The sequence below is a fragment of the Lygodium microphyllum genome, chromosome 5 (genome assembly GCF_053477565.2).
Source record: "Lygodium microphyllum isolate KBCC chromosome 5, Lygodium_microphyllum_v1.1.10, whole genome shotgun sequence".
Classification (NCBI taxonomy): domain Eukaryota; kingdom Viridiplantae; phylum Streptophyta; class Polypodiopsida; order Schizaeales; family Lygodiaceae; genus Lygodium; species Lygodium microphyllum.
In genome coordinates, this window is record NC_141139.1 from 55411167 (window position 1) to 55483255 (window position 72089).

Genomic DNA, 72089 nt, shown 5'->3' on the forward strand with positions numbered 1-72089 from the left:
TCTCAAGGTCTTTGGGACCTCGTCATTGGTCTAGAGCCTATGCCGGTAACTCACCCTCATTACATTCGTCAATGGAGAGCTCGCAATGCCACAACCAATGTTGAGCTAATGCAGGGATTACTTCCCGAGTTTCACTCTCAGTTGCAACACTTCCCGCTTGCGTCAGAGCATTGGAGTCACCTTCTCGACCGCTATGCGGTTTGTGATCGTACTCGGTGCATCAATCTCGACTTTGAGCTTCAAGAGTTCTCTATTAAGGAAGGGGGTGATTTGAAAGTCAGGTTGGTTGAATATAGGCGGAGTTCACCACTACTGGCTCTCCAAAGTCAAATGACAATCAAGTTACATTCTTCTTGAATAAGTTGCCCGACAATACTTCAATTTCATTCAACACATCATCTCCCAACTTAGATTGCCAACCTTCTATGAGTTTGAGTGCCATTTCTTGCATTATGCGAGGCTGTATGATCAAGTCCACAAAAAATCCTCATCACAACCTTATTCAGAGCAGAGGGGGTTGGTTGCCTCTTCTTCGGGAGGGACAACCACTAGTGGCAAGAACTCGCTAGATGCGAAGGCAAGCCAAATCAAAGGGTGACTCCTCTTCTTCAGATGAAACCAAAGAATCTAGACCTATCTGGGCAGCAACTCCCTAAGAAAAACCGGTTTTGCACACATTGCTAGAGAGCAAGCCATGTGGACAAGGAGTGTCGCTCCAAGGCCCAAGGTCTTCCATCTAAAAAGTCTCAGCAAACCGCTACAACTGCATAGTCCAGTTGGGCTATGCTCTCCACTCCTGCTTCATCTGCTCCTTCAGCACCTGTTGTTGTTCGATATGTGACTTAAATACAGCCTCAACGGCCCATCTCTTTCACTACCCCTGAGGGATTAGCTGATTGATCTGCAGGTTCCAATCCCGTTGCACTTCATGCATCCATCTCACCTTCCTCTCCACCTCATCAGGCATTCCCTTGGCAGAGCCCTACTACTGGACATACACGATGGTAGCCACCTTCTTCAACTCGCATGTCTCTAGGTCCTTTCGGATACCCTAGGTCAGTCTAGCATTCATTTTTCGCACTCTTAGAGTCAGGCCCATAGGATTCATTATCCTTAGTTTTTCCATTTTTTTGTCTTCTGCTGCATTTACTCACACACGTACACATTCATTGCATTTATTTTAAGTTAGAGTTTCTTTCTATTCTGTTTTGCTTTGGAGCATCTCACCACTAACCTCTGTGTTTATACATTCTCATCTCTTTTGCAGGGTTTTGTATTTCAGTGTAGGGCTAGCTTGCAGATTGCTTTGGTCCTCCCTGGGCTAGAGACATGGGGATGCGCACCATTCCTTTCATGGTTTCATCATCCTAGGAGTGCTTGCTCTTCTTCTAGTATGGCGGTTTCCCCTCCCAAGGCGGATCGTGCAACATCTCTCTCGATGTTATCATGGCGATGACTTCTACCTTACTCTTCTAGCAGGGTGCTCCATCCACTTCATCTTATTTCATTCCTTATTGTTCTCGGCACCATATGAAGACCAACACCACGCTCTTCTTCCTTCTTCAGCATCTACATCGAGCTTAAGAGGGGGTTCCTTCTCTTCTTGGTATTCTACAGGCTTCAGCACTTTGTCTTCGACATCGGCTTCTTCCCCCCTGTTGTACCTTTCCCTTTGCGTTGCATGATTGCATCATCCTTGTACTAGGGCGCTTGGGCAAGTGAACAATTTTTCCACGAGGGACATTGTCCAAGTGGCACCTGCTGCATGAGCATTCTTTAGCATGTAGCATACTTTGCATCTCATTGTGCAGAGCACCACTTGTGCGGATCCTAAGTTGTTTCCACCGGTGTTACCACACCACCATCCTTTTTCATCGCATGGATATCTCATCACCTATTTTTCCTCGTCATCGACACCTTGAGTGGATGGGTTAGCTTGTATTGTTTTGTGATGTGTTGGGTGTACCCTCCCTACTCCCGTCTTCTGGGTTACTTTTACTCAATCAGCCACATCCCACCGGCCACATCCCATCAAATTTACTTCACTTATTCAACCAAAAAAAAACATGTAGTTCCATCCACCTTTGTCGGGCTTGGTAGGCCACTGGGCAACCGACGTGCACCCTTTTTCCGATGCCCTATCCTCTCTGGGGTGACTACTTGGATTCCCTTGGTAAGATAACCATCTCATCTTTAGTCTTGATAGGCCATTGGGCAGCCGACGTGCACCCTTTTCCGATGCCTTGGCTACTTTGGGGTGGGACATCTTGGGATACATAAACATTACAATAGCTAGCCTAACCTTTCAACTCAGTTTTGGGCCTGAGAGGGGTTGTTGAGCTAAAATATTCATTACTTGCTAATGAGCCTCTTAAACAGCCCCAAAACACACTAAAAATGCTCTTTTAGAGTAAAATTCTAAAACGGGGAGCGGTTCGAGAGAGTTCATTGGAAACCCTAAAATGGAAAGCGATTCGAGAGAGTTGAGTGCAAAACCTAGTAATTTCCTTCACAAAAGGTCCATAAGTTTTTAAAGCATTAGGTAGCAACCAGGATATACAATGCAACTAGTAGTGTGAAGTCAGAGCATAAACCACCAAGTAGCAAAGACTATCAAAACATCCAAGGTGTTAGGCACATAGATGCTATCAATATGTATGCCAAGTATGTATCCACCATTGACAAACCGCTAGTAATAAGAGGTACAAGGTGTCCAAATCAAATGCAAATCAAACCACAATAATAAATCCTACATTGATAGTATATGCATAAACCAAGAAATCATAAAAGGGTCTCCCACTTACTCAAAAGAATGAAACTCTGCAAAGAAAATACCAAGTACTCCCACTAGAAGCAAATTGAGAGCGTCCAAGAGAAAAACAAAGCTCACATAAAGCTCATAATGTCTCAATGACCAAAATGCATCATGTATACATCCCACAACATTATACATGCAATATGTCTTCAACCCCGCAAGTGGAAACCACTGAAGCAAATAGCCACTACTCAAATGCAACCAACTGAGCTCAACTCCAAGGCTCAAGGCTTACCATAAGCATATCTAAACACAATGATCAATACCAAGCATCAACATAACCATATAGCATACCCAAATAGCATATGAGCATTCAATACATGGACATTCATTGTAAATCCTTGATGTCCAAACTTTGTTATAGTAATAAACCCTAGAATAGCTTAGCTAACCAAGCTCTAATTAGCGCTAAAGCTTTTTTTTAGCATCAATGTGTCATCTAAGAAAATGAGCCACATAAGCATCGGTAGAGCAGAAAGTAAGTAAATGCTTGTTTTCCAAACAATGAGCGGTAGACCTTATTGAACTGTAGGTCAATGGTTGATCTCAAATGCTCTGAATAATGCTCGAGATCAAAGGCACAAGTTCCAAAGAGGATGCCAAGTAGGTAAGCAATGATATGGGGCATAGCAAGAGCTGGAGAGGATGCAAGAGGTCAAACTAGCACAAATCATGCTAGCTGCTCCTAGGGTCCTATAGGCTTTTGCTAAGTGTGTTGGTCACTTGTTGGTGCTTAAAACAACCTAGAAGGTCCATAATGATGGAACAAGTCTTGATGAAGGAAAGCTCAATAGGACTAATACATACCTTGGTGTGTGGCTACCATAAAAGCTTCAAGTCAAGCTCTCTTCTTAGATTGAACGTAATGCTGATGAATTTCCTCAAATGCCCACTATAATATCAATTGAAAGGTGAAGCGAGATTGCAAACATGACCAAAAGTAAGAGAGAAGAAAGAGCTATGGAGGTTCAAGCAAGAAAGAGCAAGATGGTATGTGGAAACTTCATCAATCACAATGTGTGACCTACCTTCCCTTATTCTATTTATGTAAATAATAAAAACTAAAGTAACAGTGACTGGTAGCCCCCACATGTAGTGTACATGTATGCACGGTAGTAAGTACAAGTAAAGATAAGCGACTAGGCACATACGGCCTTTAGCCCCTAGAAAAAAGAAATACATTAGTTAATATATAGAAAGCTTCACAAAGCCAACCTAAAATGAAATAATTAAGCATTTAAAGAGACAAACGAGGGAATCATGGCGACACAAATTTGATGTAGTAATTAAACATGCTTAGTATATTCTAAGAATGCATATCTATACTTAAAACCTCTCTTCTATCTATTAATTTCATACCCAATAAATATATCATCATTTAGCATAAGCTTCAAAATTATAATACAATTAATTATATTAAACCTCTTCTAAATTTCTCATCAGCTTCACAGATACCAAAACATTTATAATCACTTAATTGTACCTTATATATATCAATTCCATGTCTAATAAATGTATCATCAATATACCATAAGTTGCAAAATCAATTATATTGAAACTCCTATTCTCATAAGCTTCATGCATACCAAAACATTTATAATTAATTATACCATGGATACCACAATCACAATACAATTAATTATACCAAAACATTTTGATTCTTCTTCAATACAAGTGAATCATCACTCCATGTTGGAATACCTCATCTCCTAACCATCATGGATGAAGAAGTTAATGGCTCTTGTGGTCTCCCCATATGAGAAATATTCAATTTACACTACATCACTTCAAACTCTACCTCAGGTTAAAGGTTGATCTCATATTAAGCTACATCATGATATATATGTTAATGCCCTTGTAGTAGAATGAAAATTGGTATTAAATTGTATTCTCACATATGTTCCCCCGAATTGTCTTAGGGCACATAAGGTTTTCTGATAGTCTTAGGGCCCTCCCTCGCATTATGTTGATCCAAGGCTAGCATAACTCAAGAATAGGACCCAAGATAGGGTTTGGAAATGCCTTATCATGTTATATCAATTGCCATGGGTACTTTCCCCCAACTCCTTTATAATTTGATCACCTAGTGTTCATTTTGAGTATTTTTTGACACGTTATGGGGCATTTGAGCCATTTTCAATATCATTAATTTTTAGAACTTAATAAAATAATATTGAATTGTCATTCATTCTTTATGCAATGCCATTTTTATCATTTTGCTTTGATAGAAATCAATTGATAGCACCAAAATCTTAAATTTGGGTAGATAATGGGGCAAAACAAATGGCACTATTGCATCATAGCAATGCAAAACCCTTGAATGGGATCAAAAACAAAACATACACTACGAGGCCAAGATACAAAGAAATTGGGACAATAACTAGGAGGATTGACACAATGCAAGAGGGCCATCCCCAAATTGGAAAGGTACCTAACAAGACCGACATAGCATGAGAGTTGGGAAAGGCTCTCTCGCATTGTGCTAGTCCTCCCAGGTTTCTTCCCAATTTCTTTGTATCTTGGCCTCTTGATATATGTTTTGAGCATTTTTCTTCGTAATTTGGGAAAGACCCTATTACATTTTGATAGTCCTAGTTACCTCGCAATTTCTTCAATTTCGAGCATTTTTAAACCCCAAATGAGGATATTAAGATGCTTCAAACACAATGGCACCATCAATTTTATCCCATTCTCCAACTAAATTTTAGATCTTAGAACCATTAAGATTCTGTCGTAATAGAGAATATTTTATTGCAGCTTAGTCTTCATCCAATGTTATCTTTATCCTCTTGTGTTTGCACTGTTTAATGAGTTGAGCATGGGACCGAGCATGGGACCAACACAAGACATTAAAGACTCCCCAATGGTATCAAATGTCTCTTATCACGTATTGTTATTGTTCATAAGAAACTTGAACCTCAGGCCAGCACGACATGATTGCAAGTCCCCAAAATTGACCAAGGGCCTTTATCGTGTTAGAGTGCTCCTAAATTAGCATAATACAATTGGGGGTTTCTAATAGTAGCAAGGCCCTTATATCATACTATGTTGGTCCTAAATCACTTCATGAGCCTAAACCATGCTTAGAGCAAATACAACATAATTAGGAATTCCTAATGGTGATGAGGCTTTCATACCGCATTGTATTGGTCTTTCGAGCTTAAAATCTTTGACACCACCCTTGTAAATATCAATGATTTTGTTTCTGCATCCTCTTCTTTTCTTTACCTACAACTTCTTTGGAAGCTTCTTGCTTTCTATGACTCCACAAATTTGTTCACCAAAAATACCTTGAATAATTTCTGTTGAAAAAAAAATTAATGAGATAAAACAATCCTAATCCCAACATTGACAACCTCAACTAGAAAGGGGATAAGTCCTTGCTACATAGTTGATTGATATGCAAAAGAAAAATTTACAACTGATAAGCAAGTCCAAACCCATAAAAAAGAGAAAACCACAAATCAAATCCTAGTCTCCCACAATGATGGATGCCCAATGCACTGCTCAAAGCACCAGGATACTTCCAATGCAATTACCTATTGTGGTTTCCCAAATGCATCTAAACTACCAAACCACCAACATGACAAGAGCCTAAGGTAAAATAGTTTCCTGAGGAATAACATTCAAAGTCAACAGCAATAACCAAAATTACAAAACTCACTACAATCCCTTAGAAGTCCATGCCCATAAAGCCTATGGTGGTATACAAGTGCAAAGAACTATTGACCATGCAACCAAAGCAACATCCACATATATTACTTAAAACATGATGTTGAAGTTGAATGACCCAACCAACAAAGCTACCAAATCCAAAATGTGGGATTCACAAAAGTAACACGAGTAGAAACAATTGAATCGTGATGCCTATCATGAGCCAACTCATAAAAATAGTTGAATCTCAATGCCCATCTCAAACCATCTCCGTGAAAAATGCAACACAATCATAGATTCTCCACCTTTGGCTAAACCTCCAAAGTGTCCCCTCATGTGAGAATAGCAATGCTCACAAAAAACATATTTAATAGCAAATACAAAAGGCTAACTCAACATTCTAAAGGGATTTTTGAGCTAGATTACATGTGTTTACTATTTTTACAAAAGTTTTTGAAGATCTGTCAAAACTTCGTTAGTGTTGGGAAAGCCCCACTCAAGATCCACCACATCTACATATGTATGAGGCTCAAATGCCACACCACCACCACTCTCTCATGCTCCCGCTTTGGCACTAACGAGTTTGGGAGGGATAACACCACCAGTAGGACCAAAAAGCTAAAGAAGTTGGTTCGATCCTTTGCTGCCTAACCAAAGTCAAAAATCTTACTGTAGCACTAACTTTCCTTCTTTTACTTTTCACCTCTCTGAAGCAACAAAAGCATCTTGCTTGCTACCAAATTGAGATGGTAACATCCCAAATGATGCAAAGAAGCATCATGTTCAAGCAACATAGAGATCATAGGATCAAAATCAATAATTGTTACCAATGTCTAAGCTCATAAGGTAGTAGCCACATCATCAAACTCTCGAGACAACTTTTAGAATATGATCCTATGTCTATGTCACCCTAAGAGAGAGAGAATTGAATCATATCGATTGCCTTGATCTGAATAATTTATAACCATCCATAGAAGGTCATGGCTCACATGGTCGACAAAGCCCGTACAATAGTTGTAGCCTCTTCCAAACCTCGAGAGATGTCTGTAGGAGGCATCCACCATAAGGACTTTGGAGATGCAACAAATTAGAGCTAAGTATGCTCGAGGATAATCATTCTCCCAAGTAAGAACTACTTGCACATGGTTGTCTTCATCCTAATCATTTGGGATAGGAGACATCTTTTGGGGACACAAAGCCAATCCTAAAATAACATACTAGAGTCGTTTTTGCATGAACAAGCTTTCATAATAGCTCTCCAAGTGAGATAGTCAAGTCTTTTAAGCTTATCATCAGTGTTGTAGCAAGGAAGAGCCCTTGGGTAAGATGGCAAGAAGATAAAGGAAGATGAGGTTTTTGATAGAGAGCCAATTTGGATGAACCCAACACCAAGAGTTCAATAGTTCATGCAAAACAGTTCAAAGAATACAAAAAAGGAAATAGTTGTAAAGATGTAGTGACAGAAGCATGACAACCGTCATGTATGATACTTCCTAGTGTGTGCTGATCAGATTGAAGAAGCAAACTGGTTGAAAACCTCAGACCTGCCAAAAAGAAAAAGTTGAAATCGACTGCAACACTAGCAAATAGACAGCAGAGCAGGAGCCAAAATGGCAATCGTCCATGCAAAATCGCAAGCAAATCAGTTAGAGCGCAAGGTCAACAACAAAAACACAAAGCTAGAACAGGCCGATCTCATGGCTAAAAACTGTCACACAGCTGTAGAAGCTATCACCTGGGCCTGCCCAAATCAGGACAATAGCAAATGCAAGTTTTTAGAGAGAAAATTATACAGATTCATATTACAAACAGTTCACATCTTTTGGTCGATTCTCAAACCATAAACTGTATGCAAGGCTTGCAACATGCTCAATAGTTGACATCCAGGAGTTGACACAAACAACCCCGTTCATGTTTCATAGCTGCCATTAAATGGGGCCATAACCTCCCTTTAAAGGAGACCAGACAATGCCAGATGTAACTGGATTTACAAAAACTTGCTCCACCTGAGCAATGGCTCTAGTAAAGGGATTTGTATAAAGAATGTACATTCTGAGCAACAATGCTTGAAAGCTCGTTGAGATAATGATGTAAGTTTAATCAACAGTCGCCCAATCATTCATCATGAGTATCACATACAACCCCACATTCACTGATGCAAGGGCAACAAGAGGGCCAAAAGTTTGTTTCAGCCTTCTCGTAATGATGTGGACAACAGTTCTTGAGGGGCGCCCCAGACCAACACTACCTTCAGATTTGGAAACCTCAGCTTGTACGGGGGGGGTACACGATGCATTGGAAACCTCTGCAGTTGCGGAACGCTTGACTATATTTTGAGCCAGGGCAGTGCTTCTGTAGAAAGCAGGGAAACAATCGTTTGGTTCTAAGCCTTGTATCATGTTTACTGATAAAAATTTGTAAATAAACAATAAGCAACACACCTAAAACCAATCATAACACAGCTAACCTGGCTGCAGTTTGGTCTCTAGCAGATCTATTTTCAGGTTGTACCGATGCTTTCTTTATCAAATGCATTGAGCCTTCCGCATCCCAAACCATGTCATAGTCATAAAGGGCATCATCCTCCTTTTCTTTGATACCATGTCGTTTGTTGTTTATCATGGTCATAATGCGGTTTGAGAGTTTGCTATAAACACTTTCCCAATCCATGCCCTGGGATGGCCATGTGAAGAGCAACATAAGAGAAAGAACGAATAGAACTCCATACCTGCCAACACAACAGTATGCACTGACATAAATAAACAGAGACAATTTGAATGATTTAATCCCTATACAAAATGCAGATTACCATATGTATATAAATGTTTGGTAAGGAAGGAAGCATAATCGAGATGACACAATCCCTTCTTGATTGCTAGAGGTCGAATCACGGACTGAGAGCAACATAAATGATGGAAAAAGATTGCCATTCTGCCAACTAAAGCTCCCTACAGTATGCTGCAAGGAAGATCCACAAAAACCCTTATAGAAAAACTGGAACGGCAACATCCGATACCTCCATGGACTTTAATTTGCATATGGATTGAAAAAGTCAAGATATGAAATTACTCGGTTGACACCTCTAAAACAGCTAGCATTGAAGTCCGATGCTTTATTGTACATTGATCATGGTCATGACCCGAAAGAACTAATATCTACAGATAAGGCAAACTTGGAACATTAGGGACTAACAAAACAAAGCCAATTATGTAAAACGTATCTGATTCTATGATAGAAAGGAACACTTACTGGCTTTAAGGAGTCCAAGAGCTTTACTGTACTCTCTTCTGACAGATAATTCTGATACCTGCATGTAACTAATGATCAGCTACAAGAGCACTGGCCAGGATATATCCCCAGCCATCATCCCTGCCCACCCCGACCAGAGCGCGCGCGCCCCCCCCCGAAAAAAAACATGCACACACACACCAGTAAAACAACAAATTCTGCAGCAAGTAACTTACACAATTTTGGGAAATCCTGATGTTGACCAATAGATCCTCTGTTATGATAAAGACATTCACATCAGGCCTCATTGCAGAATCCTTAGCTCGTGTAGCATTCTTAAAACAAAGTACATCTCAACTGTTTTGATAACTTAACTTCCACCTTTATATTCATGCAACTATTTCAATCTATAAGACATGCTAGCATTAAGTTGTTACTATTACAACATCCTGAACTAGTTTGCATTGACAAGGAACACAAGGATGGCCTAGTTTAAGTGAAGAATAATCATGTTAAACAAGTATCCCTTTAAAATCAACAGGGGTGTGAATTAGTGTTGTACCTGATTAATTAGTTCTGAAGAACGAAGAACTCCACATGGTGTGTTGTCAGGCCTATATAGTGGTATATGACTTAACAAGACTTTGGCATGTGTGTTATAGATCTCTGATATTGACAAGACAAGATTATGAGACACTGATAGAGTCAAGGTAAACCCACATGCAACCTTGATTTCCATACCTAAGGAAATATTTTCAACAAAACCCCAAGCATTGTTGGTCCTCACTTCCATAGGACTTCCTGTTTCAGCAAGAAAATTTACATGGATCACCGCATGCCTATCTTCATGGTTGTTCAATTACACAGTACAAGGAACAGCTTATAGCAAGTGTTAATGTAAACAAAGTTTCGTGCTTGAACTAAACCACCCCATACATGAGCAGACAGTTGCATCATAGGATAATACTCAATTAATAATAATAATAATAATAATAATAATAATAATAATAATAACACCCCTCAGACTAAGGCCACCACCAAACTGCGAGAAGTGGTGCAGCAGGGAACCATAGACAAGTGCTGAAATAAACTGCTGAACACACGACAAAAGAGAAAGAAAACAGAAGAACATTGCAAAGGAAGAGAACTCAAAGATGTGCTCAAGAAATGGAATCCATATACCAAACACGAGAATGACGCATATAGCAGTGAGTCTCTAGCTCCAAGGCACTGGCACCGGCCCCCTCTCCACAAAACCTGTAGGTGACGATGTGACTAAATGAGGGAGCCATGTATATAAAGAAAATAATGCCAAAATAGGGGCAGGTCAGCCAGCATTAAATGCCCCAATTAAGCATCATAATAACCATAATAAAATGCCTAAAAGAACATGCCCAACATAGGTCAAACTCACACATGAGCTGTCTTGACTGCTAACACAAACCATCTCTCAAATCATGGGTGATCTGATACAATACAATAATAAAATGATCAAGGCTAATCACAGTCCATACAACAAAGAACCACCAAAGAAGAACCATGGATACCCAAGCAATGGGTGATCAAGCCACCACCAAGGTGTCTTGAAGAGAATCTTATGGGCCATTGGTTCACAATACGAATACTGTTTGCCAGGATCTCTTGGTATTGTAGCCGTGGGAATGACGGTCCAATACTTGATGTCGATCGTACCAGCACCTGAAAATAGAGGAGAGTCATAATAGAGCTCTATGTCTATCAACAATGTCTCGCACTAGCATACAAGACTATCCTGTCAAAAATGCCTCTGAACATATATGACCATGGATTCCCCACCTTTGGCCAAGATTGCCAAAGTGTCCCCTCGTGAGCTCCAACTAGAAGCCAATCCCGCTCTCTGTCAAAAAACAGCCCATCATGAACTTGGATATCAATCCTAGCTCCAAGGTTTAAACCTATCAAAGTTTAGTCGATACATCAGGGGCATCCCTCTCTGGAACTTGTGCACCTGTATACTTGAATAGATGAGGCTCGACTACCCCGTCTCACCACCCTCTCTCTCTCTCTCTAGCATTGAAGAGTCATGAGGGATGACCGCATCACATAGACTAGAAAGTAGCACAGGAAGGGCCAATCAAGCCCTTCCCTCGTGAAGAAGTGGACACCTTCTACACCTTGGACTTCTCCTTGGCCGAAGAATTGGAGTCAAAGTTTGAGGAAGAGAATAACTTGTCAAAGGAGTCCACATCCCACTTCTTTTTCTTCTCCTTCTTCCGAGAGACAGCTAACTCCTTGCAATCCTTCCGCAAGTATCCGTTCTTACCATAGTGATAACACCGCGCCTTCAACTTCTTCCTATTATCCTCGTCTAAAGCTATAAAGGCCTCACAAGAACCTCCATAATGAGATGGAAGCCTTCCTTGTAAAGGCAAAGATACCTCATACTCAAGTAGCATCAAGGACAAATGTATAAAGCTCACAGGTGTAGAGAATATCTATCAAACTCCGAGGGAAGCTTGGAGAGTATTGTTCCCACTAGATATGAAACCAGCTTTCCTCCTCGGATAGGGTGGTAAATCCCTGATTACAACTTAATTACTGCAGCAAACAATAAATGCAAATCTGAAAATACAAATTTACCTACTGATCTTGGACAATGCACACCCAATTGGCCCCAAAATTGGCACCCCTTTCGGTATTTCTTTAGCTTTATTGAAGAAAAGTTGACTTACAATGGGATTCTCCCAATTCCTTTCGGTATTTCAACTCCCCTTGCTGTCCAAAGTGACCAGCAAGTCTTCAATCTATTTTGCCCCTTGATTCGAGCACTCAATTGGCCTTCACCCACTTCATAGACGATGGAAATGCCCCAAATTCAATGGTCCTCCACCTGAATTCAACTGAAATTCACTTTCAACCTTGTTGAATCCAAGTCTTGGAGTTTCCAATTTCTAGCACGTTTCCTAAGGCTGTTGTACACCCTAATTTCAGCAGAGAAATTTAAAAATTTATCAGCCTCCAAGGGTCCAAATGCTGAGATCTTCGGAGCAAGGTTATAAAATGGCTAGAAGATGAGAGGGAAAGCTGTAGAGAGAGAAAATTCAGAATTTTGTCGCGAAGAATGACTGAAAATCAGTCAAGTGCAACTACCGCCCTGCCACAACAACATGTAGATGCAAAGAACTGAAGAAAATCAATCATATACTGCTGCTGCCCTGCCTCAACAACCAGTAGATGCTGTCTCCTGTTGTTGATTGGTCTTCTTTTACCCCTGACTACCTCAAAAGGTCCTCCAATGGCTGCAAATCAGAACAACAGCCTTTCCTCCCTCTCTCTTGCAAGCTGAATTTATAGAAATGCCTCTCTCCAACCTCTAAAGACGTTTTTCAGTCTTGCATGGGCAATTTTCACAAGTGGTAGCCTTCCTAAATGGCTTTTTTAATATTTTTTATAATTAAATATTAGTTTTCAGTCTTAAAATACTGAAAATTAATCTAAAAATTATTTTGGTGCCCTGAAAAATAATCTGACTAGCCAATAATTAAATTGGCTAGGCAACTTCCATTCCCAAGTATCTCTACGCCATCTTTGACCATCAGATTGGCGTTAAGTACCATTAAACGCCACTTCTCTACTGTCACCAACAACTGACACTTATGGCCAAATGGATGACCTAGGCCAACAATTGACACCAGATACCACCTTTAACATCCCGTGATTTTTTCATGTCCCGAGCTCGTAAATTTACTTTAACCCTAATTGCACCTCACATGTGCATCATTTACTTAATCATGTGATTAAAATTTAATCCACATGTTAAGTGAGATTTCAAAAATACATATCCTCATGACAGCCCTCCCCCTTGAAATCCTTGCAATCGTCCTCGATTGCACTGCCAAATGCATCGAAAGCAAAGTACTACATTGGAATTTCCATAGGGCATCATAGTCAACACAACATTGCGCATTGCTATTCAACCATTCCATATGCCCAACATATGTTGAAAATTACCAACCAACATAACATAACATAGCATAAGACTCACAAAGAATCTTAAAAACATTGCCAGATTATCATGTGACATGTCTATTTCTCATGAGCTCAACTCATTTAGCAAAACCAAACCATAACATAGCATAACCAAGTATAAAACGTGGCTAAAACATCAATGGCATCATAACATATGCTGTTGTCCATGGAACTAGATGTAAACCAATGAAAACTGAGCATAATCTGATCATAAACTGATCACAAACTGTTGCAAATGTGACCCCAAACTGATCACAAACTCATTGCAAAAACTAACCAGCAATTAGTGCAAAAACAGATGCACAACTGATCCAAAAAAGTAACCATAAACGGTTCTCAAGCTGATCAAAAACTAAGCTTAAATTGATCAGAATTTTTTCTCAAAATTGAGGCAAAGTTCATGCTAAATTGATCATAAGCCGATACAATATGCCCCAAAAAGTGGATTTCATGCAAGAAGAATTCACTTTTCTTGTCATTGATAACCAGCCTATGGTCACGCAATTCATTGAACACCATATCCAAGTGTTTTCTATGATCTGCCTCATTCTTTCAATAGACAATCATATCATCAAAGAAAGTGCCCACAAATCCTCTATGTGGCCTGAAGATACGATCTATCATCCGATTAAAAGTAACAGGAGCATTCGTAAGTCCAAAAGGCATAACAAGAAACTCATACAATCCAAAAGATATTCTAAAAGCTATCTTAGGCACATCTTTTGGTCTAATGCATATCTGATGATACTCACTTTTCAAATCTATACGGCTAAATATGGTTGCCCCTTGCAATCTATCCATAACATCATTGATTCGAGGAATCGGAAAGCGATTCTTTATTGTGATCTTGTTCAAAGCATGATAATCAATGCACATACGCCATGAACCATCCTTTTTTTTTGCACCAAAAGCACTAGAGAACAAAAAGGAGATGAGCTGGGCTGAATCAACGCTTTTTCTAACTGCTTATTTACCTGAGTCATAATCTCCTCCTGTTGGGCTGCACTAACTCTGTAGGGTGGCTTATTAGATGGGCTACTTCCAAGGATAAGATCTATATCATGATCTTCTGGCTTTTCAAGCTCAGAAATGACATGCGATCCTTCTCTAACTTAGACATATTCTTAATATTCTCACTATCATACTTATCCTTAGTAAAAACCAAGTACGCTGAAAGATGATTTTTCATTACTTTAGAAATGGCAGCTGTAGATACAACAGGGACAGATTCACCTTTCAACTTTACATCAAGTGTGAGTATATTTCCCTTATGCTCAATAGTGATCTTTTCTACACGAGAATCAATCACTGCATACATACAGTGACACCATGGTATACCAAGTAATACATCACAACCCTCAAGTGGAGCAATTAAGAACTCTTCACTGCCCCCATATCCTTGTATGTGCAACTGAAGCTTTCCAATGATCGGTGTGACAAGCTCTACATAGCCTTTACATGCCATTCCAACTTCCCCCATGGTTTCCATCTCATCCTCTTTGATGCCTAGATGAGAGGCCATGTCAACAGAGATGAAGTTGGCTCGTGTACCATTATCAAAGAAAATCAATGCATGTTGATTCTTAATTTTGCCCCATGCTCTGCGCAACTCAATAGCATCATCATTGGGCTGATCATTAACAACATCGGGCACCAATCCCACTAATGTTTTAGGCTTTTTTCCTTTAGAATCTCCCTCATTTTTTTATTTTCCAGCTTGCTGTCTATTGGGACAGTCCCTTGCAATGCAACCCTCCTGTTCACAAATAAAACATTTAATTGCAACTATCAATTCCCTACGTTATACCAATGTTTTCAAGCCCCTTCTTTGTTGTTTTGACCTCTTTTCAAGCTGATATTCAAATCTGCCCCTTTTCTCAACCTTAAACAACTTTTTATTCAGTTTCTCCCCACTCTCTAGGAAGCTCGAATCCTTCCCACACAGCAAAGCATCGACTGTAGCAGCATTCTCTATAAGCTGAGACATGCTAGACACGGTGGATTTAATACAAAAATCCCTGATTCCCTTGGGCAGCCCACAAACATATTTTTCCACTTGCTCATGAAGGAGTACATGGCAATAAGAAGTAATAGGCAGCAATGCATCCCAAAACTTCTTATTATATTGCTCCAAATTCTTATATTTCTTAGCATCCAGCTTATTCCAAGCTGTCATGATGTCCACCTCAAAGGTACTTGTCAACCAATTCGATGCAAAGATTTGCTTGAATTGTACCCACATTGACGATGCTCTACCTTGCATCAAAAGAGTGGACCACCAATGTAATGCATTCCCTTTCAAGAAAGTGTTTGCCTTTCGAATCTTCGAGGACTACGTGAAGTTTCCCCCCTGGATAGGCTGCATCAAACTGCTGAATGAAAGTCAAAGCTTTCAGTCTATCTTGTACTCTGCTGAAGGACTCAAACTTCACTCCTTTTCCATCCTCATCATAGTCTTTTGCTGCCCCCTTTGGATGTCAAGTTGTTATACACTTGCTGCTGCAAAAAGTGTGCATTTGCTGAATTCACATCAAAATCAACGCGAAACGAAGCATTTACATGACCAACGTTCATTCCTTGAGCCTCATAAGCATTCGAGAGTGCAGATGCAATACCAAACATGGTACTTTGTGCCCCAGGCATCACGCCAATGCTGCCATATATAGGGTTTTGTATATTTCCAGCCATACCTGAATACATTGGACCTTGCACTCCATACATTGGTTGCTGCATACCATAGGGATTTGTACCATACATTCCCATATGTGCTCCTTGTCCAACTATAGCATGAAAAATCGTGCTTCTACCAAAATATCCTAGCTGCCCCATCATAGCATGCACACCTGACTGTCCAAGATCCATTGGATTGGCACTTCCGTGATGGCCTTGCATTTGCATTCCTTGCCCCGTAAGTACCAACTGTTTTATTTCATTAGCATCTTTGGGAGCTTCAAATGAAGGGTTTGGCATTCTCTTCGGTGCATCTCTTGTGTACTGGAGGGACCAAATGCTAATCTAAAGATTCATCACCCCATAGGTCCCTTTGTATCTTCCATGCCTCAGTTGATCATACCACACATGGAACTTTTGCATCCCCCCAATTTTTAACCTTCATAGCTTGCATCTTTCCAACTATAAAGGTCCTTCTTAAAATAATTGTAGATTGAAATTTCAAATTAAAACCACCTTCCCCTCTGGAGTCTAACCTTCAATGTTCAACATTAGAGCACAGTACCACTTGGCAAGGGTTTGATTACAAATAATTTGATCTTCTTAATCAAGCTTACTCTACTTTAAACAAAAATTAATTAAGATTAGCAAGCAAATGAAACCTTCGCGAGTAAAAGTTAATCTTAAGAGGTCAGGGGATAAAAGACTATAAAACATTCAGCCCCCTCTTTAACTCAATGTCGAAAAAAAACTTAAAGTCTTATGTAGGAGAATTTTGAAGAAAATGATTTGGACAATAAACATACAAGACAACGAATTGGATGAGAAGAACCATCCTTTTATATCCTTGGACATCTAGATAGGCACCAATAGCATTGATCATAGTGGTCATGAAGTGACTTAGTTCAAATACACTAAGAGCACTTCAAAGTTAAAGCAATCGCGTCCTATTTATAGGACCCAAGGCCATATTGCACACATCATTATGTGATTACCACTCTTGGACTCTTGACCCAAAGGTCAAGGCATCCGTACATCAAGATGGTGCAGGCTATGTTAGGCTAGGCTTCAATAGCATGCACACTCATAATGAACAAGTAAACAACAAGAGAAAGAAGAGTGCTCGAATGTTGCATCCACTATGTGAGAATGATTTGAAAGTACAATCCCTAAGGTACTAAGTACCACACCCACTAACTAGTGTCCACTAGTAATTGTTTAATGCTTGGTGATTCGTGTATTTCTTGGTTGAGCAAGAAGCGATCTACAATGGCCACATCTAGCTGTAAGACTGAATATAGGGCAGCATATACAACTATTTTGGAATGTGTATAGCTGAGACACCTTTGGTCGATCTTGGTGTGGGATAGTAGTCACCCACTCCTATCTATACCGACGATCAAAGTGCCATGGCAATTGCAAAGAATCTAGTTTTTCATGCTTACATTAAGAACATTGAGATGCATTATCATTATATCAGAGAAAGGCTCCATGCAGGGAAGATTGACTTGGTTTATTTCCCTACATAGGACAACTTGGCAAATGTATTTACGAAAGCTTTGTTGTTCACTTGTTCATTGTGAGCGTGTGTCAATGAGTGCATACTATTGAATCCTAACCTAACAAGCTGGTGGTATGGACACCAGCCCCTAAGATGAGGTTGTGACCGATGTGCTACTAGCTCCCGGGTTCGGGGGTGAGCCCATTTGGCTCGAAGTTGAGTCTACTGTCCAATCCCTATATGCTCATGGATATAGCTTGCGTCGTGTCTCATGTGCAGGGTTAATCCTACAAGAACATTTCATCAGTATCAAAGAGTCAACTTACTTTCTAGCACAAGTTTTGGTGATGCAAACAAAACCACTTTAACTCATGGAACCATGATGGTTCATGCGTGATAGATATTTGGGCCACAAACTTGAATTGGAAGTGTTGCTGATTAGAAATTTCTGCTAGTCACTGGGAACAGCAAAAGGTTTCAAATTTCGTAAGAGATTGTGCTTGGTCATTAGAGGAATTTGAAAACTCTTGGACGTATTCCATGAGTTTGCGGCAATTTCTGGAGGATCTGGCATTTCTCTTGGTTGCATAACAAGATCTTGTATCAATATGAAAAGAAATACTACAAGGGGCACCATGTTTTGGGGGCCAATCAAACATTGGCTCATCTCAATTTCTTGAGGGAAATTTAGCACAAAGTGGAGTGTGAAGTTTTCGATTTATCACTTGCTTTATGCTTAAATTGCTTGCAGCAGATCAGCGTTATTCAGGGTTGCACCACCCTTTCTTGAAGGGAAGGCTGGTTTCATGCTTCATCGGCTTTATTGGCATTTATTAAGCATTTGGAGTGCGCCGCAGCTGGGTGGCCAGTTTTTGGCCAACTTGGTTGTGTCGGGCCTCATTCCTTGGCCTGCCCTCTCCTAGTGGTCAGCCCTTACCTATGTGGTTTGTACTCATTGTCTCATGCTTTGGTGTATGGATTCCATGGCCCATCTCTGAGTTCAACTTTTCTTGCTTCTCTCGTTCATTTCATTCAATGTTCACCATTTGTTTTCTATTGCTTCTGTTGTGTATCTCATTCTCTCACAGACTTGGTTTAGAATGTACCTTGAACATGCCATTGAGGGGCTCCAAAGATGTGCCTTTTGATCATTTGGCTGCCAATTTAGGTCTGAAAATCAGTCGTGCCTGCAATTTTGTGAACTCTATACCTCTTCAAATTTTATCACGGTCACATGGTTATCTCATTAAGCTTTTCTGAAAGTAGTAATTGTTAATTTCATTCCGTGTTCACTATTTGTTTTCTATTGCTTCTGTTGTGTATCACTTTGAACGTGCCATTTAGGGGCTCCAATATGTGCCTTTTGATCACTTGGCTGCCAATTAAGGTCTGAAAATCAGTCGTGCCTGCAATTTTCTAACCTCTATACCTCTATACCTCTTCAAATTTTATCATGGTCACACAGTTGCCTCATTAAACTTTTCTGAATCTAGTCATTCACTCACAAACGCATCATGCCCACCACCCGGCTTATGGAAAAGGATGGAGCTATGAAAGGGCATCAAGAGACAGATTTTTCAGTCACACTAGGTCCATCCCACAAGTTGTGACTTGTGGCTCAGATAATACTATTAGATCCACACCTGGAGCAGCCTACAAAACCATAATATGTCAATAAACAAACACAAAGCCTAGAGCTCTATATCTGAACTCTCAACCCTAGAGTCATTTTGGGTGACTCCGAGCCTAAGGCTACACAATGATGACCAGCCTCAGCTTCCAAGAACAAGAGGAGTTGTACTATACCACCAGCCCACACCAATGACCCCTCGGGTAAAGGTGTATACCTACCCCAAGGCAATAAAATTCCAAGGGTGAGGAGTCCTCCCCATAACTGATTTCAAGGCTTTCTTAACCTCCTGAACTTTGATAGGACTAATTGCTCAATGGCTAGCCTCAACAAATGCCTAACTATAATTACACATGCCTAACCCTAGAATGTTAGACACCAAATTTCCCCTGGCACATGCACATATAAGAAGTATTTTTAAGGTCATTCTCAAGAAATTTGCACTCGTTCATGTTTAATCCTACAGTGACTCTACAAACTCTTGCATGACCTCTTCCATTAAGTTAAATAATTTAAATATTCATAAACCAACTTGACCAATGCATTAATTATTATGCTACATGTTTATGACATATGTGAAACTGATAATTGTGTAGAAAATTAGATAATGAGAAGAACCATCAGACAAGTTCAATTGCAGAATCTAAATGTTCCAACAACATAACAGAGTTGGAATTTAGGGAAACCACAGTGAAGTTTACGAGTGATGACTCTCTCAAAATTAGGATTTACATGCAGAAACTGTAAACAGACTTTGCTGGGGGTGCAACACGTTGAGTACCATCAAGTGACTGCGCATCCACAAATACAAAGTCAACAGCACCGATCCTCCTTGTATGTTCTACTGGTCCAAAAGCCCTTGCATGTCTTTCAAAGATCTGGTACAGATAAACCATCCTTTTTATAACAAGACTGGATAAATTTTAGGGATGCTTTAAGTATTAGTACAAGAAAACCAACCTCTGGCCTTTCAATTTGAAATCCAGCATAACCCAAGTCATGGTTCCCAGAAAGAAAATGCATTGGTATTCTTGAAATCCTGGTTTTTGCGCCCCTTCCAGATTGATCAAAGATATGCCAAAATCTTGCCAATGATTCGTTGAATCTGTTGAAGAGATCAAACTTCATGCTCAAAAAGAAAAACTCAGGAAGAACTGTACATTTGCAAGCCAATAAAGAATTGATATAAGGTTTATTTAGGGAAAACTTTTCATATAGATTATGGAGCTCAATAGTTCTTTTAGGCATAAGTGTCTGCTACCTGAAAATAATAGGTATCATTTGGAACCAAATATGCAACCAATACTTTCCACTTAGGATTGCACAGAGCCATGCTTTCATAAATAAACTGAAATTAGATTTTCCCCTATCCAATCTCCCAATCTAAATGAAAAGATCTAACATGGTAACTCAGAACGAGGCAAAACTGTGGCTTTTCATCTTGATAAGGAGCAAGTAAACTGATTTAGCCATCATACTGGAGGAATAGGCCCAAACTAGAAGAGAAAGACTCTGGATTCCTCACTACAGCCAAATTTGCACACAATAGTTTGCATAGTCTGAGGCTTTACAACAGTACTAATGTTTATGATAGTCCCCATCTATCCAAAAGAATGGGCAAGTCAAGCGGAGCATCCTTGAAGCTGAGAATATTAGCATTTAAAAAAGAAAACTTGCACCCACAAAATGATAGGAAAAGCTCAGGTTATGAAGCCATTGTAAACCAAATGTAACAAACTTATTCAATCAAAAACAGGCATAGAGTATTTGAACTGAAAGCAATGACCCACTCAGTATCTGACAAATATGGTCCGCCATCAAGATAGTCGCCCAAAAAGATAATCTCGTCAGGCTTCAAACCTAAAACTGTGGTGCGAAAAGCACGTCGCATATAAATATCAGAATAAAACTGTGTTCCCTTGAGGGCAAAAGAGCCACTTTTCATCCCATGAGTTGTTCTATCTGTAAGCTGCACCAACACCAGAAAAGCCATTTGCTCTGTCACAGGCATTGGTCTTTCTTGCAACTATTGGGCACATATAAGAATTTCAAAGTACTCTACAAAACAATGACATTGAAAGCTGGGTCAATTACTCACAGTTGCACTTCACAGATTCTACACCAGGTAATATATGAAGCTTGTATCTTATCATAATCAATTTGTTTTAGTGACCAACATGTGATTTTACAAGCAGTGTGTTTTGGTGCAAAACTTTAGCCTTTCCACAAAATTTCATATGGATCATAGCAGGATTTCAGTTGATTAAAAGGCACGAACAAACCTGTGGATCTGCTATAATTGCCACTTTTATAACCTTCTCTGCCGAATCAGCCACTGGCTCCTGATTCCCCACAAAATAAGTAAACAAGTTTGCATGAGATTTAAAAAACTAGCTCCTTCAAAATGGCATGTCATCAGCGAAAACACCCTCTCTCAATTGTGTTGCAACCATGAAAATTTTGTGACAAAGGGATGGTCAGCCATGTATGAAAACCAGATGACATACGGTGGAGAGAGCCTGAAATCAGGGCAATGCATAATGCTTTCAACCTTGCTGACTGAAGGCTTAAGAGGGCTGGAATGAATCCAGGTTCTGGAATTTTTAGCGCTACAATCCACCCTTGTGAACAAGTTTTTACACAAAGGATAGAATTGCAAGATGTGCAAATGCATAGAAGAAGTAGGCAGCACATGTCAAACTATAAGACACAAACGCATTATCGTGGACATAAAGGCTGGCTAAGAAACATAAATAAAAATTGTGCAACAAGGCCAAAAAATCAATCCTATCTGACAAAAGACTCGTCTCTGTTCCCTGTGCATGAGTGTGCAGCTCTACATGCACAGCATAGCATTGAATACGAAGGTAATATGAAACTCGAGTAGGTCAGGCCTGTCTGACAAATCATGCGTGCATATAAATGGCAAAAATGGAGAATCTTAATCAAATTTGTGCTGAAACTACGAGTTCCTCTTTATGGCATAAGCATCCGATAGGGACATAATATGGAACTCAGGCAGGTCAGGTGTGTCTGACAAGTGATCGAGAAGCTTAGTCAGAATTCTGCTGGAGCAGATCATTCACCAAAAGCTCTGGTGTATGCATGCGGCGGATCAAAGAATTCTTTTAAAGTTCAGTCTAGAATGCCTGGCGGCCAAGAAGTTTTCGACATTTTACCATGTGGGAAAAGGGGCTCTTAACATCGTGAGCTTCTACTGGGGAGGCAACGCATACCAACTAGGTGTGGTTGGGGGCAGGGGGCTGCTGGCCCAAAAGCCCTAAAAATTGCGTTGGAAAATATCCAGGGGCCAGCAAACCCCTCCTCGCAATCGCATCTTGCTAGGTGTGCGATCCCTACCTCGCAGGAGCTCATGATCTTGTCCAATTCACAAGGTGGGAATTATAGTGGGAATTTGTCTAAAATTTCTTGAGGAGCTTCTTGCTAGAATAACTGATTTTTTCTTTAGGAAAAGAAAATCCTGCAAAAAAAAATCGCAGATAGAAGAGCTTACTCTTGAAAGCGACGGCCAGTAACAGGTCCAGACAGGAAGCCAGAAGGCGATTATTTCTCCATAGAGCAGAGAAAGGACCCACAGGCAGGCCAAGAAGGCGGTGAGCTTCCACAGGACGGGCATCTCCCCTTTCCTGGGAGAGGATGCAGTCCTCTGATCGGCAGCAGCCATGGTTGTACAACAGTGCAGGAATTTATAGCACCCCAAGGGCCAAAAGCAAAGTATCTTGCCAGCTACAGATGGTCATTCGCTGATGATTGATTGATCCATTATGACTGTTCAGACGCTGTGCTTCCAATCCAAGGTACTGAGAGGGAGGGTCATGACACCCACAAGCGCCTCTTGCACTTTAAGTGACTGAATGTCAAGACACGTGCGGACCTACTAGACCTTGAGCAAGTCTAGCAAGGTGATTGTCACCTTGTGTGGCACATTGTTGAGACTTCCCACACAACTTACACCCATAAGCCCCTCTTGCACTTTAAGTGACTGAATGTCAAGACACGTGCGGACCTACTAGACCTTGAACAAGTCTAGCAAGGTGATTGTCACCTTGTGTGGCACATTGTTGAGACTTCCCACACTCAACTTTCCAAGTCGATCACTATGTGGACAAGTGCCGATTTCATCATTGATTAAGTGGGAATCAATAGCAATTCACCTTCGTAAACATCAATCAAAAACCATTGTGAACTAGACATCTAGTTGCACTCAAGCTTTTGATGTGGAGTGACCAGTCTTCCAAATAAAGTCAGGTAGGTGAAGGTGCATTTGTTTGGCACCTCCCATGGTTTCAAGTCCTGGTAAACTCATGTGGCATGACTCTAAGATAGGCTAACACAACCACCAAAGTCCAAGCTAGCTATTACTATTAGTCATGGTGAAAAGCCATGACATAGACACAACATGCCTCTAATTTGTAGATGAGTTGAAAGTCTTTAACAATAATTAGATACTATGCTCTTCACATCTTGGTTACACGTTGCATAATGCTATAAAAGCAAACTATGTTTTGCACCCTAAACCACACACATGTCACCATGGACTATTGGTCATGCTTACTTGGGATGTAGCAATGGATGAGATGGTTACAATAGAGGCCAATAGGACTTGGGAACTAGTACCATTACCCAAGGGCAAGAAAGCTATTGGCTATAACTGGGTCTATAAAATAAAGCATAATGCAGACGATTCTATTAGCAAGTATAAGACTAGGTTGGTTTCGAAAGGCTATGTGTAGACATATAGTGTAGACTATGAAGAGACATTTAGTTTAATTGCTAGGATGGCAATTGTCAAATTATGATTGCCTTGGCAAAAACAAAGGATTGGAGTTTACAACATATGGATGTGAAGAATGCCTTCTTGCATGGTGGTTTGCAAGAAGAGGTGTATATGGAGCAACCGTCAAGTTATGAGTATTTAGAGCATTCCACATATATGTGCAAGTTAAAGAATACACTCTATGGGTTGAAGCAAGCACCCCCCTTTAAAAATTGAAGAGTCTATATCAATGAATCATGTAGAAATATCAAAATATTAATTACCTATCAATAATTAAAAATCTTAAAAGTAAAAGTAAAATACTATTAAGGAAGAGAGATAAAAAGTTCCTACTACTGTGTGTGTGTGTGTGTGTGTGTGTGTGTGTGTGTGTGTGTGTGTGTGTGTGGAGAGAGAGACCCCCCACACATACATATGATGTATTGACATTAATACATACATTAATATGCATCATTATTTGCATATTAATATACTCAATATGTATATATATTCAATTTGTCATTATATATAATTGTGTATATATATATTTAATCTTATATAACAATAATTATATTAAGTTAATATATTTAACATATTAATATATGTTTGTATTTGTATTCAAATTCTATATGTCATGTATATCTGTGTTTTATTAAAATAATGCATTAATAGCATACATATTCGAAGCAAAGTATTGAGCTTATGCTGCTTCTCGCATTCGTGTATCACAAGCCATTGAAGTCGGCATATAGCTTGTCCATCCTTCTCTTGATAGGATCCAAGAAATTTAGCAATGGGATGAAGTCACTCACAACTCGCACTTGGAACAACTTGGTCGTCTTAGTCACCATTTTAGACTTGCCTATAAACATGCATTTTTGAATTCAACTCGTAAATATCCCTACAAAGTGATACCCTTTCGTGTGTAAAAATTGTCTATAAAATGTATTCTCTTGATTTGAGCTATTAATTTTTATTGAAATTGTAGCCAAAGTTGATGGGGCAGTTTGAATGCGCTCTCTCTCTCTCTCTCTCTCTCTCTCTCTCTCTCTCTCTCTCTCTCTCTCTCTCTCTCTCTCTCTCTCTCTCTCTCTCTCTCTCTCTCTCTCTCTCTCTCTCTCTCTCTCTCTCTCTCTCTACCCCCTGCCAAGGTCACCCACTGTAGCTGCTACCATGCTGGCTCCGGGTAAATTTCAAGCCCCATCACCTACTTGGCGATGGGGCTGATGTGGCACTTTGACATTTCTAACCGGAAAAGCTTGAGGTAGCCGATGAGACCCGGCCCCCTGCCACTTGCGTTGGGGCCCAACGAGACAATGCCGGGCCTGCTAACCTGCAATCTACGAGGCCCTGCCCCACCAACACACACACACACATAGAATTGCAAAAATTGGATAGCAGCATTATAGACAGATCTGAAATCGAATGCAATAGATAGTTATCTCTCTATTTAAACCAATTGTTCTTGTCACTCTATAGTTTGTTCAAATAATTCTCCTTAGAAATAATCCAGCTTAAAGTCGTTCTCAGATCAAGTTGTACTCATATCTATGATTTGCTACTAGTTTGTTATAATCCATCCCGAATTTGTAGCCTTTATTCTATTGCCAAAGCCAACATTTATCCAATACTCATGTGGAGGACTCCCAAGGTCTTGGTGAAATTCACAATGAGTAATATGGCACAACTTTCTCTTTGCCATGCACCATCCCTTATCTCACGCTTTTACACAACCTTTCGTGGGCATAAACCTTTACAACTCACCATACACCATCCCTTCAACTATTTGCAATTATGAGGAGCCTCACATTAATAATATTACAATATACATCTATAGTATTACACTTATACACCATTCCTTATCCCTCATTAAACTATTTCTTATAGGCTCACACATGAAGACCTTGCACGTTTACATCATAGTTTACATCCTTAAAGCCTTACATGCCTCTACATTAGACCTTGCACTTACACCACAATGTACATCTGACACATCTCTACACCATAGATTAGACCCTTATAGTCTTACATGACACTACAACATCCCTTACACACATGCACCACAATGTATATCTTACACATCTTTATAGCTTCTTTTGCACATATAGCCTTTTACACTTATACATGATTCCTTTCACCTCACATATATCCATATAGACATATAAACTGCAATTGTACACCATTCATTACATTCTATATATCCCTACATATCACATATACCATTACACTTTACACCCCATAGCATTTACTAACATCATTACCCTTAGACCATAGCTTGCACCCTCATAGATTTAAACCACACCTTCGAAAAGTATACCTTTACCACTCCCTTACATCCCCAAAGCTTTACACTACCATTTCCAAAAAATAATGTTACACAAATCTTTAGACCTTCCACTTATGCACCATAGCCACGTTAGGCCCTATCACTCTGCTGATGGCAAAAGGAGTATTATGGGTATATGTTTGGACTCTTGTATCATCCCTTTCAATTAAATACTATGTTAGCATTTAATTGAATAAAGAAATATATTCATAAGTGTGAGTTTTACATACCTATTTTAGCATGTATTTGCATTTATAATGTATCCAAATCTTGCATAGAGGGAGCATGTGCTTCATTTGTGGTAGTTGCTTGGTCAATATCAATCACACCATTATCCTCTACAATATGTAGATTCAGTGAGTCGACATGTGACCCAATCTCCTTTGAGGGTGGAACTTGTCCTGCATTCAAAAAAATTAAGAACTTAGAACATACATATTAGAAAATCACTAGATAATTTCTAAATAAGGCATGGCATTGACATATTGAATATGTACTTTGGTGCTCATGAAATTGTGCATCATATAGCTCAATGGACCTTCCTACAATGGTCTCCATTCTTATCACATTGAACATAAGAACCTCAGTTTGATGTTTACATATATTCCCTATTTGTGATCAATCACAAGTACTCAACTACAATCGGCATTTCAAACATGGTATCAATAGGCATCTATTATGCAACTTTGTACTGAAGCCTGCTGACTCCTATCATCGAAATAAGCTTCACATGAGAATTAGGAATTTGTTTTGCTCTTTGAATAGAGTGTTCCACAACCTTAAGAACATTAAAGTTCTTCTTGAAACTAGCATCTTTTAGCACATCTTGATACCAATAGTACACATGACAAGAGCACACCAACTTCTCAATTAACCAATCAATGCATCGACCATGTAAGTTACATCACTCACTAAGAAAGCAACTCTTCAAAACCTAGTGGTAAGACTCAATGGTACCATTTGTTTCTCAGTTCTGTGGTTTGCATGAGGGATACCCAATATCAAAGGGTTATCTCCATCACCATAAAGTTAATAGAAGATGGTACTACCAGGATTCGCTAAAGCCCAATTATGGACACTTATGGCATCATCTGAAAGCAGTTTTTATAGATAACACATTTAGCTTCTTGGCAATATTTAATATGTCACGAAGTGTCAAGAAGGTGTCTCTTGTAGCTTGGAATGTACATGCAATAACACTTTTTTAACCTGATGTCATAGAAAGTAATTTTTCTTATGCTTTTAGATCCCTAAAGCTATCATGCTTTGGTTTTTTCAACGATACTTCATTGTGTTTTTCTATGCATTGAACATGAAAGTTTGTGGGGGCATCGAATCTCTTATTTTTGCCCTTAATAAAATCCCTTATTTTTGCCCTTATGAAAGTTTGTGGGGGCATTGAATCTCTTAATAAAATCAGCAATGCAATCCATGGGAATATAAGCTATTCTCATGATCTCATATTTTGAAGAGGTATCCACTAACTTCTCCCATTGCAGGAATGAAGCACAGATGGGCACTTGTGGCATGACTAAACTTTCATGCATGCCTATGTTTAAAAGAAAACATATTTGCATTTTGAAATGTAATTTCATAGTAGGTTTTCAACCAAAGGATGAAAAAACCTAGCTCTTGTTGAATAATCTTTGTATTTTTAATAAGAAAAACTAATAAAATGAGTTGAAAAAACTCTAAAATATCTATTATTAAGACCTAAGAAACTCTTCTATTGAGTGGCCTTCTAAGCTAAGGCATTGGATTAGTGTGTCCTTGATACCAAAGACACAAGTCAATTCAATTCAAATATTACTTAGACCTTCTCCTTCATCCATTCTTCAATTTATACAATATACCTCTTCACTATACCTTACACCTTTATGCCTTACATAACTCTACATAATACCTTAGACCTTTATAGACTTACAAGTATCTACACCATCCCTTACACATGCATACACGTAGCCTTACACCTTGCATAAGTGAAAAGCCTGTAGACCATCCCTTACATGTGCATACACCACAATGTATACCTTACATCCATCTACATCATACCTTATCCTATTATAGTGTTACACACCTAAACCTTATCCCCATGCTTCAGCCATAATCACATCTTCACACTATAGGTCACATTTCCTTAAGTCACTTCCATTGGCACTTAGAATAGGAACTCACAAAACCACATGCTCTTAGGTTAGGCAACTCACAATATTGTCTTACCTTAGGTGCAAACCTCATCCCACTTGTAGTAGAAACCCCATTTGCACTCTTAAGTACTTTAGTCGTAGGCACATACACACCACTTAGGTTAGAAACATATCACCAATAGCCAAAGTTGCTCAGGTAGGGTATTTCAACATATGGCATCTTATTTTAGAACATTCACTCTTGATATGAACCAGGCCACATATCACTTCATGTACTAAGAACTTAACACTCCTCACTAGTCAAATCCCCACACACCTAGTTCACATCATCTTTTACAATCATCCACAAGTAGTGTAGCTTGTCACCACCATCCATGATATTGACCAAGTTGTTGGAGCTATATATAGCTCCAACAACTTGGTTAATATCAATCACACCAATATCCTCTATAGTGCGTTCCTGTTTCTTTTTCATTGCCTCTATGGACTCTTCCTCCTCTACCTGGGTGACGTCCAATAGGGTATCTAAGAAGGTGCATTGCTGGGTTTGGAAGCTCACTTGGGCAGCTTCTACTCGGCTTTCAACAAGTATTTTTTCTTTTTAGACTTGAGCAAGACAGCATGCCAAGGCTTTGACTCTTTTTTTGTTTTGGTTAGCCCATTTTTTTGCCCTCCTGTTCATAACTTCGAGGACTTCCCTCTGCCTCTGAGCTAGCACTGTCAGCTTTTGTCCTTGATCTTCCATTTTTGTCCTTATCTTTTGCTGCTCTTCCTGTGTTGAGGTAGCCTATTGGGTTTGTTTCTCCACCTCTCTTTCGTACCTGCGAGCTCTTTCCTCCCTCAACTCCTCTAGTTCTTGTGTGGCTTTAGTGATTTTCTCCATTTCAGCTTGCAGATATTTGTAGCGTGCCACAATCTCTTCATTGTGCCATCATAGGCATTGCATGGCGTCAATTTATTCATTCAATCCGCTTGACATTCCGCTTCTGTCTCTTCCTTAGATTGTGGCTACTCCTTCACCTTGTGAACTTCCCATTGTGGGCCATGGCTATTTGGCGTGTTTTCTCCAACTGGGATGCAGCCATGGCCTCTTTTTTGGCTTCAAGCTCTGCTACTGTGATTTTTTTATTCTTCTTGGCTTTCTCCAATTGAGAGAGAACCTCCTTGACATACTTGTCGTATTCTTTGGGTGGCCTCTCTGTTGTGTGGGGACAGAGGTTGTGGAGCCTACCACCTTTTGCCTTTTAGAGTCTTGCTCCTCGACTCAATGTGTGCCGCCACAGCTAGCCTTTTGGTTCCTACCAGGGGGTTCCTTCTCCTGCTCCTTGGCCCATTTCTTTATTCACAAAGTACTGGACCCAAGCCGTTAAGTTGCTTGCGTCCACCCGGGTCATAGAACTAGAAGTGGAGATGGCGGCGGTGGTGGTGGGCATTAGGAGAGTGGGAATGGGGGTGATTGGGGCCTTGACCTTGCCTTCTTGCACTGCAGGTGGCATGAACTCTGGCACATGGGTGCTTGAGCTCGACCCTTCGTCTCTTATTGGGCTTGCGGGTTCCACCTCCTCTTCTTGATTTCTCCTTCTTTCCTCCTCGACCTTTTTGGAGTCCCTATGAGCCTTCTGCAAGTCCGGCTTCTCTTGTTTCCTCCTCTCCTCTTCCTGCTTTCTTAGCGCAATTTTCTTCTTTATCTTCTTAGCCTTCCCCTGGCTAGCCTCCTCTTCTTGTTCCTGGTCTTATTATTCCTCACTCAGTGTCCTTTCACTGGACTGCATCTCCTGTCCCTAGTGAGGTGGCAACTCCTTGGCGTTTCGTCTACTCCTTCTCCTGCTTCTCCCTGCCCTTATCCCAAGGCTTCCCTAATGATAGCGCTGAGGACCCCACCGAATCCAATGGTCGAGGCCTTTGAAGATGAAGCTTTTCTTTTAGCCTTGGTGGTAGTGGATTTGCCCCCTCGACGGGCTATCCTCCTATTGCCAAAGCTTTTGCTAAGGTCTCAATGGTCTTCCTCACAAAACCGTTGAGATTCACCTCATCCAGTGACCTTGCTACAATGCTCTCTAGCAGGGGGATGTTGATGTGGCTCATGATGGTGTTGTACCTCTGAGACTAGAGAATAATGCGTGCACCATCTTGGCTTGGAGTTGGACGTCGAGATCCAGAATGTCCGCTAAGCTGATGCTGTCGTTGGTGTGGACCTTTACCTTGTCCATTCCTAGAAAGGCATATACATCTCTCTTTGGCTTCCTCTCTACTTTGTTTGCCAAGCCCAATGCCTTTTTCATCAGCTCTGGGGTCAATTCAATCTACAGTCGACAAGTTTCCTCTTCCTCATACATAGTTACAATGCCACAATTCCTATGAAAAGTCCTCAGGAACTCTACACAGTGGAAGTAGTCCACCCCCTAGCCTACTGCTTCCATGTAGTTCTACAGATTGCATTGCTCAATGATCTACCTCATAGCCCATTCTTCAATGGCCACGTCTTCTAGATTGAAGATATGCCATGTCAAAGATATGACAAAACTTGAACTGGTTGAAGGCTCGTGTTTCCATTGAAAGACTGTTCTTTGCCTATTCTTCTTTTAAAAAAGGCAATTTGCCAGCCTTTTCTTGGCCTGCCATGATGGGTGCTTGTCATGGAACCATATTCACCATTAGTGTTATTCAAAATAATCACAAATAAAAGGGAACAATTACATACTTGTTGAACTGAATTGGTCATTAATAGCCTATAAGAGGTTGGAGCAACATAAGTTGTGGGTCGTATTATTCCAATGTTTTAATTGCGCATCGTTGCTTGACATTTGTCATGACCTGACATCCCTCGAGCTCCCATTGGAAGCAAAGAGTGTACCATTTTTTAAAGAAATGGGAGTTGTTGGCTGCAAACTATTTCAAGTCTTCTATCTTTTGATCGTTGGCACAAGTTGCGCGCTTGTCATATGAAGTGATGAGGTGTTGTTGCTACGCTTGTTCGTGAGAAACCTTGGTGGCAATCAGCTCCACAGCTGCTTTGGAAGCTTTGACAAACAAAAATTCCACTTCTTCCCAAGAACAAGGGAGTGTCCATATTTTCGTTGCCATAGGTTCGTCCAAGAGTCCCAAGTCTAGGCTATCATAGCTCTTAGCAAGTGACATGAAAGTTGCATCCAAGCGTCTAAGGCAATCAACCAAGTCATTCCCCATATTTTCAACTAAGTTTGCGGGCCAAAGTTAGAATTTATTGTCACTCATAAGAGGTTCTAAGGTCAGTAGGTAGTTGAGGTTTGACAGAACTAGAGAGTTCAACAACTAATGGTCACAGCTTGGTTTGCCTCTTAGGTTGTAGCTCGGCAGCATGTTCAATGAGTCTGGGGGTACCATCGGCTTCGGATTTTTGCATTTTGTTAGTAGCAAGCTACAATTTTGGGAGATAGATTAGTTTAGGCATTGCTGATCTAGGTTTTTGTGGTCCTATGGACTTGGCATCCCAATTCTCTTGTGGTCTGAGTATCTCTAACTCACTATTTCATGTGGCCAAGCTCAAGTGTGGCATTTGAGTAGGACTTTTGGTTGTTTTGGCTTTGGGTAGCCAAATCCAGGGGTTACCCTCATAGTAGCCTTGCGCTTGCAATAAGGTTTTGGGGACCCATTGCAGCTTGACCATGTGTCGATGTTTACCGTTTTTTCTTGGTCTCCTAGGTTTCGAGTATGGACCCTTAGCTCCGTGAGGGCGTGGGTGTCTGCTTCGAGCCGATAGTCCTTGATGTTTAAGTACCCATTTGAACTGGGGTTTCTTGGCTTTAGTGTTGGGTTTAGCGGGTTTTCGGCATTTGAGGTTTGGTGGGTTCCGATGAGTCATGACCCTCCTCCTTAGACTTGACGGTGGGGTTTTCTACTAGTGGCCTTGCGGACTTGGAGGGAGTCACGCTACCCTTGCTGAAAGATGTAACTATTCAGACATTGTCTATGGCTAGGTGGATACCTTGTGACTCGTAGTCGGCATTACAACAAGTTCGCTTCTTGAAGGTTCATCCTAATAGCGATTGTGTGCTTGCATCCTTACTGTTGGGCAACACATAGAAGATTATCGGCATGCTTTCAGACTCGATATAAACTGTAACCTTGCATTTTTCCAAAAGTGTGTAGGGTTGGCCTCCGTAAGGGCTGAGCTTAGCATTAGTGGGCTGCAATTGCTGTTTTCCAATTTGGATCCAATGTTCATGGGTTAAGACATTAAAATCAACTCCTTCATCGATCAATGCATTGATGGTGCATGTGTGCTTAGCAATGACCATCATGCTTAGGTAAGTTGGTTCTATTGCTTCCTCATCTTCATTGTCCATCTCAGTAATAGTAGCTACTCATATGTGGACAAGAGTTGCTAGCATTGGGGACTCATGCAATGGGCGTGTGGGAGGGAAGTACTTCTTTATGATGCTGCCATTGAAGAAGCCTATGCCCTCACCCTCTAGGGTTTTGAGTTATACGTTGCCAATTTGGCTAATGGTTCGAACCTTAAAAGGTCCTAGCCCCTAAAAATTCAACTTTTTCTTATGTCCTTTGACTAAGTACAGCAATACTAAGTCACCCTATTTGAAGTTGTGCTACTTGGCATGCTTGTCAAACCAGCTTTTGCGACTTGCCTTCTCACATATTAGCAAATGGGTGGCTAGAAGCCGATTTTCAATAAGAGTTTGAGCTCAATTAAGCATTTCATCCATGCCTCTTTCCCATGTTCCATCTCTCTTGAAGGGCTATCCTGAGGCTAGGTACGAAGAGCTCCAAGGGTAGAATTGCCTCCGTACCATAGGTCAATCGAAAAGGGGTCTATCCTATAGCCGTCTTGTAAGTTGTGCAGTAGGCCCACAAGGGGGTTTATCCTATAGCCCTCTTGCAAGCCATGCAGTAGGCCCACAAGGCCACCATCAACTTGTTATCCCAATCACTGCACGAAGCAAAGATGACCTTGGTTAGGACATTTACTAAGATTTTATTTGTGGACTCAGCTTGACCATTTTTCTAAGGGTAATAAGGTGAAGATTTCCAATGGATGATTAAGAAGGAGGATAGTAGGTGAGCTATCACCTCATTGATGAAGTGTGTGCCTTGGTCATTGACTAGTTCGATAGGGTAGCCAAACCTCGAGATCGCCTACTCCCATAGAAACTTGGCAATGGTCCTAGCATCATTTTTTCTCGTAGCTTGTGCTTTTGCCCATTTTGTTAGATAGTTGGTGGCCACAATGATGTATTTGGCATGTGAATAATGTTCCACGGGACTAATGGGTCCAATAAAGTCAATCCCCCATTTCTCAAAGGGTTATCATGTGATAATTGGGGTTACATCCATGAGATCTTTACAAATAGGGACTTTAGTTTGTTGGCACTCATCACAATGCCTCACAAAGGGACATTTAGCCACTGAATGTACCCAAAAACCAACCATTCCTGGAGCCTTTTGTTCCTACTATTTGAGGAAGAACCATACAGAGGATATTTGCTCTCTAAAAGAGATGCACGAACGAAGACGGAAAGATGAAAATGCAAGATTCAACTTGCTAGAATCCAAAATGACGACACAAGATATTGGACCAGAGCCTAGGGAGTTTGGTCCTAATTTTGGTCCAAGGAGTTTTCCCTCACAAAGTTACAGAGGACGACAGTCGGCAGTGGTTAAAGATCAAAGGTGGAATGTTATAGGTGTGGAGAAAAGGGTCATATCTCCCCGAATTGTCCAAACCCTAGATGATCTATGGATTACAAGACCTTATGCAACCGATGCAAAGGAGAAGGCCACACTGAAAAGGACTGTCCAAGTCCAGCCCCTGTCAAGGCCAATGCCATTGATAGCCAATAGAAGGCACAAGATCCTACCTCCAATTTGGTAGAGTTGGAAGTTGCCACTATCACGCGCGCCACGAAGAAGGAACTAGTTGTCCAGAAAGATAACAATTCTCTTGCCAAGACTGTGAAGTTCAACCTGCCAATAGAGGAATAGAGCAGTACATAACAGTGTAGTACAGAGCACTGTAGTGCCACAGAGAGTCACAGAAAAAATCCCAGAAACAGAACCAGAGGTCCAAGAGATAGACAATATAGAAGCATTTTTGGAAATAGAGGAAGTGCTGATGCTACCATTGCTAGAAGAAAAAGGAAAGATGAAAATGGGTGTAGCCCCATTTCCCAGCATGGTAGAGAAGCCTGTGGATCCTATCAAAGAATACGCCTTGGTAAAAGACCTAGACACTTTCAAACCAAACTTAACATTTCGAGAGTTGCTAATGCTATCTCCCAGCTACCGAAAGAAATTCAAAAGCATCTTGACAAGAAGATGTGGACTAAGAATTGCTCCTTCAACAGTGATCAAGACCAATAAGGCCCCGGAGCCTGTAAAGGAAGTAGATGTGGCTAATGCCTTCCTAGATCCTGGAACCCCAAATATTAGTGTGTGTATAGAATGACGCTTTATTTCCGATGCATTGATTGATGGAGGCTCATTAGTAAACATAATGACGGATGTGACAATGAAGGGCTTAGGGTTGCAAGGAATTCAACCTACACGGTGGCTTATTAGATTGGCAGACCAAAGCAAAATTAGACCGTTGGGCATCCTCCCATACGTAAAAACAACCCTTGCAGGAAAAGATTACTGGCTGACCTATCTGGTGGTTAAACCAAATTCTTATGGGACCTCATACGGTCTACTATTCGGAAGACCTTGGTTTTTTGAAGCAATAGCCAGGACGGAATGGTTCAAAGGAACCCTAACCCTAGGCAAAGGACCCAACAAAGTGGTGTTAAAATTGTATGGATTGCAAAAAGGCAATGGATTCACATCCATCGAAGTCATAACTGACTCCTCCAATGAGGTAATAGATGGTAGATCAAGAGACAAAGAGGTTGTTAAACAGATCTTTCCCAAGAAAACAGAGGCACAGTCCCTAACATTGGTGGGCACTGTAAGCCAATTACCAAAGGAAGCAAAGTCTTTGTCCATGGGAGAATACCTCCTACCTCAACTAGAATTGACTTCTAAAATCACCTCTGAGAGTGACATAGAAGCATGGATGTATTGTTCTCCGTGTTACATGGCAGTCGCGGAGACAGTAGTAGAGACAGAGCAAGAGACAGAAGCAGAAGCAAAAACATACATAGAGGTGGAGGATCTGTTCTTCTCCTAAAGAGCCTCTACTGAAGTAGAGACAGAGCCTCTAAAGGAAGAGGATGAAAATGATGAAGAAGAAAATGAAATAGGCTATGAAAGTGTAGTTGAAGAAGATCTTCTAATAGTGAACAATCTTGTTGATGTCCCTACAGAGACCTCAGAGGCCGAAGACTCTGGGTGTTAGAGGGAATGACAATGGTTCCATTTAGGTTGACCAATGGACCACAAAGTATGTAGAATTTGCATAAGAAATGGATCAAAGGCATAAAAATTAAGTTCACCAGTGGCTCCTATCGCCCTGACCGTTCAATCTGGAGAAAAAATGATGATGATGCCCCTTGTCAACAGAAGCAAGAATCATCAAAGCCATGGATTTTAGAAGGTCCGTGCTATGTGACATTCCTGGATGCATCCTCTGAAGATGAATCCCTAAGTCCAGAAGAAATCACCACTCACACAGAAGCAAACAAAGCTCTGATACCCTTCCAGCAATTTCAACAGACAAATGAGTCATCTGTTCAAAAGGAGGACGCTGGTTCTAGTGGAACATCAGACGAGGACACGACTCCCTTGAAAGAGTCAGACCTCTATCCAGAAGCAATCAGTGGGACATTTATCCACGAAGTGGAAGGTGAAAGACAAGTGACGTTCCTGGATACTGATGGTACTGAACGTCACCTAAAAGTGGGTCTCAATCTTCCAAAAGAAGAACTAGTGGTCCTATGAGATCTACTAAAGGAGAACTTAGACATGTTTTCTTGGTCGTACAAAGACCTAAAGGGGATTGATCCCACAGTATGCCAACATCACATTGACCTAGAGCCTGATGCCAAACCTGTAAGGCAAAGACAAAGGCGTATGAATCCTAATTATTCTGTTATGGTGAAGGCTGAATTATTGAAACTTCTTGAAGCCGAGTTTATTTATCCAATGGCTAACATTGAATGGGTTTCACCCATTGTGGTAGTACCCAAGAAGAACGGGAAACTTCGAATATGTGTGGACTTTCGAAAGCTCAATTCGAAGATGAATAAGGATCATTTCCCTATCCCTTTTACAGATCAACTGTTGGACACAGTGGCAGGCCATGAGCTCTATTCCCTCTTAGATGGATTCAACAGATATAACCTGTTGAGATTCAGCAATCACACTCACTAACAGCCTCTTTGTATGGAGCTTCAGGGCCAAGGACATGCATGCTTACCTATCCCATATGCACAGTGGTGCCTATTGCAGTTTCCCACTTTCCTATAAAGCATTGTACTTGCTTCCTTTTCTTAATGCAATGATAGTACTCTTTTCTTATCAGTAAAGTGTCAGTGTCATTGTCCACATACACAAGATTGTGTTTATGAGTCCGTCTCAATCTTGGAACCTAATTCACTTGTGTAACAAACAATGTCTTTGTCTTCTCCATCATGAGTTTACTCTTCTCCTTTCATCCACCATAACTGACTGCCATGTCCTAGATCCCGCTCATTCGACATGGTATCAGAGCCCAGATGGGCATGGCACTACTCCTTTAGCTCCATTTCACTTTCACCTAGCTCAGCTTGAGCTCAGTCCAGCTCAAGACTTCATCTTCTACTCTTTTTTCTCACTGCCCTGTTTGGCAGCCATAGCCAAACCTGCACCTACCTGCCTTTGAGCTCTTAGATCTCTTGAACCAGGCAATATCTCCCCAATCTCCTTCTGGAGGATCATTCCTTGACTCCCTGTGCTCCTTTCTGGCACATCATAGAGGCACATTGGCAATCGACAGCCCTAGCATTGCAAAAATTCCTCGTCGCTATCCAGACTGCGTCGTTGCTGATCGTACTGTGTGGGCCGTCAGCACGCGATGAATTCCAGGCTGCAACCATGGGGCTTTGAAAGGCTATGACATAAGCTTCCTATACATGTAAAAAGTTTGGGAAATGATCAACTATAACTCCTGCAATCTGCAAAAAACCAGGCCCCTGTCTCAGAAACCCTAATTCCACCATAGCCAAAATCTCCCAAGCTCATTTTTTTCCTCATTTTCTCACTCCTGCCACTAAACCAAGCTAAAGCCCACTCTGATCTACTGTCCCAGCACCAAATCAAGGAGGGGAAGGACCTGAGAAGACTAAAGAAGGATCAACGACCCCGAGCAAGGAAGATTCAAGCTCAAAATTGAGTCTCTACATAGTGTGTTTTCACACTACCATTACTTGTGTCTCTTGACACATTGTAATCTGCTCCTTCACCTGTAACATCTGAGAATCTTGGTACTGATTTGCTGCTGCTATCCAACATGGGAAAAGACTCTCCAAATGCTCGGTTCAAGGGAGTCGGGTTTCACACCTGGCAAACCCGCATCAAGCTCATTCTGATGAAGAAGGGTCTTTGGGCCATCACAAATGGCAAAGAGAAGAAACCTCGGGATGCGGACCTTGCAGTTACTTGGTAGAAGAATGATGACAAGGCACAAGCAATCATTAAACTAGAATTGGACAACAGCTATATCCATCATGTGGATGCCTGTGACACGTCCCATGACACTTGGGACAAGTTGGATACCTTATTTGGTGCATAGTCAAAGTCGTCTAAGTATGGTCTATTAATTGAATTTTTTTGACTTGATATGAAGCCTCATACATCCCTAGCATCCCATCTGAACTACACGGAAAGCGTGCTTACTCAACTTGCAGGGATAAAGCTAAAAATGGATGAAGATGTTTGTATTGGTGTCTTGTTAAAAAAGTTTGCCTCCTGCTTATGATAATGTATCAACCACTCTAACCAATATGCCTGATCCTCAACTTGTTGACATTAAAGTCTTTCTGCTAGAGGAAGAAAAGAAACTTAAAAGCAAAGAAGAGCCTAGCACTTCAAAGGATGAACAAATGTTATATGTAAACAACAGATACAAAGGTAAAAAGGAACCGCTCTTCTGTGACTTCTGCAAAAGGACCGGACACACTGAGAAGTTCTGTCATGCTAGAAAGAGGTCCCAAAAGGCCTATCTTGCACCTGTGAAAGAAGAAGAAGACCATGGACCAAAAGATGAAGATGAAGACCACCAGGATCAGAAGGACAAGACTCATCAATCCTTCTACTCTCATTACTTTGATAGACTGTTTTAAAAGCCTTGTATTTCCTTGCCCTAATGCTTCTTGCCATAAGCTTTGTAAACTCCTCATGTAACTTGGTATTACAATCCATGTACACTTTGTGAGGCCCCTGTTACAGCCTCTGGATGTCCATCATGTTTTGGTGCCCACACTTAGCCTTTTCTACGACAGCCTCTGGTGTCTACCATGTTTGTGGTGTGCCCACACTTTGCAGGTGGTTCTCATTACAGCCTCTACACACTTTGTGCCTTTCTAGTTGTGATTGAGGAGGGGTGTTGAGATTCAGCAATCACACTCACTAATAGCCTCTTTGTATGGAGCTTCAGGGCCAAGGACATGCAGGCTTACCTATCCCATATGCACAGTGGTGCCTATTGCAGTTTCCCACTTTCCTATAAAGCATTGTACTTGCTTCGTTTTCTTAATGCAATGATAGTACTCTTTTCTTATCAATAAAGTGTCAGTGTCATTGTCCACATACACAAGATTGTGTTTATGAGTCCAAGTCTCAATCTTGGAACCTAATTCACTTGTGTAACAAACAGTGTCTTTCTCATCTCCATCATGAGTTTACTCTTCTCCTTTCATCCACCATAACTGACTACCATGTCCTAGATCCCGCTCATTCCGACATAACCAAGTCCAAATCGTAGAAGAAGACCAATCCAAAACAACCTTCACCATAGAATGGGGGACCTATGCCTATAGAGTGATGCCATTTGGGCTCTGTAATGCTCCTTCCACCTTCCAACAAGTAATGATGGCTTCCTTCCAGAACCATCTGTATGATTTCATTGAGGTGTATCTTGATGACTTCGGTGTCTATAGTTTAATCCGTGAGCACTAGGGACACCTAGAGCAATGTTTTGACAGGTGCCGAGAGTATTTCTCTCAACCCTAACAAATATGTCTTTGGCGTTTCATCGAGAGTTCTCTTGGGCCATATTGTCTCTGCACAAGGGATTGCAACACACCCAGCGAAGATTGAGAAGATTGCCACCTTGGCAGCACCAACAAACCTCAAGCAATTGAGAGGATTTCTTGGCCATGTGGGCTACTACAGAAGATTTATTGCACATTTTGCAACCAAGGCAGTCCCTCTACACAAGCTCCTAAGGAAAGATGCGGATTTCCTTTGGATTGATCACTGCAAAGAAGCTATTAATACCTTAAAACAATGCCTTATCCAAGCACCTATCTTGTAGCCTCTTGACTGGATGAAGGAGTTCCATGTGTACACAGATGCATCAGTTGAAGGGCTAGGTAATGTCCTATGTCAAAAGGGCCCCTCTAAATCAGATCAACCAATATATTATGCAAGCCGAAAGGTCACTGATAGGGAACGGAACTACACACTGACCGAGCTTGAGTGCTTGGCAATGGTGTTTGCACTAGAGAAGTTTAGACACTATCTATTGTCAATACATTTCAAGTTCTATGTGGATCATGAACCCCTATCCTTCCTGATGAACAAAGCAGATGTTAAAGCATGACTGATAAGATGGTTGCTCCTATTCCAAGAGTTTGATTTTGAAGTAGTCACTAAGCTTGGTCATTCCTATGTCCTAGCCGATCATCTATCACAGATCCATCAAACTACAAGAGAGGAACAGGATGATCCAGACCTTCCTAATGCTTCCTTGTTTCTAGTTGAAACAGTTACTCCGTGTTGGTATGTAGGCATTGCCAACCTCCTGGCAACTCAACAGTATCCTCTTGGCATCTCAAGCCATGAGAAGAAGAAGCTTCTATTAGAATCAGCCCCCTACACTTTGCTAGGCAGTGCATTGTACAAGAGAGGCAAAGATGAAGTATTGTGAAGATGTGTTGCAAGGGATAAAATCAGCATAGTATTGAAATCATGCCATGACGAACCATGTGGTGGACACTTCGCAGGAGAAGCAACAGCCAAGAAGGCTCTGTTAGCACGATACTAGTGGTCAACCCTCCACAAGGATACACATGACTACTGCAAGAGATGTGATGCTTGCCAGCGAATGGGAAAACCCACCAAAACAAGTGCCATGCCACTGCAACCTATTCTTTCCCTAAAGTTGTTTGAGAAGTGGGGGATTGATTTTGTGGGTCCCATTGATCCACCCACCAGACGAAAGCAGAACAGATACATCTTAGTATGTACGGATTATGTCACAAAGTGGTGTGAAGCTAAAGCCCTAAAGCGGGATGATGGTAATAGCATAGCCATGTTCATGTATAAGAATATTATCACCCATTTTGGTAGTCCCCTCGAGTTGGTAAGTGACAGAGGTACTCATTTCCTTAACAAAATAATGGAGGAGCTGACAGAGCTGCATAAGATGCATCATCGTAAGTCCACTCCTTACTACCCCAGAGCCAACGGCTAAGTTGAAGTCACAAATCACATCCTTTACTTGATCCTGGTGACAAGAACGATTGCCGCACATCGTCGCAACTAGGATGATCAACTTACAGAGGCCCTCTGGGCATATAAAACCTCCCATAAGGCATCCACAGGACAGACCCCTTTCCAATTAGTGTATGGTACAGAAGCCGTCTTCCTCGTAGAACTGGAATTGCCCTCTTTGTGAGTGGCAGTTAAAGAACACTTGGGAGATGATGAGTCACTTCAACGTTGCCTCCTGCACTTGGAATGCTTGGATGACATTCAGAGGATGGCTCTATAGTGCATGGAAACCACTCAAGCGTGAGGCAAGGCCTATCATGATAGCTTCATCAAGTACAAGGAGTTCAAAGAAGGTAATCTTATCCTAGTCTATGATTCGAGATTTGGCAAGTTTCCTGGAAAGCTTTAACAACGGTGGATGGGCCCATACAAGGTACTTGCTGTTAATCCTAATGGCTCTGTTTAGGTGCAGACCGTTGATGCCTTTGATGATCCTTTTCTGATCAATGGCTATCATCTAAAGAAGTACTTCCCTCCTTGGGGATCTTGACAATCACAGTCGACCTACCCTCTTCCTTTTAAGCATCGCACTGTCATTCTCTTCATGCTTCTGATAGCCCTTATAATATTCCTCATGAAGCGGTCTTGTTCTGCTAGCCCCTCACAGATACCTCTCAACCCTACCTTGTTCTCTTCTCGTCTGATCCAACAACGGTGGCGAGGTTGGTCTTGACACATGGTATTTGTACCATTCTCTTTATTAACGAAAAAAAAGAGAAAAAAAAACAAAACAGACAAAACTGTTACAGGAGAAAAGGAAGAAATTCCCTGTCATAGTAGGCCTCGTTCCAAGAAAAGATGGAAATACCCTTGGGCGAGAAGCTGACTGTGGAAAATGTGATAACACCCCGCAGTTCAAGATAGGTGACTCACTAGCAAAACCTTTCCAGCAAACTTGTTGGCTGCCTCCCTGGGTACGCCTTGTCTTCAATACCCTAATGACAACAATAGCCGACACGATCTTCATCCCCAACCCCTTGAGTGATGTGAGCTTTCATCCTAACAGGATGGGGACGTGCGTATGGGCTGCCCTCTATATCTAAGAGAGAGTGAGACAGAGGGTGGGTTGAGTGACCAGTCTTTCCCTTCAAATTAAATGAGAGGTGAGATGTGTGAATGGAGTGTTGCACACATAGGATGGGCCTCTCAATGCACAATGCATGATCTGTTCCTGTGCACTGCACCATAAGGCTCCCTAGCCTTCCTTCTTGCACTGTATGCTGGTACAAGGCAGGATGCATAGTTGCACCATCAAATGCGCACAAGGCATACAATCTCTGCACAAGTGACAGTGAGGATTACATCAATGGGTTTGAGGAATGGGCTGCCCTCTGTATCTTTCAACAGAGCGTGAGACAGAGGGTGGGCTGAGTGTGACACATGTTTCTTCAATCAAGTATTGAGAGGTGAGGATTGAGGGACGTTACGACAATTGGCATCAAGTACATTTCTGTTTCCCTCTGCACCCCCAGGAAGGGTCTCTGCCATCAGCATAGGATACGTCACTCTGTTTTATACATAGTCCTGCAAGGCTCCCTGGCCTTCCTGCTTGCACCTATGCCAGACGGGGTTGGACGCACTGATGCACCATCAATTCTACACCTTGGTATACTCCCTTTGCACCATCCCCTTGTCGATTCCTAAACCAAGTGTGAGATCTAGGTTTCCATCAATATTAACTCCAGTGATGTAAGTTATGGGGCGAGCCATTGTTCTCTCATTCCATTTGAGTGCCCATGAGTTGCGTGACTATTCTTCATCAATGACACCTCCCCCGACAGGCTTCATCAACCAGCTATCTCCTTGGGTGCTTCTGCATGGTCCCTGCCCTGGCTGAATGCTGGAGCGAGCTGTGGTATCTCCTGCAGCCAACTCCAGCCCTTCTGTAGCAATGACGGCTCCTTTGACCATACACGAAACGGGCCAAGTCTTTCTAACCTTCTCCTTATGATTGCAAGTGTACGTCATGTTTTAAGTGTGGGGGCGCTAGAATCCAGTCGGTTGACGAATCCTGGGTTGTGTTGCTGCATCTAACCCTGTCCGTTAAGATTTTCAGTGTGGGGATGCGTCCCTGCGCGTCTATGATGCGTACCTCCCAGCCTATGCCTTACTTTAAATCCTGCATGTATGCCATGACCTGATTTTACCTTGTTGGGGTCCCTTCCCCACCCACCCGTCCCTGTTCAACCCACCCTTGGGGTCGTTCCTTCTCTTTTTTCCTTTATCCCTTATTGTGACGATTTTCCATGCAAATGTATCCTACGTTCACCGAACCCCACATCCCCGTTACAGCCATGTTCGTCCCTTTGCCCTGACTATTTTTCCTTTTTACCAACCCTTGTTCCAGTCGACGGTTCTTGCGTTATTAAGTTTTGACACATTTTTTGTAAATTGGCTGATTTTCCATGTGAATGCACCTTTATTACTTCCGAACAACAATCTGACATGACAGCCTTGTCCTCCATCTTGCTCCTGACATTTTTCCTTTTTGCTCCTTGTCCTTCCAATGCATGGTTCATCCGCTATTAATGTTTGCGCGTTTTCGGGCCATTTTCGTGCATATTTTTAACATTTTTCCCTGTGAACATGCCCTATTTTCACCGGAATTCCAATTTCATTTGATTGCTGTGTACGGCTAGCCTTTCCCCACATTTTTTCTTTTTTCTCAACCCTATTTTAACTACTGGATTTTACGTTATTAAATTTTCAATCTATTTTTTGTTCTGTTTTTTGTGTTTTTCACATGTGAATCCCTTCTAACTTCACCAAAAGTGCATCTTGACATGATGGCCCTGTGTATCCACTTCCTCTAGACATTTTCTCTTTTTACTGTCCTTCATTTCGCTGCTCGGTTCTTTCTGTATTCATTTTTTAGCCCATTGTCGAGTTCTTTTTTGGATTTTTCCCATGCGAACACGTTCTTTCTCAATCGATATCGTGTTTTTCCATGATAGGTCTGTCGGGCACGTTCTTTGGCACATTTTTCCTTCTTTTTGCCTTGCATTCTGGTGAGCGGATTTTCCAATATTCATTCCCGCATGTGTTTTTGGAGCCGTTTTTGTGTTTTTTCCATGTGAACACCCTGATTTTTGCGTGGCACCCGTGTCGCAGTTTTCTATCCTCTTCCCCTCATCTCCCGATATATTTTTCCTTTTTATAGTCTTTCAATTCGGTGTATGGCCCCCTGATGATATCGAGCATCAACTCATGTAGAAGCATCATCCAAAGGAGCTTATGACTCACGTCACTCAGGATCCATATATCTGACGAAGGTAGATGCACGACCTCTTCATGGCACTTTCCATATCAAGATTAGGACTGTAGCAAACCCATGGTGGTTGATCCTGAAGTTCTAAAATGGTGAAGATTATGCATGGTAGCACATGTAGGAAGGAGCTAGTTTAGCTCACTCTACGTATACTTCAGCTGAAGTCAAGTTGACGAAGCCACGCTTTGGGGACTTGATTCGAAAGCCCCATTCAATATAGGTTTCATAGAATATTGCAATTTTTTAGAAGCTTATCATCTTCTAAAATGTTGAATGGGGATGCAACTAGTAGGAAGGAGGTGGGTTGAAGCATTTTGTGTCCACTTAGACATCCTCAAGCTAGTATGTGATGGAAGTCTCATAGAAGTTAGGTTTTCAAACAACCTAAAGAGACTTGAGCTCAAGCAAGTCTTTGGATTTGATGGGATTTTATATATGGTGACGATCATGTTGGTCTCCCCATATTAATTTGCAAAGAGTCCACAACCTCTCCCAAGGCATAAGCAAAGGGATTGCTTTTGTTTCCTATTCCATATATCATTAACTTCCCATCATAGAGGAGTTCGCTTACATGGTGCTTTTCTTTTCCTCATAGTTCTCGATGATATGCATTTTCTAACTAGGTGGAATATGACTCCTATGCAAATCCATGTGACTTGTCTTTGTTTGGATCTCATGAGACATCAAATGATACTTTGATAGATTCAAGAGTCCCTATTAATTAGTTGGGCTACGTTTCACCATGTGAATTGAATAAAAAGGTCACTTTCAATATTTAGAAGGCTTCAAAAGTGGAAGTATCCAAAGTTTTACAGACTTTTATGCTTAAGTCCCCAAACTTTGATAGACACTCGGTTAATAAACAGCTTATTTGTCCTACATTGCTATATTTGCACTCCAACACCAAATATTTTTGTGAAAAACCAAAAAATAACAAACAAACAAACAAACACCCAAACCAAACAAGGGACACACAAAACAAAAAATAAAAAAATAAAATCATAATAATAACTTTAAAAGTAAAAACAAAAAACAAAACAAAACAAAAAAAAACCACGCAAAACAACACCCACATGACACATAAATGTTTTTTTAAAACAACAAAAACAAAAAACCAAAACCACCCACCACCAATAAAATCAAATCAAAGAACAAAAAAAAAGAGAGAGAAAAAAGACGAACAAAAAAAAACACAAAAAAAAGAGCAACTACTTACCTGTTGTGCTCGGGCCCCTCTCCTTCCCTCTGTGACACCCTGCTCCTTCGCCACTCCCTCTCCCTCCTGCCATCCTCCTTCTTCCCATCATCCTTCTACCCCTCCCTCTCCCTCCCGTCTCCTCCGGCCGCTCGCCATCTCCCTCTCCCTCTCGCCATCATCTCCGCCCGCTCGCCTCCCTCCCACCATCTCCGCCCCTCGCCGCCGTCTCCTCCTCCTCCTATCGCTGCCTCCTCCTTTGTTGAGTGTTGAAATGACTTGTTTTTTGGCTGATTTTTGTTGTTTTTGAGAGCTGAATGGTTGATTTTATGGGATGATTGATTGATTTGGAAGTGGTTTGAGAATGTTTTAGATGATAATGATTGTGTTTTGGAAGTTCATGATGTTTGTTGATGGTTCTATGATGTTCTAATAGGTTCTGATTGGTTCTGTATACCTTCTGTTTTGTTCTGTTTTGGTCTGTTTTGTTCTGATTGTCTTCTGTAAAGAGGGAAGGAGTATTTATTGATGAAGAATGAGATATTGTGAAAGCTTATTGAATGGTTTTTGAGAGTTTGGAATGGTTTGAGAATGAATTATGTGGTTTTGATGACCTTCTGTAGATCTTCTGTAGACCTTCTGCTTCTGTTGTGTCTCTGTTCTGTTCTGTACTGTAGCTGTTCTGGTACTGTTCTGTAGACTGTTCTGTATGCTTCTGTAAGTGTTCTGTGGAATGTATGTGTGACTTTGGGAAAGTTTTCTAGCCTTGGAAAGAGGTGAATACAAGTGCAAAAGAGCTGAAAGAAGTGGAAGAAGTAGCTGCTGAAGACTCAAGAGAAGACTAGAGTGAAGTGACAGTAGTGAGCTGTGAAGAGACACTATAGTGGCTCTGGTGACCCTTCATATCAAACATACCTCTTGGGAGGGGTATCCACGACCTAAGAGTGATTATTGAGTGTGATTTTTGAGAGATTGTAGTGAGGACATGATTGTATATGAGAGAGAGAGAGTCAGAGATAGCCAATTCTACTCAAACAGAGTGATTGTATATGAGAGATTGAGAGAGAAGACTATGAAGATATTGCAGATGAATACTATGTGATGTATTTCCATTTAAAGATGGTGTATTCCTTTGCTTTCTTTGTTCTATTGATGGATTTTATGAAGATATTGAAGAATATGGTTGATTCTATTAAAACCGTGGGAGATCTACATGATGCTGCATGAAGATTTGTTGTGCCTGGTGTTCTTTTCTTCATGGTGATCATATGAAACATGATAAACAAGCTTGTTGATATTACAAGATAGATTTTCTTGCAAGAGAATTCCCTTTTCCTTGGTGTTCCTCTTGGGGCTCCATGTTTTTGGTGCGCAGCCGAGGAATCTTGCCATCAACAAGTACCAAAAGAGGCTGAAAATGAAGGAAATGGCATTGCCAAGAAGAGAAGAATTCAATGGATGTTTGTAAAGTTCCTTCTTCCATTGAAGAGTTGGAATTTCTCATAATCAAAGCCACTTTCCACAAAAAGTTCATCCCACAATGGCGGAAACACATCACCATCATGATGCATGCTCTATGTGGTGGACAGTTTCCTCTTCCCGTTGAAGCAGCAGAAACTTGCACCTTGGTGGCAAACTGTTTGGGAATAAACTGGAGAGCAGAAACAGAGAGAATGACCATCCATGGAAGATTTGGCATTCATTGAGAAGTTTCCAGACAACATCAAGTGGGAGATTGTGAAAAAGCTTCAGGAGTCTTGGTCTATAGAGGTTCACAGGGACAAAAAGGAAAAGAGTTGGAATTTGTTCGTGGACGCTCAACATCAAGATACATGGGATGCTTGGTGTACTGATAATCTTCTGTTTGTTCAATTAGCAACCCACTGGAAGTTGGTAGACAGAGTGTTTTTCACAACATACACTGTTGAAACCATCAGAAGCTGGCATTACTATGATGATGGCACCACCACAATGCTCAGACGTATGCATTTTGACACCTTCAGAACCGAATACCTTCCTCTGTGCAGTGGCATGAAAGTAGAATTCAGGGACGTTGAAAAGAAAGAAATAGAAGAAATGTTGGCAAGAGAGCCCTCCAGAGACTGAAGCCTTCTGTTAACCCTCTGTGGAGCACTAACAATATAGTGGAGCCACACCCCTGATGAATGACGCAATAAAGAGGCAAGCGTTAGAAAGAGTCCAAAGGTACGTGAGAAGAGAGAAAGCAAGAATCAGAGCCGAGAGCAAGCTCGCAGCAGAAGCCGCCTTTGACGCCCTTGCGGAACTCTTTACAGAAGTCCCAATGGCACATCAAGCCCTTCCTCCTCCTGCTGGAGGTCCACTTCCAAGCCAGATCCGTCCTGGAAATATTGATGACAGGCCAACGAATGTAGTCCCATTGCCAATTTTTAAGGGAGAGTACAATGAAGACCCCGATCTTCATGTAGCAGAATTTATGGTAGCATGTGTGGCTAACAATGCCAGAACCCCTGAGCATTGGTTAGCAATATTCCCCGCCACTTTCAAGGGCGCGGCGTTTCAGTGGTATGAGAGACAAGCAGCAGGAACTTTTGGCACATGGGACGACCTGAAGTTGGCCTTCCTCACTAAATTCAGGCGTGAAGGTTTTGAAGAGCGGATGCGAGAGGAATTCATAAACCTAAGTCAGTCCTCTAGAGAAAGAGTGGAAGCTTATGTCTCACGAATGGAATCCATCCTGAAGAGATGGACTAACCATAATCTAGATGATGGCATTCAAAAGGGGGTGTTTCTCAGAGGATTACAACCAGAAGTCCGTAAGTTTGTGGAGCTGCAAAGACCAGCCACACTGCAAGCTACAACAGAAGGTGCAAGACTGTACGATGAAGTGGAAGCTCGATTAGCAATGAATACAGGAAGAGGAGTCCTACCTCCTCTGATGCCAGGAATGATGTACCCACCAAATGCAGTTCCAGGGACTGTTCCCTACCCTTACCAACAGATGCCCCCAGTATCACAGTACAGTGCACCAAATCCACAGTGGCCACAATCCATGCCTCAAATGATGGTTCAACCACAACAACAATGGTCCCAACCAATTTCCTCAATGCCAAATCAGCAGCAACAGCGGAATCCTACCAACTAGAGCCAACAGCCAACAGTTCAAACAGGAGCTCTGAATCAGAACCAGAACAGAGATCCCTCTGTACCAGCCCAACCCGTTTATGCAGTGATTGCAGAGACTCCTCAAAATCCTCCTGCTAGTGCCTCAGGAGGTGAAAGCTTGAAGGACTACTTATCTAACTCAGTTGCAAATATCAAAAAGGAGTTGATGGATGTGATTACAGAACAACTACAGACGTTGAAAGTGAATACCGCTAGCATATCCAACGTTGCAGGAGCAGGAAGAGATGTGATGCGGTCAAATACTTGGTGTGGTAAGTGTCATCAAGCAGGCCATTTAGCCACTGAATGTACACGAAAACCAACTATTCCTGGGGCCTTCTGTTCCTACTGTTTGCGGAAGAACCATACAGAGGACATTTGCTCTCTGAAGGAGATGCATGATAGGAGAAGGAAGGAAGAAGACGCAAGATTCAACTTGCTGGAATCCAAAATGACAACACAAGATATTGGACCCAAGCCTAGAGAGTTTGGTCCTAATTTCGGACCCAGAAGATTTCCCTCTCAAAGTTACAGAGGAAGACAGTCTGGCGGTGGTCAGAGATCAGAAGTGGAGTGTTACAGATGCGGAGAAAAGGGACACATTTCACCAAATTGTCCAAATCCTCGAAGGTCAGTGGATTACAAGCCCTTATGCAGTCGATGCAAAGGAGAAGGCCACACTGCAAAAGACTGTCCAAGCCCAGCCCCAGTGAAAAACAGTGCTACTGATAGTCTAGCCAAGGCTCAAGAGCCTACCTCCAATTTAGTGGAATTGGAAGTTGCTGCCATCACGCGTGCAAAGCAGAAGGAACCACCTATCCAGAAAGAAAATAACCCTCCTGCCAGAACAGTGAAGTTCAATCTTCCACCAGAAGAACAGAACAGAACAGAGCCTAACAGTGCCGTACAGAGCACTATAGTGCCACAGAGAGTTACAGAGACAGTTACAGAGATAGGACCAGAGGTCCAGGATACAGAAGAGGAGGCAGTGCCACAAGTGGCAGAAGAAGTTCCTGTAATTCCTCTGTTAGAAGAAAGAGGGAAAATGAAAATGGGTGTTGCCCCATTCCCTAACCGGTTAGAGAAGCCAGTGGATCCTATTAAGGAATACGATCTGGTCAGAGATCTAGATACCTTTAGACCAAATCTCACATTCCGACAATTATTGATGTTGTCTCCCAGTTGCCGGAAAAGGTTCAAAAGTATACTGACAAGAAGACGTGGCTTAAGGATTGCTCCCTCAATAGCAACAAAGTCCAACAAGGCTCTAGAGCTTGTAAAAGAAGTGGATGTGGCTAACGCTTTCCTAGATCCGGGTACTCCAGAGACTGGCGTGTGGATAGAAGGCTGCTTCATTGCAAACGCACTGATTGATGGTGGTTCATCAGTAAACATTATGACGGATGTGACAATGAAGGATCTAGGCCTACAAGGTGTGCAACCCACCCAATGGCTCATCAGACTGGCGGATCAGAGTAGAATCAAGCCTTTGGGCATTCTTCCATATGTGAAGACTACAGTGGCTGGAAAAGATTATTGGCTAACCTATCTGGTGGTGAAGCCAAACTCTTATGGTACATCCTATCCCCTGTTACTGGGCAGACCATGGCTTTTTGAAGCCCGAGCAAGGACGGATTGGTTCAAAGGAACCTTGACTTTGGGTAGAGGACCCAACAAAGTGGTGCTGAAACTGTATGGTTCTCAAAAAGGACATGGATCCACCTCCTTGGAATTATCTTCTGACTCCCCTAATGAGGCTACAGATGGAACGTCAGCAGACGAAGATGCTGTCAAACAGATCCTTCCCAAGAAAACAGTGGCACATTCCTTAACAGTGGATACTGTAAGCCGACTTCCAAAAGATGCAAAGCCATTATCAATGGGTAAATACTTTCTGCCTGAACCGGGAATGACTTCTGAAATCACTTCTGACAGTGAGATAGAAGCATGGATGTACTGTTCTCCCTGTTATATGGCCATAGCAGAGCCCGAGACAGAGGCAAGAGAGGAAACAGAGAATCTCTTCTTCTGTTACAGAGCTCCTACAGAGACAGAAGCAGAAGCAGGAACAGACACAGAAGCAGAAGCAGAAGTAGAAGCAGAGACAGAGACAGAAGAGGATGGATATGATATGGACGAAGAAGATTATGAAAGTGATCCGGAAGAGTCCATCCCACCTGAAGAGGATATATTTGAGGAAGAAGTTCCAGAAGCATCAGAAGCCGACGAGCTCATGCTATGGGACAGAATGGTGATGGTACCATTTGGTCTGGTAAATGGATCTTCTCATATGCAAAACCTTTATAAGACATGGATTAAGAAGAACAAGCCATCTTTCAAGTGTGGCTCCTGCCGTCCTAACCTATCCTTGCCAAAGAAAGATGATGATGATGCACCGTGCCAACAAGCACCAATCCCACCAACCCAACAGGCATCAGAGGGTCCCTGTTATGTGACGTTCCTGGATGTGTCATCATCAGAAGATGAGTCTTCAAGCCAAGAGGTAATTAATTTTGAAACCAAACCCGAAACGGCTCTTATCCCATTTCAACATCTCAAGGAGCAACCTAAGTCTCCACCAAAAGAAGAAGTGGGTTCTAGTGGGACATCAGACGAGGATACCACTCCCTTGAAGGAGTCGGATCTGTATCCAGAAGCGGTCCGTAGGACCTTCATCCGTGAAGTAGAAGGTGAAAGGCAGTTAACCTTTGTGGATTCAAAAGGCACTGAACGCCACTTGAAGGTGGGTAGCAGCCTCCTAGAAGAGGAGTTGTCAACCTTGTACAACTTGTTGAAAGAAAATTTGGACGTGTTTGCATGGTCCTACAAAGACCTAAAGGGGATTGATCCCACAATATGTCAACATCATATTGACTTGGAGCCTGATGCCAAGCCAGTACGGCAACGACAGAGGCGAATGAACCCGAATTATTCCACATTGGTGAAAGCGGAGCTGCTGAAGCTTTTGGAAGCCGAGTTCATCTATCCAGTGGCAAATAGTGGTGGGTTTCACCCATCGTGGTTGTACCCAAGAAGAATGGCAAATTGCGAATATGTGTGGATTTCCGAAAGCTTAATTCCAAGACGAAAAAGGATCATTTTCCTATCCCTTTCACAGACCAACTGTTGGACACAGTGGCAGGACATGAACTTTATTCTCTTTTGGATGGATTCAGTGGATACAACCAAGTCCAAATCGTAGAAGAAGACCAGTCCAAAACAACCTTCACCACAGAATGGGGGACCTACGCTTACCGAGTGATGCCATTTGGGCTCTGCAATGCCCCTGCTACTTTCCAACAAGTCATGATGGCTGCATTTCAAAATCATCTACACGACTTTATTGAGGTATATTTGGATGACTTCTGTGTCTATAGTTTGATCAATGAACACTGGGGACATTTGGAACAATGCTTTGACCGATGCCGGGAGTATGGGATTTCCCTCAACCCTGACAAATGCATCTTTGGGGTTTCTTCTGGAGTTCTGTTGGGCCACATTGTCTCTACACAAGGGATATCAACAGACCCTGCAAAGATTGAAAAGATTGCAGCTCTGACAACACCTACCAACCCCAAACAGTTGAGGGGATTCCTAGGCCATGTGGGTTACTACAGAAGGTTTATAGCCCATTTTGCGACAAAGGCAACCTCCTTGCACAAGCTTCTGCGGAAAGATGCAGAGTTTACTTGGACAGAAGAATGTGACAAAGCCTTTCACACTCTGAAGCAGTGTCTGATTGAGGCACCCATTCTGCAACCTCCTGATTGGACGAAAGAGTTCCATGTACACACTGATGCATCTATTGAAGGCTTAGGCACAGTCCTCTGCCAAAAGGGCTCCTCGAAGTTGGATCAACCGATCTATTATGCAAGCCGAAAAGTCACTGATAGGGAACGGAACTATATAGTGACAGAGTTGGAGTGCTTGGCAATGGTGTTTGCCCTAGAGAAGTTTCGCCACTACCTCCTATCTACCCACTTTAAATTTTATGTGGATCATGAGGCCCTGTCCTTCTTGATGAACAAAGCAGATGTGAAAGGACGAATGATGAGATGGCTCCTTTTATTCCAGGAGTTCGACTTTGAGGTGATTACTAAGCCTGGTCGTTCCCATGTTCTGGCTGATCATCTGTCGCGTATCCCACAAACTGCAGACGAGGAGCAGGATGATCCAGACCTCCCTGATGCTTCCCTATTCTTGGTAGAAATTGTAACTCCCTGGTATGCAGACATTGCCAATCTGCTGGCAACCCAACAGTATCCTCCTGGTATTTCTAGTCGGGAAAGGAAGAAGCTCATGCTAGAATCAGCCCCATACACCCTGCTAGGTGGTGCACTGTACAAGAAAGGCAAAGATGAAGTGCTCAGAAGATGTGTTGCAGGAGATGAGATTGGGATTGTTCTGAAGGCTTGCCACGACGAGCCATGTGGAGGTCACTTTGCAGGAGAAGCTACAGCCAGGAAGGCTCTGCTAGCAGGATATTGGTGGCCTACCATTCACAAAGATTCCTATGATTACTGTAAAAGATGTGATGCTTGTCAAAGAATGGGGAAACCCACGAAGACAAGTGCCATGCCATTGCAACCTATCCTTCCGTTGAAGCCGTTTGAGAAGTGGGGCATTGACTTCGTAGGTCCGATCGACCCTCCCACCAGAAGGAAACAGAACCGATACATCCTCGTATGTACGGATTATGTCACAAAGTGGTGTGAAGCTAAAGCCCTAAAGCGGGACGATGGTAATAGCGTGGCCCTGTTCATGTACGAGAATATCATCACCCGTTTTGGTAGTCCCTTCGAGCTGGTAAGTGACAGAGGCACTCATTTCCTTAACAAAGTCATGGAAGAGTTGACAGAGTTGTATAAGATCCGCCATCGCAAGTCCACTCCTTATTACCCCAGAGCCAACGGCCAAGTCAAAGTCACCAATCGCATTCTCTGCTCGATTCTGACAAGAACAATTGCTGCACATCATCGTGATTGGGACGATCGCCTTACAGAGGCCCTCTGGGCGTATAGAACCTCCCATAAAGCAGCAACAGGACAGACACCCTTCCAGCTGGTGTATGGTACAGAAGCTATTTTTCCTATTGAATTGGAACTACCCTCTTTGAGAGTGGCCATCAAAGAGCGTTTGGGGGATGATGATTCACTGCAACACTGTCTCCTGCACTTAGAATGTTTGGACGAAATTCGCAGGATGGCTCTACAGTGCATGGAAGCCACGCAAGCTCGACGTAAGGCTTACCATGACAGTTTCATCAAGCACAAGGAGTTCAAAGAAGGTGATTTGGTCCTAGCCTATGATTCACGCTTTGGCAAGTTTCCTGGCAAGCTCCAACAGCGGTGGATGGGCCCCTGTAAGGTACTTGCAGTCAACCCAAATGGCTCTGTCCAAGTGCAGACCGTTGATGCCTCTGATGATCCCTTTCTGATCAATGGATATCACATGAAGAAGTACTTTCCTCCTTGGGGATCTTGACAATTACGGACACTTGATCCTTTCCCTCGTTGGCGCGGCACTGTACTTCTTATGATGCTACTTCTGATAACCATTCTTCAGTCATTCCTGATGAAGTGGACGCAACCCTCTGTCCCCTCAAACCCCCCTTCTAGCCTTGATCTCTTATCCTCTATTTTCCACCAGCGATAGTGGCGAGGTGGGTTCTGACAAATGGTCTTTCTACCATTCCCTTGCTCAATTAAAGGAAAAAAAAAAAACAAAACATATCGGTCATGGGAGAAAAGGACTTAGGTCCCTGTCATGCCGACCTATTCTTCGAGAAAAGGTGGAAACACCCTCGGGAATAGGGGAAAACAAGAAAAAAACCAAAGAAGAAGAAGAAAAAAAAAACAAACAAATCTGTCATGAGAGAAAAGGAAGCAATTCCCTGTCATAGCAGGCCTCGTTCCAAGAAAAGGTGATAAACACCCTTGGGCGAGAAGCTGGCTGTGGAAAAGGTGGTAATACCCAGCAGTCCAGAAAGTGGATTCATTGATTGATATCCCTCGGATCCAATTCCGAAGCTGCCTCCCTTGGTACGCTGTGTCCTGGGTCTTTTTGCAAAGTGATTACCTGTCCTCTAGCAGACAACATGTTCCTATCCAATACAATAATCGATTTGATGGCTACCTCCCTGGGTACGCCTCTTCAACAACTGATGATACGATCTTCATCGACAAACAATCGAGTGATGTGAGCTTTCATCCTAACCGGATGGGGAAGTGAGTAAGGTTACCCTCTGTAATTATCAACAGAGAGTGAGACAGAGGGTGGGTCGAGAGACCAGTCTTTTCCCTTCAAATCAAATGCGAGGTGCATAGTGTGACTGAAGTGTTGCACGCACGGGATGGACCTCTCAATGCACAAAGCACGATTTGTTTCTGTGCACTGCACCATAAGGCTCCCTGGCCTTCCTTCTCGCACCGTATGCCGGCACAGGGCGGGATGCACAGTTGCACCATCAAATGCGCACAAGGCATACAACCTTTGCACAAGTGACTGTGAGGATTACATCAATGGGTTTCAGGAAAAGGCTGCCCTCCTGTATTTATCAACAGAGAGTGAGACAGAGGGTGGGCTGAGTGTGACTGGAGTTTCTTCAATCAAATACCGAGAGGTGAGATTGAGGGACGTTACGACACTTGGAGTCAGGTATGTTCCCGTTTCCCTATGCACCCACGGGATAGGTCTTTGTTGTCATCACAAGACACATCACCCTGTTCTGTACACTGCACTGTAAGGCTCCCTTGCCTTCCTCCTTGCACTTATGCCAGACGGGTTGGACGCACTACTGCACCATCAACTGTGCACCCTGGCATACTCCTTCTGCACCATTTCCCCCTTGTCGATTCCTCAATCGAGTATGAGATATGGGTTTTAATCATTCTTCCTCGAGTGATATTAGTCATGGGGCGAGTGACTGTTCTTTCATTTCGTTTGAGTGACTGTGAGTTGAGTGTAGTATCCCTCATCATCGACGAATTTCCTGCGATTCCTTCCATCAGCTACCTCCCTGGGTGCTGCCGCGTGGTCCCTTCCATGACGGACGTGTGCCGAGAAGATGCCTTGGTCCCTCCAGCGCCGACAATAACACTGGACGTGCCATCGACACTCAACCTTGATTCTTGACGAAACGGGCCAAGTTTTTCTAACCCTACAACTTCTGTTTCTTAGTGATGTTCATGTTTTAAGTGTGGGGAAGTTAGTGGATGGTCTGTGGCGTGGTCCTAGGTCCCTGTTGCTCGGTTAACCCTGTCCGTTAAGGTCTTAAGTGTGGGGACGCGTCCCTGCGCGTCTACATTGCATACCCTTCTGCATATGCCTTAACCTGTTCATGCATGCATGCCTTGACTTGCTTTTACCCTCATGGGATACCTTCCCACCCACCCGTTTATGTTCCATCCACCCTTGGGGCTGTTCCCTTGCAGTTTTCCTTCATTCCCTGATTTTGAGGTCCTACTATGTGATTGCACCCTACGTTCACCAAGTCCAAATCCAACCTTATAGCCCTGTTCCTCCCATTGAATTGACCATTTTTCCTTTTTTCCTACCCCTGTTCCGGTGCACGGTTTTTGCGTTATTAATTTTTGAAGCATTTTGCGCAATTTAGTCGGTTTTTCATGTGAACGCACTTTTCTTGCTTCAGAACCATGCTCTGACGTCATAGCCCTGACAATCACTTTCCCCCTGACATTTTTCCTTTTTATTCCGCATCATTCTGATACATGGTTTGTCCATTATTAATTTTCCGGTTTTTTAAGACTTTTTTCTGCGTATTTTTAACATTTTTCCATGTGAACCTGCCCTATTTGCATCGGAATTCCAATTTGATTTGACACCCGTGTCCCCTGTGCCTTCCCCCACCTTTTTCCTTTTTCCTCCACCCTTTTTCGACTTCCGGATTTTTACTTATTAAATTTTAAATGAGTTTTCAAGAGTATTTTTGGAGTTTTTCACATGTGAACCCCTCTTACTTCCACCAGAACTGCGGTTTAACATGATAACCCTGTGCCACCCCTTCTTGCGGACATTTTTCCTTCTTACTGCATGTCATTCCGGTGAATGGGTTGTCCGATATTAATTTCCGATCCCATTTTCGGGTTTGTTTTTTGGGTTTTTCCCATGTGAACGCATCTTATCTCTGTCAGAATTATGTTTTGATGTGATAGGATTGTCGGACACATCTTTCTGCACAGTTTTCCTTTTTTCTGCACCTCATTCCGATGCACGGATCTTTTGATATTAATTTCTAATTCGGATTTTTGGTTCATTTTTTGTGTTTTTTGCACGTGACCGCCTTTACCCCTCCCGGAACCTCCTTCATATATTTTTCTTGTTTTCCCTCTGTCGTCCTGCCCACTTTTTGTTTTTACACTATGTCGTTTTGACGTTCGGATTGGGAGTTATTAATTTTTCTTTATTTTTACGTTTTTTCTCGCGCCCGTTTTGCGCGTGACCGCGCCCTTTTTCGATTTTACGAGTCTCCACGCGCCCCGGTTGTGTCCGCATAACCCGTACCGTCTTCCCAGCGTCATTTCAATCCCGTCACGGCAAATTTTGCCCGTTTTGCACGTGCGCGGGACGGGGGTACGCGCCCTTGTCCCTTACCCCCCTATTTCCTTTGTCCCTACCCACCCCTTACCCTCTTGCCCCCTACCCTATTTCCCCCACCTGCCCAACCCATGGCCCCCCCATGGGCCCCCTACCCTATTCCCCCCAACTGCCCACCCCTTCCCCCCAACCGCCCATCCCTTCTCCCTCTCTCTCTCTCTCTCTCTCTCTGTGCGCCTCCTCCTCCCTTCTCCCCCGACCTCCTCCTGCTGCGCCTCCTCCTTCCTTCTCCCCCGACCTCCTCCTGCTGCGCCTCCTCCTCCCTTCTTCCCCGACCTCTTGCGACCTCCCCTCCTCCCTTCTTCTTCCCTGCGCGGCCGCCCCTCCCTCCCTTCTACCTCCCTGCCTGCCCTTCCTACCTTCTCCCTCCCTGTTCGTCCTCTCCCTCCAGCCGCAGGTCGCCGCCATCGCCGTGCAGGAGGTCGCCGCCGCCCGTGGAGCTCCGCCGCCGACGGCTGCTGTGCACGCCTCCTCGCCCGCGCTGCCTCCCTGCTCGCCGCCGTCGACCGCCCTGTCCTCCCCTCCCGCTGTTCGTTCAGCAGGCCTTCGACACCTCCCAACCATTCATCCAGCAGCAGTCGGCGGCAGCCCCCTTGCTCGCCGCCGTCGACCGCCTCGTCGCTGCCGCGCCCGCCCGTTCGGCCGCCCTCGTCGCGCCCCGGCTGCCCCCGTCGCCGCCGAACGTGCCCTAGCCACCCGCCACCACCTTCTTCCTCCTCCACCTTCCACCACCACCTCTTCCTTTAACTATACCTAGGTTAGTGACTAACCTTAATTTACTTAATACTAACCTAAGTTCAGTTAGCTTCAACTAACTTAACTCCAGTTAAAAATTAACTCTAAACTAGTTAATTCCCATTAACCCTAACCTAGTTAACCCTAACTAGGTTAGTTACTACCCCCCAACCCTAACCTAGTCAACCCTAACCTAGTCAACCCTAACCTAGTTAACCCTAACCTAGTTAACCCTAACCTAGTTGACTAACCTAGTTAACTTAACCTAACCTGCCTAACCTACCTGACTTGACTTCCTGTGACTAACATGACTTACCCCCACTAACCAGACTTAATTGACTTATTCCTACCTAACTTATTTGATTAATGTGATTTAGGCGATTTAACTAATCACTACATTAATTTTTCCAATAAAAAAATTCAAAAAAATTTCTAAAAATTCCTTTAGTTTTTTGCCAATTTTTGGGAATTTGTCCGCTGGAAATTGCCTACCCTAAAATTTCAGAAAATTAAATATTTCCTCATTTAATCCCCTAAATTGCCAATAAATGTAGAAAATACATTAAAAAATAGTAAAAATTCTCAAAAATTCCCCTCACCTCCCTTGCTCATTTTTCATTTATTCAACCATAAATAATCACAACTTAACACAGAAAAATAAAAAATAAAAAATAAAAATCAAAATAAACAACTAACACAACCCAAATCCACACATCCACTAAGGTGTTGTGTTTGTTGTTTCATCAGTGGTCTTTACTTTTCCTTTACTGGATTCACTTCTTTTGGGAGACTCTCCTGTGCGCATTTCTGCATTACATACACACCCCTTCCAGGTATTTATTTTATGTGCTTTATTTATTTTTATTTTTTTCCTTAATCACAAATTAATTGTTAAAATGAATTTTTTTTAATTCACCCATAGTTCCACGCGCATTCGCGCTAAACACACATACTTATAAAATAAACTAAACCCGCCGTTCACTTAGCACGTGCTACGTGCGCTACAGAGGCACTTTAACTTTTTAATTAAAATAAACCAGCCGTCACATGAGCACGCGCTGGCAAAAAAGCGCTCCACATCACCTTAATTTATAATCAATGAATTGCATTTAGAGACCCAGTCGGGAATCGAAGTCCGGGAATCGAATAACTGCACCGCTTCACCTAATAATTGGTAATTTAATTTATAATAAGGAACCGCCGTTTTCTTGCTAAGGTTTATCACCTAATAAAAATTCACCCATTTTTAATAATTGATTAAAATCAACCCTTCATTAAATTAATTCCCCCCTCACTGCACTTAATTCCCCTTTTCAATGAACCGTTTCGTGGGATGGGTATGCGCAGTCATTAGAGTTGTTTTCCATGGTCCAGTCTTGGTTTATCACAGATGTAGTATTGATATGTGTCGGATGTGATCTTATTTTGGTTTACTGTTTTAGTTACGGTTACGGGTACGGTATGCAGTTTTTTTTCTTTTGTTGCCTGATACGGGGTTCAGGGTGTTTGTTTGATGCATCGCATGAAGCTTTCGGTCGCATTGGTCTCGAGGTCATGTCAAATTTTTTCTAGGATGTGGTTTGCTTGGGATTAGTTGGTCGTGTCCCGTTTTATTGGTTATTCTCTTATCCTTGGTTTTTGTCTATTGCTTTGCAGGCATTCTCCTTGATTGTCTGTGTTTGTGGTGTGTGTGTAACCATCTGAATGGCGCCTTCTCATGCTCCTCCCCCTATCCAGTACGTCCCACTAGTTAGTAGGGATTACTCTTCCCTACTTACTTTTGAGCCTCTCACGAAGGCGGGACTTGCTGCTTTTGTGGCCACTCCTTTTCCATTGCTTCCAAAGGATCCGTCGTTATGTGATGAGTTCCTGGCCTCTTACAGCAAGAAGACAGGAGTAGTCCAAGGAATGTCTATGACTTTGACATCTCGAGGCTTAGGGAAGGCTCTGTCTCTTCCCTTCAAAGGAGAACCTTTTGTGACCACTCGTCAGCTCTTCTCTAATGAAGAGATTTTAAAGCTGTTGCAGAAGCAGACAAGGAAAATCCTTGATGTTAAGAAGGTGATAAACTCTTCAGGAGTTTCCTTTTCTATGATTACTGATCCCGTATGGAAGACGCTGTGTCAGTTCCTTCAGGACAGGTTTATGCCTGCCAAAACGCCATCCCACTATTTGTCCAAAGAGCTTTTCACAGCTTCCAGGATGGTGCTGAAAGGAGTTGCTATTGATTGGAGCACATACCTCCTTACTAAAATGGATCAGCATTTTGTTAAAGTCACCAGGGGTAATGTTACCAATGTTACATACGGATCATATTTGTCTTCCTTCTTGACCTATTCAGGTTTACAGAAGACTGTGCCTCCACCTCCTCCATCAGATCCAGTACCTCCTCCTCCACCTTCAGAAGAGTCAGAACCCATTGACATCGAGGATGATGATTCTCCGCCTCCCCTGGTCATACAGCGCAAACACTTGAAGAGGGTAGCGGATAAAGCCCCTTCTGTACTTCCCTCAGTGCCTATCCCTGCTACTTCTGGCAGTGACCTCCCTGGGTATCTCACTTGTAATAACCTGTTCCGAGCACATCGAGAAGGCTCTTTGGAGATCTCAGTTCCCTCCCTGAACAGTCTCGTCTCAGGCGATGCCATTCCTTTCCTCTGTAAGGATATTCAAAGTTCCATTGAGTTGTCAGTGACAGCCTGTGTTCAACAGCTGTACGCATCTTTCTATGAAGAGCTCATGCAGTCCAAAGACCAGTTGCATAAGGCAACATCTGAGTTAGCTTCTGCTAAGGATACCTTAGCAGATTTATTTAAGCAAATGGAACAGCAAACCCAACTGGTTGCCACCCAAAGCGATGAGATTTCTTCTTTGAAGACCCAGTTACTCGAGGCTCAGTCACAGGTTACTAGCCTTTCAGAGGAGAAGGAGAGGATGTCCAGAGAAGCGAAAGAATTCCAAGCTATCTTAGATGACAAGCTTTCAGCTTTACAGATGGCTAATGACACAGTGGCCAACCAAGCCTCCCAAATCCAGTAGTTGCAAGATCAGCTTGCGAAGTCCCGCTCTGTTCCTCCAAGCCCTCCTGTTCCATTGATTCCTTCTCTTTCACAGCAGGACTTGGCTGCCCTTCAGAGACAGGCTACTTTGTGCCCTCTATTCCAAGATAAAGTGGAAAGGTTGTAGTCCAGAATGGACTTGTTATGGTCTACCTTTGAGCAGTTTCAGGAATATGTCTTACCAGACCATTCTTTCTTTGTCCACTACCGCTTACAGAAGTTGGTCTTCTATATGAAGCTTTCCACGATGGATTTACCTTTTCCAGAGGATGGCTGGAGTGGGGCTTGGTCTGCTGAGTTGTTGACAGAGGTAGTCAGAATGGTCTTTGAAGATTCTGTCACGCCAGATACCATGTTGATGTCATACATGTATCTCCGAGAAGATTTGTTAATTCCAGATGAGGTAGATATGGCATGGTATGTGGGGCATGTGGTCTTACAGGCTGTTTTATATGTCAATCATTTGGAGTTGTGCATAGCTGACATGTTTCAAAGTTATTCCTCCAAAGTGGCTGATTGTCAGGATAATTCGTGGCATCCCATGATTGATTCAGTGGTCCTAAATCAAAGACAAAACACAGCTCCTACCTTTGCCCAGAGTACTAACCAACTGAGGATGGATCTCTTAACCTATCTTTCCAAACATAATCCGTTTGATGCTATCTTCTTTGATGCCTATCATAGACGATCTCTCTTGGGACCTTCTGTTCCTACCCTCCTTTGTTACCAACAAATGGCTCACCGCTATGCTATATATATTTCCCTTTGTCAATCTAATTCCACAATTATTTTACCACTTCTTTTCCAACCTTCAAATTTTCCTCAAATTCCTATTTTCACTTATTGTTCCTTTATTGAGGATAGGGTATTTTCCCCTTCTCCACCCTGTCCTTCACCCCTCATTAATGTACCCTCCACATTTCCTATTTATCAGTTAACACCGTTCCTTAGTGATTCCTTATAAATTTCTGCCACTCCTTCTTTAACCTTTTCTTCTTTTTATGATTTTTCCTATCCTTCCCTTCATCCACTTTCCCTTATTCCATTACCCTCTCCTCACACTTCCATATCTCAACCACCTCAGTTGGTTAGTGACTGTGACGGTTTTGATAATCAGATTTCCAGAAGAAGGGGATGGAGTTCGGATGATTGCCTTACAGGACCACAGATTAATTGGCCAGTAATTCCAGGAGAATGGACAGCTTCCAGTCAAGCTTATCAAAACTATGTTCATTTTGCCCAACAATATTCACAGTATGCAGATCCCTCAGTGAGATTAACTGCTCACTTTGCTTGGTACCTGGCGTATATGCATAGGCACTCTCATACTGATTCAAAGCCTATTTCAAAGTTGTGCATGAATATCAATGTTAGCATTGATTCCCAACAGTTGGAGATATTGTATTTTCATGCCCTCTATTTGCCTAGCAGATACCTGGTCCTGTTGGAAAGGATGTGCTGTCTCCAATTTTTCCAAAATCCTCCTAAAAACTTTGTAGATGAATCCTTATCTATGGATCGATTCCGACAACATCAATCTTTTAAGAGGGATCATCTTCATTGATGCCTTTCCAATGTATGGTGGAAGCTTTTAATGAAAATCTTTCTTTTTGAAGAAGTCATTCAGATGGTTGTGTTGTGTATTAGTGTTTGTGTTGTGAGTTCATTTATGTCAAACGCACGTGGTGGGTTCCTATTGGATTTCGTGTACGAGCTATGTTTTGGAGATTTGTAGAGATGGGGTCGTGGATGGAGAGTTGAAGCTGATGCTGATGAAGAAGAAGCAAACTCTTATATCCTTTACAAATTTGTGGTGATTTTTAGTTTGATCAAAGGTGTTAATGTATAAAGAGTTTTCCTTTCTTTATATTTTTATATCCGAAACAGGTTATAAGTTGGGGTCGTGGTGGATGGATTCTTGAAGATCAAAGTTGAGCTTTTCCCTGAACTTGTATTCCCTTTTTCCTGGGTCACGAGGACGCTTCCTTATTAAGTGTGGGGATATGTTGAGTGTTGAAATGACTTGTTTTTTGGCTGATTTTTGTTGTTTTTGAGAGCTGAATGGTTGATTTTATGGGATGATTGATTGATTTGGAAGTGGTTTGAGAATGTTTTAGATGATAATGATTGTGTTTTGGAAGTTCATGATGTTTGTTGATGGTTCTATGATGTTCTGATAGGTTCTGATTGGTTCTGTATACCTTCTGTTTTGTTCTGTTTTGGTCTGTTTTGTTCTGATTGTCTTCTGTGAAGAGGGAAGGAGTATTTATTGATGAAGAATGAGATATTATGAAAGCTTATTGAATGGTTTTTGAGAGTTTGGAATGGTTTGAGAATGAATTATGTGGTTTTGATGACCTTCTGTAGATCTTCTGTAGACCTTCTGCTTCTGTTGTGTCTCTGTTCTGTTCTGTACTGTAGCTGTTCTGGTACTGTTCTGTAGACTGTTCTGTATGCTTCTGTAAGTGTTCTGTGGAATGTATGTGTGACTTTGGGAAAGTTTTCTAGCCTTGGAAAGAGGTGAATACAAGTGCAAAAGAGCTGAAAGAAGTGGAAGAAGTAGCTGCTGAAGACTCAAGAGAAGACTAGAGTGAAGTGACAGTAGTGAGCTGTGAAGAGACACTGTAGTGGCTCTGGTGACCCTTCATATCAGACATACCTCTTGGGAGGGGTATCCACGACCTAAGAGTGATTATTGAGTGTGATTTTTGAGAGATTGTAGTGAGGACATGATTGTATATGAGAGAGAGAGAGTCAGAGATAGCCAATTCTACTCAAACAGAGTGATTGTATATGAGAGATTGAGAGAGAAGACTATGAAGATATTGAAGATGAATACTATGTGATGTATTTCCATTTAAAGATGGTGTATTCCTTTGCTTTCTTTGTTCTATTGATGGATTTTATGAAGATATTGAAGAATATGGTTGATTCTATTAAAACCGTGGGAGATCTACATGATGCTGCATGAATATTTGTTGTGCCTGGTGTTCTTTTCTTCATGGTGATCATATGAAACATGATAAACAAGCTTGTTGATGTTACAAGATAGATTTTCTTGCAAGAGAATTCCCTTTTCCTTGGTGTTCCTCTTGGGGCTCCATCCTTCTTCCACCGCCGCATCCTTCTTCCACTCCCTCTCCCTCCTGTCTCCTCCAGCCGCTTGCCATCTCCCTCTCCCTCCCGCCATCATCTCCGCTCCCTCGCCTTCCTCCCACCAACTTCGCCCCTCATTGCCATCTTCTCCTCCTCCTATCGCCGCCTCCTCCTTCTTCCACTGCCGTCTCCTCCTCCTCCTATCGCCGCCTCCTCCTTCCTTCTCCCACACCTCCTCTAACCACTAACCTACCCTAGTTCCACTAACCTCACTTTAGTTCCACTAACCTACCCTAGTTCCAATAACCTAACTTTAGTTCCACTAACCTACCCCTAGTTCATCTAACCTATCCTAGTTACACTAACCTAACCCCCCATCTAACCTAACCTTAGTTTCCCTCCCCTTCTAGCCCCCTTTCCTACCCCTTCCCCACTACCCCCCTTCTAGCCCCCTTTCCCAACACCCCCACCTGCCATCACCCCTATTTCTTATGGGTCTCTACACCACTCTACCCCCACCCTCCCTACGCAGGCCCCTTGCTGCCCGATGGTTCCATGTGTGCATGTGTTCGCGCGGGTGCCACGGCTTATTCGCATGATCAGGAGCTGCCAGTGGGTGTTCACGTGCGAGGACGCACGTTTGGTCTTATCCGTGCGGTGGTGCGTGCCGTCCCCGAGCACACACATCTCTTCACACGCAGCCCGGGTATCTCCTTTGATTTTTCACAAACCCGTGAAAAATACCTAAAAACACAAAAATTTAAAAAATTCATTAAAAATCAATTAAAAATAAAAAATTATTCAAAAAAATCCTTACTAAATTGGGCAATTTTTTGGTTGATCTTGCTGATTATAATACAGAGAATTAATTGCAAAAAAAATTAATAAACAAAATTTGAATGTTTTTCTTAAATCACTAAAATTTGAGAACAATTTATTAAAAATCCCTAAAAATCAAAATTAAATTCAAAAAAATCACAAAAAATTCCATCAATGCATTTGAATTTTTTGGAATATTTTCTAAGCTGGCAAAAGGCTTAGCACATGATCATCCTATTATTTTTGAACCCAAATTATAAACTTTTAATCTAAATGTATAAAAAATTCATTTTAAATTCCAAAAATAAGCTACCAAATTACAAAATAATTAAAAAATTACAAATCCATTGTTGATGCCTAATGGTTTTATTTTCAATTAGGTTTGATTAATACTCTAATAAATCAAATATTTTAAAATAAAAAATATACAAAAAAAAGAAAAATAAAAAATACACCTAAATTACAATTAAAATAATAATAATAACACTATCACCCAAACACTAATTAACATTAACTAAACCAAATGTGATCCCACTAACATTGCCTTGATATTTATTTTGTTTTTTTAATAATAAGGTGTTTTATTTTTTTCGGTTAGTGGTTTTTGCTTTTTTATTGGATTCCTTGCATTTGAGACTACTCAGTGCGCTCTCAGTCTCTTGCATACACACCCCTACTAGGTATCTATTTTTCGTGCTTTTTTTTTGTCATCTCTTAACCACAATTAATTATTAAAATGAACTTTATTCACCCACTTTTTCAAGCGCGCTCGCGTCAAATACACATTTTTCTAATAACTTAAAATCAACCCGTCGTCCACTTTGCACATGCTATTACGTGCGCTTCAAAGGCACTTCAATTTTCAATAAAAACAAACCAGCCTTCACAAAAATGCACGCGCTAAAAAAGAAGAGCGCTTCAGACACATTAAATTTTTAATCAATGAATATGCATTTAGAGACCTGAGTTTGGGGATCAAAGTCCGGGCTTCATTAAAAGCACCGTTTCACATTAATAAATTGTAACTAACAATTTAAAAATGAACCACCGTTTTCTTATTAAGATTTACAACCTAATAAAATTTCAACTATTGTTAATAATTTATTAAAACGAACCCTTCATTAAAATCATTCCCCTCACTGCATTTTTTTTCCCTTTTCAATAAATACGCTTCGTGGAATGGGTACGTATAGTCCTTTAAGCTGACATTGTTTATCAAAGTTCTGGTTATGTCCTGATTAGGTTTTTGAGGTATTATGGTTTGATTGTGTGATATGATTATGAGTGCGGTCTGTAGTTTTCTTTTTTGCCTGATAAGGGGTCTTGGGTGCCTGCTTGTTGCATAGCATGAAGCTTTTAGTCGCATATGTGTAGGGGTCATGCCGAATTTTTTCTAGGATGTGGGTTGTTTGGGATGGTTAGTTGGTTAGTTACGTCTGTGTGTGCTTATTTTGATCGATTTCTTTTTTATATCTATTTTATTATTTTGCAGGCATTCTCTGTGATTGTCTGTGTTTGTGGTGTGTGTATATTTCATCTGAATGGCGCCTCAAGCTCCTCCTATTCAGTATGTCCCATTGATCAGTAGAGATTATTCTTCCCTACTGACTTTTGAGCCTATCGTGAAAGCTGGCCTTGCATCTTTCGTGCCTGCTTCACTCTCTTTGATTCCAGATGATCCAGCCCTATGTGATGAGTTTCTTACGTCATATAGTAAGAAATCGGGCTTGGTTCGTGGTGCTTCCATGGTTTTGACACCTAGAGGGTTAAGGAAGGCTTTGTCTCTTCCCTACAAAGGAGAACCCTTTGTTACATCCAGACAATTATTCTCAAATGACGAGATTCTCAAGTTGTTATAGAAGTAGACTAAAGAGGTCCTCGATGTCAAGAATATGATTAACACTTCAGGAGTGTCTTTCTCAATGATTACTAATCCTCTTTGGAAGCTAATCTGCCAATTTCTCCAAGATAGGTTCATGCCTGCCAAGACACCATCTCACTATTTGTCCAAGGGGCTCTTCACCACTTCCACGATGGTGCTAAAAGGGGTTGCCATTGACTGGAGTACTTACCTTCTTACAAAGATGGACCAACATTTTGTCAAAGTGACTAGATGGAATATTACCAACGTAATTATGGTTCATATTTATATGCTTTCTTGACATATTCAGGCCTTAAGAAGGGTGTAATACCCCCTCCTCCATCTGATCTAGTACCTCCTCCTCCACCTTCAGAAGATTCAGAACCCATTGACATAGAGGATCTTGACTCCCCTCCTCCACTGGTCATTCAACGGAAGCGCTTGAAGCATGTAGTAGAGAAAATTCCACCAGTCATTCCTTCAGTAACAATTCCTGCTACCTCTCGAAGTGACCTCCTTGCCTATCTCACATGCAATAACTTATTCAGGGCACATCGAGAGGGTTCTTTGGAAATATCAGTTCCTTCGTTGAACAGTTTAGTGTCAGGGGATGCCATTCCTTTCCTTTGTAATGACATCCAAGGTTCTATTGAACTCTCAGTGACAGCTTGTGTTCAACAGTTATATGCTTCTTTCTATGAAGAATTGATGCAATCCTCCAAAGACCAGATGCATAAGGCAACCACAGAGTTAGCCTTTGCTAAAGATACTCTTTCCAATTTGTTTAAGTAGATGGAGCAGCAGATACAAGCGATTGAGACCCGAAGAGAAGAAATATCTTCTTTGAAAATTCAGTTAAGCAGAGGCTCAGAGGTCACTAGAGTTTCGGAAGAGAAAGAGAAAATGTCCAAAGAAGCTCAAGAGTTTAAGACTCTTTTAGATACAAAACTGTCAGCTTTGCAGACTGCTCACTATACATTAGAATCCCAAGCTTCCCAGATTAAGCAGTTGAAGGACCAACTAGTGCAGTCATGGTCCATTCCTCCAAGTCCCAATGTCTCTATGATTCCTTCTATATCTCAGCACGACTTGGCAGTTCTCCAAAGAAATGCCACATTATGTCCGTTGTTTCAAGATAAAGTGGAAAGATTGCAGTCCAGGATGGATTTATTATGGTCTACATTTGAGCACTTTTAGGAGTATGTTCCTCCCAACCATTCCTTTTTTGTCCCCTGTCAGCTGCTCTGCAGAAGTTGGCCTTCTATATTAAGCTCTCAACGATGGATCTCCCTCTTCCAGAGGATGGTTGGAGTGGAGCTTGGTCTTTTGATTTGCTGACAGAAGTTGTCCATATGGTCTTTGAAGATTCTGTGACGATGGATACTATGTTGCTGTCTTATATGTATCTACGAGGTGATCTTTTAATTTCAAATGATGTAGATCTGGCTTGGTATGTGGGGGATGTGGTCTTACAAGCTGCCTTATATGTCAACCATTTGGAGTTGAGGATAGATGACATGTTCCAGTGCTATTCTTCTAAAGTGGCTACTTGCCCTGATACTTTATGGCATTCAATGATTGATTCTGTAGTCATGAACCAATGCCAAAATACAGCTTCTACTTATGTGTAGAGCACTAACCAACTGAGGGTGGATCTCCTAGCTTATCTTTCTAAGAACCATCCATTTGATTCATCCTTCTTTGATGCCTACCATCAATGATCTATTTTAGGTCCCTTTGTTCCTAGCTTATTGTACTATTAACAAATGGCCCATCTCTATGATGCTTATTTTTTCCTTTATCAACCTCTCCCTTTTCGACCTCAGGGTTTTTCTCAAATACCAATCTTTACCTATTGTTCTTTCATTGAAGATCGCGTCTTTTCCCCTTCTCCACCATGCCCTTTTCCATCTATCCATATACCTTCTACTTTTCCTGCTTATCAATTGACACCTTTCCTAACTGATTCGCTTAAATTTTCAGTCACTCCTTCTTTAGCTTATTCCTCATTTTATGATTTTGCCTACCCATCTCTTCATCCTCTTTTACTTATTCCTCTTCCATCTCTTGCCACTTCTATTTCTCAACCCCCTCAGTTGGTTAGTGGGTACAAAGGATTTGATCAGTAGATTCCGAGAAGAAGAGGATGGAGCTCAACTGATTCTCTCACGGGACCATAGATTAATTGGCCATTAATTCCAAGAGACTGGACAAATGCTAGTCAAGCATACCAAAATTACCTCCATTTTTCTCAACAATATTCACAATCTCTAGATCCTTCAGTGAGATTGACAGCCCATTTTGATTGGTACCTAGCATATATGCATAGGCATTCCTATAACAATCAAAAGTCCATTCCAAAGCTTTGTATGAATGTCAATGTGAACATTGATTCCCAACAGTTGGATGTCCTACATTTTTATGCCCTTTGTCTACCTAGCAGATACCTTGTTTTGCTAGAACGGATGTGCAACCTTCAATTCTTTCAGAATCCTCCAAAGTCTTTTGTAGATGAGCCTTTATCCCTGGATTGCTTTTGTAATCATCAAGATTTTAAGAGGGATCATCTTCATTGATACCCTTGGATGTATTTCTATGCTTCTTAATGAGACATCTTTTGGAGGTGCCATTCAGATGGTTGTGTTTGTGTGTATGTTGTATTAATTTGTATGTGATGAGTTCATGCTGGTTGAATAATTTGTTCGAGAGCTCTCTTTTCAACTATTGACACTCATGGTGGATGGCAAGCCTACGATGCAAAGCTGAAGAACCTCTTATATCCTTTACAAAATTTTCATGACTTTCTATTGTTTATTAGATGTGTTAATGAATAACGAAGTTTTCCTTTAGTAGTATTCTTTTCTAGATACAGGTGATAAGTTAGGGACATGGTTTGGGTTGATTGTTGAAGATACTACAGAAGATCAAATTGAGCTCTTTACTAAACTTACATCATTCTTCTTTTCCTTAGGTCGCGAGGATGCTTCCTTTCTAAGTGTGGGGATATATTGACAGTGGAAAAAGATTGAATTTTTGACTAATTTTTGTTGTTTTTGAGGTTTGAATGGTTGATTTTTTATAGATTTAGAGTGATATATGGTTGTTAATGGAAGTTTTTGAGAGTGTTTTGGATGATATTGATTATGTTTTGAAAGTTCATGATGATTTTTAGTGGAAATACGAGGCTATGTGATGTTCTGATAGGTTCTATTGAGGTTTTGATTGGTTCTGATACCTTATGTATAGCTTCTGTTTTGTTCTGATTTTCTTTTGTATGAAGCATGGATTGATGATTGATGAAGGTTGAGATCTTTTGAAAGCTTATTGAATAGTTTTTGATAGTTTGGAATGGTTTTAGTATGAGTTATGAGGATTTACTGTTCTCTGATGACCTTCTGTAACCCTCTGTAAACCTTCTATAGAGCCTCTATCTCTATTCTGTCTTTGCTTTGTTCCTATTTTGTTCTGTTCTGTAGATCTTCTGTAAGTGTTCTGTAGAATGTATGTGTGACTTTGGGAAAGTTTTATAACTTTTGGAAAGGATGAATCTAAGTTCAAAAGAGCTAAAACAAATGGAAGAAGCAGCTGAAGATTGAAGAGAAGACTAGAGTGACAGTGACAGTAGTGAGCTATGAAGAGACATTGTAGTGGCTCTGGTGCCCTTTCATACCTCCCATACCTCTTGGGAGGTGCATCCACGACCTAAGAAGGATTATTGAGAGTCATTATTGATTATTTTAGTGAGGAGATGATGTATTATTGAGAGTGTATGAGTGTATGAGAGATCATATGCGAGATATATCCAATTCTATCAAAACAGTGTATTTGTATATGAGAGATCAAGAGAGAAAACTATGAAGACATTAGAGATGAATAATATGTGATTGATTTCCATTCAAAAATGGTGTATTCTTTTGTGTTCCTTGTTCTATTGATGGATTCTATGAAGATGTTGAGATTATGGTTGATTCTATCAAATCCGTGGGAGATATCTACTATGATGCTGTGTGAAGATTTGCTGTTTTCTTTGTTTTTGTCATCGAAAGAATGAAATAAAAGCTTGTTGACACTACAAGATATAGACCTTATAGCGACGTTTAAAGCGACGAAAATACAAACAACAAAATTTGCCCCCGTCGTCGCAAAAAGCGTCGTTATTGACGACGCCATGGAATCGTCGCTATTTGCGTCGCTATATGCGTCGCTATTTGCGTCGCTATATGCGTCGCATTTGCGACGCATATAGCGACTCAAATAGCGACGCAAATAGCGACGGTTACAGAGAATTTGCGACGCTGATAGCGACGACAATAGCGATGCCTGCAGTAAATTTGCGACGCAAATAGCGACGGTAACAGAGGAAAAAATTTTTTTGTGGCAGGGATATAGCACTGTGTGCTGTATGAGAGCCATACAAAATAGTTTCTGCACTGCTGCATACAAAGCGTTTGCAAACAAAAAGAATCTATACTGAAATCATAAAACTGATAGATGAAATAAATACATGATATCGCATAAAATGCGATTGGTACAATCATAAAACAATATCACTAATACATAGAAAATGTCTACATAGATCGGGCGACTAAAAACTAAAGGTATGTGAGCGCTAAGGATCCGAGGGCGAGCTACAAATCGTCGTCCCCCGAAAGCTCGTCCCTCTGCAAAGGAGCATCAAACGGATTCTGCAGAAAAAGAAACAACATATCAATCCACCATACAATAATGCATTCAAATATCTCATGGTAACTACGGACATGAAAGATGAGAGACTTACTGGGTCGCCGCGTCTGTACAATCGGTCGATCAATGATCTGAGACCGTGCCTCTCTGCATATTGAGTCTCAAGGCCT

At 41.8% G+C, this 72089-nt stretch overlaps 1 protein-coding gene across 2 annotated transcripts; it reads right to left on the reverse strand.

Annotated features, from left to right (window-relative positions):
- Positions 1-8345: 8345 nt before the first annotated feature.
- LOC148035842 (Calcineurin-like metallo-phosphoesterase superfamily protein) lies at positions 8346-23370 on the reverse strand. Of its 2 annotated transcripts, XM_087677863.1 has the most exons (13): positions 23021-23365; positions 21789-21848; positions 21297-21475; positions 20467-20611; positions 20288-20384; positions 10439-10498; positions 10260-10363; positions 9934-9971; positions 9719-9776; positions 9550-9624; positions 9279-9427; positions 8937-9197; positions 8346-8821 (listed from the first exon to the last, which is right to left on the reverse strand). In XM_087677863.1, the coding sequence occupies exons 1-13, from the start codon at positions 23189-23191 to the stop codon at positions 8566-8568; spliced, it is 1653 nt and encodes a 550-aa protein (XP_087533989.1). In that variant the 5' UTR covers positions 23192-23365; the 3' UTR covers positions 8346-8565. The 2 variants fall into 2 exon arrangements, with proteins under 2 accessions (XP_087533989.1, XP_087533990.1); XM_087677864.1 differs by lacking the exons at positions 8346-8821; positions 8937-9197 and having other exon boundaries at positions 9285-9427; positions 9539-9624; positions 23021-23370.
- Between the last annotated feature and the right edge of the window lie 48719 nt (positions 23371-72089).

Bases quoted from the DNA above. Each gene is read 5' to 3' on its own strand.
- LOC148035842 (XM_087677863.1), bottom strand. From the start codon at position 23,191: ATGGCTGCTGCCGATCAGAGGACTGCATCCTCTCCCAGGAAAGGGGAG. The intron at 10,364-10,438 runs GTATGGAAATCA...TGTCAATATCAG, and splicing joins TGTTGAAAATATTTCCTTAG to AGATCTATAACACACATGCC. The intron at 9,428-9,549 runs GTGTCAACCGAG...TCTTCCTTGCAG, and splicing joins CAATGCTAGCTGTTTTAGAG to CATACTGTAGGGAGCTTTAG.